This window comes from Schistocerca cancellata, chromosome 1 (genome assembly GCF_023864275.1).
Source record: "Schistocerca cancellata isolate TAMUIC-IGC-003103 chromosome 1, iqSchCanc2.1, whole genome shotgun sequence".
Lineage (NCBI taxonomy): Eukaryota > Metazoa > Arthropoda > Insecta > Orthoptera > Acrididae > Schistocerca > Schistocerca cancellata.
Genome location: NC_064626.1, coordinates 1,119,371,166 through 1,119,443,254, shown reverse-complemented (window position 1 = coordinate 1,119,443,254; position 72,089 = coordinate 1,119,371,166). Strand labels below are relative to the sequence as shown.

The 72,089-nt window shown below is 39.9% G+C and overlaps 1 protein-coding gene across 1 annotated transcript; it reads left to right on the top strand.

Moving 5' to 3' along the window:
* Positions 1–17,145: 17,145 nt before the first annotated feature.
* LOC126092337 (uncharacterized) lies at positions 17,146–58,070 on the top strand. Its single transcript, XM_049907879.1, has 3 exons — positions 17,146–17,483; positions 55,041–55,161; positions 55,264–58,070. The coding sequence occupies exons 1-3, from the start codon at positions 17,283–17,285 to the stop codon at positions 55,989–55,991; spliced, it is 1,050 nt and encodes a 349-aa protein (XP_049763836.1). The 5' UTR covers positions 17,146–17,282; the 3' UTR covers positions 55,992–58,070.
* The last annotated feature ends 14,019 nt before the right edge of the window (positions 58,071–72,089 follow it).

Below are 72,089 nucleotides of genomic sequence, written 5' to 3'. Positions count from 1 at the left end.
CAAGGAGAATGGTGCAAAGACATAAGGACAGAAACGAATATACTGCTGGAACCAATAAACATGCATAATTGGTCACAGATAGTCAAGGAAGTCAGAAATGAATTCACAAACTACTGGGTTTCACCAGAAGGGGAAGTAGCCTGGCAATACAGATGCCTTTAAATTTCAATTGGTTTCTGATGAGAGAGTAAACATAAATACATCTACAATAAAATTAATAAATACTATATGCAGAACATTAAAATTGTTTCACTTACCATACCATCACCGGTTTCTTTTGGTGTGTAGGAACGAAACGTAATTTCATGGAATCAAAGAATTCCCATTGACATTTATATATGTCGTTCTTAACTCTGTCCGCTTTCTCTTTTCTGCGATTTATTTAGTTCTTGATCATACTGCATGTGCAAATTGTGGATTTTTTCCCGTATTTCTGGCGCTGTAGTGACGAATTCTGACGCAATAATTTCCAATGCGTCTTATTTTTTTTAATAGATTTTTAAACTCCATATGTTGTGTGTCCCAAAACACGGGAAAACACTCCACTCACTGAATAAGCCATTGTGTTTTTTCACTCATCCACACGAACGTCAAGACTGACCTTTCGTACTATTGTAATATTGGTAACTTTCGCCTCACAAACATTAATATACGCTCAATAGTACACGCCTGATGGCTGAAAGATATTCAACAATTGTAAAGTAAAAGAAATGAACCATCGCGTAGCAGCGACAGAATCTATTACTCTTTATCTTTGCCATTCTTGAGCGATGCCTGTAAATCTCTATGTACATGTATCGATTAATGATATAAAAAGAATTCTGTTGTTTCAAGACAAATGAGGCAATTGGCGCCTCACCTTTTTCTGTTTGTATTCCATGAAAGGCGGACATGGACTTGCTGCGTTCTGCCATGGTATTTTATAATTCATGTGAAAATATTGACTGTATATGCTAATTGTTTTTTTTTTCAATCAGAAAACAGTTAGTTTCTTGTAATTGATTATGAACAGACAGCATCAAGAGCACATTTTCACTGTTATGTATAAAGTATGTAACCACAATGGTCATCTATTGTAATTTAATATGAAAAGGTACATAGCATTACAAAGAAGTGTGTTAAAGATAAGTGTGCTTACTTAAGTAAATTAACCTTGATGATTTCCATCTCCTCATTTACTTAATTGATAATTATTTTTTGTTAGTTCATCACCAGAAATTACGATCACACTGATGGGCCGAATGCAGTATGAGGCAGAAGGAACATTATCGTTTTCCTATTATTTCTGAACCAACGTATTTTAATTGTGTAGTGTTGCATTTCTTTTAAAGTCTATAAATCTTCTGGTCCCTTAGTGTTGCTCCGGGTATGACTACTTCGCGAGTATAAAAATGCACAGAAATGATAATGTTTTTCTTATTCAGATATTTAATGCTCAACGTATGTTATTATAATAGTGTAATCAATCCCTGATTCTGTTGCCAAGTGGCACACCAAAATATTCACTTTTTCGACATTTTTTCAAAAAAATATAAAATTACAATTCTTTTTCTTTTTGCTGCCCAAGAGCTGCGCTACACTTGGCGCCCAAACAGGACTCAAAAATCATTTCATGTATGTGTTTAAAAAATTTTCAGTGCTTGTTCTAGTAATTGTTTTAATTTTTCATGTGGATGCAATTCAACCGAGAAAGAGAAGTGGGAAAACCTTTGAATTAATTCAAAAGAACGATTGATGAAATTACCGAAAAACGTGAGTATCCAGCCGTATCACCATCAAGACAGCCATAGTAAGTGAAATTTTCATACAAAGTAGCCAAGCTTTCATAATGACATTGCATCTTTCGAGTTGATCAGAACGTAAACCTGTCTTTCCTTGCCTTGAAACAGCTTTATTTCAATTTGTCCATAGTCCATTCTTATGTAGTTAAATTCAGTGCAAGTGTACCGTTATTGTCAGTGCATCAAAATTTTTACAATATGGCGGATAATTACGCTCAAACCTGGTAAAACGTGTGATATTCATTTGTTTGTAAATAGTAGGAACCATCTTGTCTTCTTGGCATACGTGAACGTCAGTTGTTACCCAGAGTTAAAACTTCATCTTAGGTCCCAGTAAGCCATAGCATTATGTCACAGACAAACGACTGACGGCTGTGACAAACAATATTTGTAGCCTTTTGACATTTGACAAATAATCCATGAATATGGCTGACGGTAAACAGCAGACACAGACAAAAGCAGATGCCAGTGGTGATGCGAATGGACCTCACTATCCATTATGATCACACACTATAGGTACATGAGCGGAGACAGAAGCAGCCTCGACCAATGTTTTAGAAGCCGGTCCTAGTGTGCAAACTATTCCCGCTTTTGTAAAAAACGTCTTGGCCGTAATGATCGAAGCAATAATGGAATGCAAGCTCGAAAGTCAAAGACAGAGAGAAGCGCAAAGAAAAGAACGTGAAAAGCAGGAAAAATTAGATGGAAAGGCCCACGGAGAAAAGGAGAAGGGCGAAAGACGGCATAATAAAGATCAGGTCCTTACAAATCTGTGCAATTCAGTAAAAGCAGACATAAATTTAGTAAAAGCAGACTTAAAGTCAGTAAAAGCAAACATAAATTCAGTTAAAACAGACATATATTCAGTAAAAACAGATCTGCAAATGGAGATAAATGACCTAAATACACAGTTAAATTCGGTAAAGGCCGAACTAAAGGCAGACATAACAGCTGATTTAAATACCCTGTTGGGTAATGTCCAAAACCAAATCAGTAGTCAGATCACAACCATGAGCTTAGAAATTAACACAAAAGTAGAGTCAATAATAGAGGATTTTCAAAATGGTTAGATGAAAGAATCGAAACAGCCAATCATCACTTCAGAAGTGATGAAATATCAACAACAAGCTGCGACCTTAAAAGAAGATTATAATGCAATCTCTGATGAGGTCAAGGGAGTTAAAACCGCAGTAGACACGATCGAGAATGTTGTTGATGATCTTTCCTAGCAGATTGAGACTCTTAATGTAGAGGATCAAATAAAGAATACTGTTAAGGCACAGGCTGAAGCATTGTCCGACCACTACCAAGAGTGGATTAAAAACAAAGACGGATTCATAGAAAACAAGATCAAAAACGAACTCAGGGAAACTGTCAAAAATGTAACCTTTGAAATATTGGCAGCCCCTGGAAAAACAGGAGATACGGTCATTTCAGAATTAGGCCAGATAAGACGAACGTTAGCTCAAGTTGATGAAGTTCGTACACTAAAATGTCGAATTGAAAATTCCCCACATCCCGTGTCAGGAGAGTGGAATAATTCACCACGATGTAATGAACAACAGCAGGTATATTACCGTTCACCATTTCATAACACTAAAACTCATAGTTCTATAGAAGCACAATTTAACCAGAGTACCAGCCCACCCACTTTCGTCAGTTTGATGCAGGAGGAAAGTGTGATCAAACGTCGTGTTTTTCCGACCTTTCACCCACAGAAATGAGAAATTCATCCTATAGTATTCCTCCGAAATTTTTCAGGAATTTTTCCGAATAGCCGGAGTGACCGCCAGCGAATTCAGTTCGTTACTGGATTTATCGTAGGCGATGCTGGTGAACCGAAATGGTCGACTCTTGTAAAAGTTACAAAAAGTTTGAACAGATGTTTTTAGCTAAATTCTGGAGTTGTGATGTGCAGCCGCACCTGAGAAAAGAGGTTTACAACACCGAAGTGTTAACAGTAAGCTCGGTAATCTGAGAAGATATTTTGAAAAGTATTTAGCGAAAATCAAGTTCTGGGATTCGCCGATCACCGTCAAAGACGTTATTATGATTCTAAAAACTAAGCTACCGATTGCAATCAGAGAAAAGTTAGTAAACGTGTCTGAGGACGATACGGACACCTTCCTATCTGTGTTAGACTCATTAGATCTGATTTACGAGGACGCTAGAGTGGATGTTGGCAACGCCCACTTCAGTACAGGCGGCCAGCACTATACAGAATACGCATGCAACAATGGTGGCCGAGCGAAAGCGCGTCACAGCGTCGGCCACTACTAACCCCACAACGGTTTCGAAAATAAACACACTACGTACTCCAACAGTAAATACAAAAATAAGTACAATAACGGACAGAGATACAATCCAATATAAAGGGTGTTACAAAAAGGTACGGCCAAACTTTCAGGAAACATTCCTCACACACAAAGAAAGAAAATATGTTATGTGGACATGTGTCTGGAAACGCTTACTTTCCATGTTAGAGCTCATTTTATTACTTCTCTTCAAATCACATTAATCATGGAATGGAAACACACAGCAACAGAACGTACCAGCGTGACTTCAAACACTTTGTTACAGGAAATGTTGAAAATGTCCTCCGTTAGCGAGCATACATGCATCCACCCTCTGTCGCATGGAATCCCTGATGCGCTGATGCAGCCCTGGAGAATGGCGTATTGTATCACAGTCGTCCACAATACGAGCACGAAGAGTCTCTACATTTGGTACTGGGGTTGCGTAGACAAGAGCTTTCACTTGCCCCCATAAATGAAAGTCAAGAGGGTTGAGGTCAAGAGAGCGTGTTGGCCATGGAATTGGTCCGCCTCTGCCAATCCATCGGTCACCGAATCTGTTGTTGAGAAGCGTACGAACACTTCGACTGAAATGTGCAGGAGCTCCATCGTGCATGAACCACATGTTGTGTCGTACTTGTAAAGGCACATGTTCTAGCAGTACAGGTAGAGTATCCTGTATGAAATCCTGCTAATGTGCTCCATTGAGCGTAGGTGGAAGAACATGGGGCCCAATCAAGACATCACCAACAATGCCTGCCCGAACGTTCACAGAAAATCTGTGTTGATGACGTGATTGCACAATTGCGTGCGGATTCTCGTCAGCCCACAGATGTTGATTGTGAAAATTTACAATTTGATCACGTTGGAATGAAGCCTCATCCGTAAAGAGAAAATTTACAGTGAAATGAGGATATTTTTTTTTTTTTTTTTGGTTGTGGTTTTAGGGCGCAAAACTGCTACGGTCATTAGCGCCCGGGAAATGAGGATTGACACATTGTTGGATGAACCATTCGCAGAAATGTACCCGTGGAGGCCAGTCAGCTGCTGATAGTGCCTGCATACGCTGTACATGGTACGGAAACAACTGGTTCTCCCGTAGCACTCTCCATACAGTGACGTGGTCAACGTTACCTTGCACAGCAGCAACTTCTCTGACGCTGACATTAGGGTTATCGTCAACTGCACGAAGAATTGCCTCGTCCATTGCAGGTGCCCTCGTCGTTCTAGGTCTTTCCCAGTCGCGAGTCATAGGCTGGAATGTTCCGTGCTCCCTAAGACGCCGATCAATTGCTTCGAACGTCTTCCTGTCGGGACACCTTCGTTCTGGAAATCTGTCTTCATACAATCGTACCGTGCCACGGCTATTGCCCCGTGCTAATCCATACATCAAATGGGCATCTGCCAACTCCGGATTTGTAAACATTGCACTGACTGCAAAACCACGTTCATGATGAACACTAACCTGTTGATGCTACATACTGATGTGCTTGATGCTAGTACTGTAGAGCAATGAGTCGCATATCAACACAAGCACCAAAGTCAACATTACCTTCCTTCAATTGGGCCAACTGGCGGTGAATCGAGGAAGTACAGTACGTACTGACGAAACTGAAATGAGCTCTAACATGGAAATTAAGCGTTTCCGGACACATGTCCACATAACATCTTTTCTTTATTTGTGTGTGAGGAATGTTTCCTGAAAGTTTGGCCATACCTTTTTGTAACACCCTGTATAATTCGTCACCACATCACTACAGAAATGCACATTATAATACACAGCCCCAGCAATATGGAAACACGCAACCGATCAACGGTAATTATCAAAACGATCAGTCTTACGATTCAAATCGTCAGTGGAAGGAAATAAATGGCATAATCAAGGTGGAGACCAACGTACACCTTTACATTCAACACAAGCCACAGCAAAATACTTTTCAGCCACAAAATATACACTTCACACAACAAGGGAACGAACCTTCGGGAAGTCTGAAGCCTATACGCCCGCATAATATGCAAATTTATTATGCGCAGGCGAATACGCTAGGACAACAAGATCCATTTCCACCCAAGTTCGTACCACAAAACCAACACCAGTTCGAGATGGAAGAAACTTTAAGAAATATAAATCAGCAGGAAAGTAAGCGTCGAGCGAAAATTAAAAGCAGCACCTTTTAGCCTCCGAGAGGATGCTGCAGGTTTGAATGGGGGCACCCTGTCATTTAGTCCACACGAAATTAAAGCAATTAGGTATGACAAAGAGACAAACTTACAGGATCACCTAGTAGCAGACACTGAGACGAAAGACAATGATGGTGTATGGGACGAACAAGTTCAAGCTTCCATAAGAGTATCAATTGCCAACATACCAGTAACAGCCATTGTAAATACAGGAGCTAATATAAATGTCCTATCTTTATATTTACTTAAGCAAATATCCTCTGTATGCAACGTTTTATCACTTCCAATTCAAGGTTGCACCATTTCGGGAGCAATTGGTCCGCTAACACAATGTGTAAATCTTCAGTCCCGGCTTCAAATCCAGATAGAGTCCATTTCAGTAACATGCATTTTTGTTATTGTTAAAAATCTGTAAGTGCCATGTATCCTGAGTATGGAATGCTTGAGACAGACGAAAACTAAAATTGACATCGAGTGTGGAATCTGTACTCTAGTAGCGGGTCAGCAACAAGTAACAGTAAATTTGTTAAGAAGTAAGGTGAACACAAACTTTGGGGTGTTTCAAATAGTAGTACGGCCATGGACTATAAGAAAACAGTACAGTCAGACAGAAGACATGACAGATCTTGAAAGTGTTAATGACGATGAGTATAAAGACCTAATTCCTGGTCAGAATGAATTATACAGTAAAGCTAGTGAGCCCACTGCATTATCCAAACAACAGAAGAATGAGCTTTACAGTTTGTTAACAGATTACGTTCAAGTATTTTCTAAGAAACCAGGACTAATAAAAGGCTTTGAATATCGAATAGATGTCCTGCCCCATTCAACCTACAGTAGAACAAGCTATTCCATTCCATATGCGAGATGCGAAGCTATCAAGTGCGAGATCAGGAAAATGTTACGCTGGAATGTGATAGAAGTATCTCATTCACCTTATTCGAGTCCTTTATTGTCTGTACTAAAATCAGATGGTAGCGTAAGGCTAGTCCTAGATGCAAGATTAATCAATAAAATTATAGTACCCATAAGAACGAGACCTGAGGCTCTTGAAGAGCATCTGCAGAAGTTTCATGGAGTTAAGTATTTGAGCACCCTGAACTTGAAAAGCAGTTACTGGGAAATAAAACTTGCTCAGGAGTCTAGGAAGTACACTGCGTTTATATTTGCAGGTAGATCTTACCATTTCCAAGTTGTACCATTTGGACTAAATGTGAGCTCCAGAATTTTTATTTCAGCCCTTGACTATGTACTAGGTCCTGAAATTTTAGATGAGGTAACGGTCTATGGGAATGACGTTCTTGTAGCATCGAAAAATTGGGAAGATCATGTGGCCCTTCTGCAAAAGGTATTTCACCCATTCAGAGAGTATGGTGTTACAGCAAATCTTAAGAAATCCAAGTTTGTAAAAAGTGAAATTAAATTTTTAGGACATCATCACCCCTGAAGGAATTAAACCTGACCCCGAAAAACTGTCTGCTATAAAAAAACTTTCCAACCCCTGTTACAAAAAGGCAACTGAAAGGATTTATCGGTCTTACGTAATTCTTCAGACGTTTTGTTACCAATCAGGTATTGAACAATCCCGTTCTCCACAACCTTTTAAAAAAGAATTCACATTGGAATTGGACGCCGGAATGCCAAGATGGATTTCATAAAATTAAAGACAGTTTGCTTAACAGTAACAGTCTGCATCAACCTCAGATGGATAAGGAATTTTGCATTACTGCAGACACTTCCTTTGTGAGTATCGGCGCTTGTCTTTTCCAGATTCAATTAGTAGATGGACACAAGCAAATTCAAGTGATTAGCTTTGCAAGTCGAGTGTTATCTGAGCGTGAAAAGTCTTATTCAGTTACAGAGTTGGAGGCACTCGCCGTTGTATGGGCTTTTAGGCGATTTAACTATTATATCTATGGAAGAAAAATTAAAGTCTATTCAGACCATCAATCCTTATCATTTCTCCTTACATGCAATTGCATTTGTAGCTACCACTTACCTGTGAATCCGTAACTGGATAGTGGACAGGAAGTGATGTGAGGCAGTTTCGGTGGCAGAAGCTCCCTCCAGCAATCTAAAAAGCACAAAGCCACGATCCGACGAACAAAACTGATGCACGGCACCTCAAACACGAAATCAACGCTCTGCAAGTAAGCTCCAGTCACATGCGTGCGCAGACTGAATTTCAAGACTGCTTGCAACACTGGAGGCGGACAGCCCCCATGTGACGAAATAATGTAAACGTTCAACATTTTGTATGTATCATAAACCTTCTGAGAGACTCTAAGATAGAGATGTTAGCGTAATTAGTATAATGACTGATTATACACAGAGATAAGTTACGAGTTCACCTCTGAACACTGTTGAAATGTAAAATTTAACGAGAGGTCACTATGCGAATGAAAATAAGTACACGAAAATACGTCAAAGGATCCGATCCTTCCTATATCCTATCCCACATGTATATAAAATTAGTTTTGTAAGCTATTATAATATAAGATACTTTATCTGTTTCACATGTGAAGTAATTCAGAGAGCCACTCTCGAGCCCTGAAAGTGAAAGATACGGACTTCCTTGTCGTAGCCATCACCAGTGGCCCCTCTACAATTCAAGTCTATCATAAATAGTGTATGTCTGACGAAAAGAAATTTATAATTAAGTGCGATAATGGACAAAGCAACCAACTGACAAGATAATGACAATATAATGAATACAGTCAAAACAGAAAGTTGTGTACCAGTTGTGATAGTCAAATTACTTTTGCAATGATGAAAAAATGAAGTCTGACTTTCCATCCATATAAATTTTGTAAATATGTGTACTTATAGCCCTAATTTTAAGAATCATCAAGAAAGACTGGATCCATACTAAGACTGATAGAAAAACAAAACAAATTCACAATCATCTATCGTCAGTAATTACAAATTGTAACGTTAATTCTTTTATTATGGAATGAATGTGAAATGAAAACTTTTAATAACCTGTATGTTACACCCGAAAATTACAAATATTCCAATGGGCATGAGGATGAAAGTAATACCTTCGGCATTCCTTCCCTCCTCATGGGAGGCAGTGTAATATTAGTAATTTTCACCTCACAAACATTAATATACGCTCAATAGTACACGCCTGATGGCCGAAAGTTATCGAACAATTGTAAAGTAAAAGAAATGAACCATCGTATAGCGGCGACAGAATCTATTATTCTTTATGTTTGCCGTTCTTGTGGCGTGCCTGTAAATCTCTATGTACATGTATCGATTAATGATATAAAAAGAATTCTGTTGTTTCAATACAAATGAGGCAATTGACGCCTCACCTTTTTCTGTTTGTATTCCATGAAAGGCGGACATGGACTTGCTGCGTTCTGCCACGGTATTTTATAATTCATGTGAAAATATTGACTGTATATGCTAACTTTTTTTTCAATCAGAAAACAGTTAGTTTCTTGTAACTGATTACGAACAGACAGCATCAAGAGCACATTTTCACTGTTATGTATAAAGTATGTAACCACAATGGTCATCTATTGTAATTTAATATGAAAAGGTACATAGCATTACAAAGAAGTGTGTTAAAGAGAAGTGTGCTTACTTAAGTAAATTAACCTTGATAATTTCCATCTCCTCATTTACTTAATTGATAATTATTTTGTCTTAGTTCATCACCAGAAATTATGATCATGCTGATGGGCTGAATGCAGTATGAGGCAGAAGGAACATTATCGTTTTCCTATTATTTCTGAACCAACTTAATTTAATTGTGTAGTGTTGCATTTCTTTTAAAGTCTATAAATCTTCTGGTCCCTTAGTATTGTTCAGGGTATGACTACATCGCAAATATAAAAATGCACAGAAATAATAATGTTTTTCTTATTCAGGAATTTAATGCTCAACGTATGTTATTATAATAGTGTAATCAATCGCTGATTCTGTTGCCAAGTGGCCCACCAAAATATTCACTTTTTTGACATTTAAAAAAAATATAAAATAACAATTATTTTTCTTTTTGCCTCCCAGGGGCAACACTACAAAATATACATTTCCGCAAGTTCCGAAAAACTTCTTGCAACTTGCAAGTCCAGAAAGTAATTCCAGCAAGCTACGGAGAACCGTTTACACTAGCTTGCGGAAGCTACTTCTCCAAGTTGACAAAACTTGGGGAAGTCAACTTGCCCTGTAGGTGTTTCCACATGCAAAGAACTTGCAGAAGTAGCTTCTACAAACGACCTGTGGAAGTTAATTTGCTAGTGTACACATGCCTTAACACTAGTATCATCTGCAAAAAGTAACAATTTTGCTTGTTGTTGAATGTCAAGTGTAAGATCATTCACACATATAAGGAATAGTATAGAACCTAAATTGAAACCTGTGGACTCCTATTCTGATTTTATCTCAGTCACTAAAATTTTCTACTTTCTGACACTGTCTACAGGAGCTGCATCTATAATAGTGTTGGAAGAACGTTACATGTACAACATTTTTAATCATACAAGAAAAATATTAAAGTGTGCTTGAATGTTATTATCTGCTTTAGGTTCTGACCCACTGAGCAATATACCAACATATAACGGATTAGTTTGAAATACAGTATTCTTAGCTTCACATTTCTTTTCAATATTGTTTGGTTCAAATGGTTCAAATGACTCTGAGCACTGTGGGACTTAACTTCTAAGGTCATCAGTCCCCTAGAACTTACAACTACTTAAACCTAACTAACCTAAGGACATCACACACATCCATGCCTGAGGCAGGATTCGAACCTGCAACCGTAGCCGTCGTTCGGTTCCAGGCTGTAGCGCCTAGAACCGCACAGCCACTCCGGCCGGCTACATAAGAACAAAAACCTACTCAACCTTACTTGTTCAAGCCAATGGCCAAGTTTATTTCAGGAACTCACCACAAGTACTTGTTACAGAAGTGCAGTTATTCTTAATAAACGAGAGCAATCGTCACTGTTGTTGCATTATTATTAATGAATAAAAATTAGAAAAAAAATAAAAAATATTAGATGAGTACATACTGATGTTACCATGAAATACTATTCAGTTAATTAAAATCAGAGGACTTCACTGAGATTAAAAACTTTGAAGACGTTGTATGCAAGTTTAGAACATCTCTTGTCCATCGTATAATCAAGTACTCGATAACAGTAAACAAAAATGGGGCATGGTATCTCACCAAGAGACTGCCTTTTGATTACTCTTCGATTTTTCCAAGCAGTATGTACTACTTTTATCACAAATGTAAAGCATTTATATTTATGGTAACACAAAAAAATCAGCTAAAATTTAAAGATGTCAGGACTGCCGTTTTATTTTGCCATCTGGTGAAACAAATTGATTGGTAAACTAATTTTACAATTCATTGATGATGCCAATGATGCGTATTTAGGGGTTCCAACGGTACCTTCGTTTAGGTCTATCTGTCTCTGTACCATTCTTCTTACTGACAATGCTACTTTCGCACCAGTACTGAACACACACGACTTCTGTTAATTTGAGAAGAACTTCAATGAAAAGACAAATTCAATAAACATTTGCAGCAAGATGCATGCCACAGCAGAATATGCGCAGCTTTCAAATGCTGATGGTACAGTTTATCCAACTTGTGATGGAAAACCTAATAAAAAAATAACTTACAATTATGTGTCAAAGCAATTTGGTTTTTTAACTGTAAAGAAAGGAAATAATGTTATATCTAGAATAATCATTTATTTTCTGATCAGTTTTGTTACATTTAGCTTCATCTCTTAATGATAATAATGAAGTATTTTATCCACTGATAATAATGAAGTATTTTATCCACTGAATATGTTTGATGATTTCTGTTGGAACTATAAGGAAAATGTATGGGGAGGGGACCTTACTGTAATTTTTACTTGGAGTCCCAGTGCTGGAGATGCTCTTTTTGGATGGCCTGACTATAATGAGGCTGGAGTTGTACTAACACATATCCTTCCAAAAGAAGGTAAAATTGTAGCAGAGTGTATGGAAATTTGTGTACCTATTATTAAATATGAAAAGAATTATGAGCTTCAAAAACGAGAAAATATACTGAAAAATTCCAGTACCTTTCTATGCCCTACAAACAGTGGAGGTAGCAGGATTAAATGGGAAGAAACATTTTTACCTAGATTTCACGAATTGTTACGACTCAATAGAATTTGATATGTCTTATTTTATCTTGGCTTTGCTTCAAACTAATAAAAAAACAGTTAGCTGATTCTTCACTATATGATCATGTAAAGTTGCGTAATTTATGTTTGAAAAATGGTAGAAACGAAATATTTCCTCAAGGAGCATGGAATTCAGAACCACTGTATAATTACTTGAATGCTTATGATACTTTTTTCGATTTTAAACGAGTTGCTCAACTGAATGGAGGTCATTCAAGTCATTCAAATTTCATAACAAATTATGCTTTATATTGATTAACATGATACATAGAGAATATGTTGTTAGAAGTCAAAAGACAACGATGAAATTGGTTGGTCTATTTAATGATAAGATGCCAAAAAACAGACTTCTCTATATAGTTATGTATGTTAAGAAAAATTTGACATCAGATTCTCAACACAGAATTCTTAGTGAAAATTTTTAATTAGTATATGATATCCGATTTCGTCCATTATATTTTTTCTGGATGTCCCTTTTCATATTGATTATGTTAGCATTTTAAATTTTTAAAATTGGTTAATATTTGGCAGAGATATTAATGAAAATCGATCTATTTAATTGTCCAGGTAGCACCTGCTTCATATATGTCTGTCCTCTGGCAAATCTCTCAGATGTGTGAGGTAAACACAGTTGAGAAGAATATGTGGGCCATGCCCTCCGATTTGCTCAACCTCGTTACGCTGTTTTGGTCATACAATAGCTCTTACTCTTCACACAGTTATATTGATCGCACTGGCACACAAGTAAGTGTTTCAAATTCTGATTGCTAGATGTTAGAGCGTATCGATGTTTAATATGAGGGTTTTTAACCACATTTTGCCTATTCTTAGCCGATATTAATGGTTTAAACTTTGTTTTATTACTATTTGAGTGATTTATTGTCATTGTCTTTATGGTTAAAATTCAATTCAATAAGTTAACACATACCACATATTTCGAGTCGCACAACGTTTCTAAATAACTTTTTCACTTATTTTTTAATCGAGTTTCACAGTTTAAACTTATGCTATTTAAGTCAATTACTGTCGTTTTCAACGTGTGCTGCTTCAGATATGGATGAAATTAAAGCGTCATGTACTGCCTAATTTAGATAGCTCAGCACATTAGGCGAAAGCGTTTCATACTATGAAATGTTTCCTAGGGACATTTCGTGGTTTGAACCATGCTCAGTAATGAGCATTTCTTTAAAAAATCCTGGTTGGTGTTGTCCAGGGTTTCTCCATGAGAGTCAGATAGTTCTGATTAGTTATTTTGAAGAAGATAATATTAGGAATCGAAAATACTAAGAAACAATGATAATGAATATCGTAACTTGTAATTCTTTTAAATTAATTCAAGTGCACCCAAATTGTCCATTATTTACAACTAAAATTTTATTTTATTCTATGTGGATTACATTCTGTAATTTTTTAGTGGACTCAAAATTGGCTTTGATTTTTGTACATAGAAGCAAGTGGGCATGTTGAGGGCACTTGGTATGTTTGTAATGTACAACCTTTTTTATGAATTAAATAAATTATTTAATGTAATATAATTTATTAATTAATTCATAAAAAGAGGATGAGCATTAAAACATGCCTAGTGCACTCAGCATACCCACTTACAACTTTGTTACTAAGGGACACGGTGCATAATACCCTGGAAAGATATATACACATGTCCAAACCAATGTAACCCAATGAGTGCACAAACTGGTGGACTTTCGAATTCGGTAAGCGCTTCAAAGAGAAACAATGAGTGACAATATTCCATTGGTCTTTTGACAACACTAGCGATCGCTGGTTTCTGCAACTGAGGTTTCTGACGCTACACTTAGGCAAGTTTGGATGGGTCAGTTACATTTTGCAGTTAAGAATGCAGTGATTTCTGACGCCTCCTCTTCGCTCGACTTGCAACTACGAATTGCAGAGCGCTTTATGATCCACAGGCACTCTCAGACTCAAGAGAAGTTTCACAAATCGAACATCACAGCTTAGGGAGCAGAAACGCAGACGTTGAGGATGAAAGTCAACAACTCCCGCTTGAGCAACAGGTGAGTGCGCTACAGTGCAACTTCGACGCTCTCCAGTAGCAAATCTGTGCAGTTTCAAACACTTCCAATAGGACGAAAGCTGAAAATGGCGTAGAATACTTGCTGACATTAGCCATCATGCATACTTTAGGCAGCTGCCACATAAATGGAATCAGTCCTATGCTTAACCAAATGGGTACAGCGACAGTACTTAGGCACAGCTGCTTGCTCTAGTGGACAGTGCCTAGATAACCTAATACGTGATAATCATGAAGCTATAATCACGTGCTACCTAATATTGGCGATGTATCTGTCTCAATGTGGACTAGCAAGCACTTTCGAATTCGCACTATCTCTACGTAACACCAATTTTCGTCAAACATACGTACAATGAACTCATGTATTTAGTTGACACAGACTTGGATGACAGCATCCTTCCAGCAACAACAATTAATCTTTTTTCCATACAATCATGGATAACAGCAACAACTGCATCGAATATTCCTGCATATGGCTACAAGTGGCAACTGTGAGTCTTGGTTTTCACGAAAATGAAGATGGATTTTCCTGACTGCTGATGTCACTGAACCATTCTCAGACCTGATTTCCTTTACTATTATCTTATCACCATATCTATATGAGACGATATGTTCCAGGTGGACAATGATGGACATTCAAAGACGCTGCAAAATGCTTTAGTGTTGACGACTACCGTAACACAAGTTCAGGTACGGTATAATACCGCTCACCACAGCTGGGATGTCTGGGCCGCCAGTAGCTTACAAGGCATGTCAGTTAGCACCTGAATGATATATAGCTGCATAGATGGAATGTGAAGAGTTAATTGCAAAGGGGTTTATGAGACATTCTGAGAGCCCTTGGACATCTCACCTATCGCCAACAGAAAAGACAGTACGCAAACAACCACTCTGTCAGCCAACAACTGCAGTCAGGCCATTTCCAGCTGCATCAACCTCTATGCCTGCAGTGTCAACTACTACTCCACTAACAGCGTTAATGGAGTCAGCTACCACAGATATACGCACACCTTCAGAACCACCTATGTTTGGTGAAGACCAGCATGCAGTGGCACCAGAACCGTGTCACACACATGATTCGACATGAGTATCCCTATATATAAGGAGTTCCCCTCTACAGGAGGAGGACTATTTGGTGACGTAAGCAAGAGAGCAAGTAGTGTTGTAGAATATCTGTGGACCTAGGTGACAGACAAAAAAAGAGAATATTTGTTGTTTTATAATTTAGTAATTTTGTGTAATTTGCTTGGAGTTTTTTAATGTGTGTTCATTTCTCAGAGTTATCGAGATTTTGGATATAGTAAAATAAAAAAATAAAGTTATGGAACATTTTAATGGATTCTGGGACTGTAGCACTCACAGACTTTTTTAAGATGCCATGTAGCCGTTATTTGAGAGAAAAGTAGGATTCACACACGTAATTAAAGTAATGCCAAGCTTGTGACTTTCTGTAGCAGCATAGTGAGCTACCTTTCACAGAGGACTCCATAAATTCTACACAGTTGCACAACTTTCAACTGAAAACATATGAGCAGATGTTAGTTATCAGAGCTGTAATAGGCGTGCACTACAAGGAAGACGAAACACAGTCGTCACACCCGAAGTATATTTTGTGCATGGATAAATCAGGGCCCACAAACACAAATGAAATAACACTCAACACGAAAATTCTGTCTGCTATGGCAATCCAACCAACAGCTGTCATTTAAATATCATCTGCAGGCACGCCACTCTTCCAAGAATGTTATTGTATTCGTTAATGTGAACATTTAAAATAACTAATTTTTAGTTTCACAGCTGCCACATCACCCTCCTGGGTTATTTCCCGCATGCAACGCACAATTTATACAGTGCTTGGTCTCACAAATCACGAAGTTTATACGAGTCGGTTTTTTTTGTTGGTAACGTATTAAGTTCAGTAGTTTATTGATCCAAATATCTTTCGAGATTATGCGATGGACCTACATCATTGGTTTGCAAACACACACGCGAGCGCGCACTACATAAAGTAAACATAAATTGTTATTCTCGTAGTTCCAGAAGCCGCGAGGGTGTACTCGCCGACTACATTTTGGCTTCTTTCAGTAGTAAAATGAAAACCCTTCGAAATGGAATGGAGCACAGCACAGCAGCACGATAACAGCGACAGGACGTTCGTGTTTCCAAATACGGCCACCAGGGATCTGTGGTGGAAGGAAACTGGCATAACAAAGTACAACGAAGGTGAATTTCTTGTTGCGTTACCGAGCGAGGTGGCGCAGTGGTTAGCACACTGGACTCGCATTCGGGAGGACGACGGTTCAGTCCCGCGTCCGGCCATCCTGATTTAGGTTTTCCGTGATTTCCCTAGATCACTTCAGGCAAATACTGGGATGGTTCCTTTGAAAGGGCACGACCGATTTCCTTCCCCATCCTTCCCTAATCCGAGCTTGTCCTCCGTCTCTAATGACCTCGTTGTCGACGGGACGTTAAACAGTAATCTTCTCCTCCTCCTGTTGCATTACAAAAGCTTCGTCTGTTAAGTTGCGCCGCTGACAAGTGGGAAATCATGCATTGCAACTGCGGTATGCCACTAGCTGTTGTGACACTATCATTGCATGTGTGAACCCGTCTGAAGAGTTGGCAACACTGACTGTGTACCTCTTTACAGTCGGGAGTGAACCTCCTTGCCTTGTTAATACTAACAATTGAATGTTCATGTTAGTGTTGGTGTATAGCGGTGTGTTTAATCGTAATTTGCAATTGTATTTCTACCACTTTCGTTCTCATTGGGGTTTGTTTCAGAGTTTTGTAGACATATGGAATCCCGAAGGGGATTATGTGAATTGTGTGGTGGAACTTTTAAGCACAGGAAGAGCTTATACAGACATATAGTGAAATTTCACATGGATGTAAAAAGAAATCAGGGTAAAGAGACTTGTAACATTTGTCACAGGAATTTTTGGAATGTGGCAGCACGAGATCGCCACTTCAGGACGCACAATACATCATTCGGAAAGGTATATTTCCAGAGTGAAAGTACTAGTAGTTGTTGTTGTTGTTGAAAGTTAGCACCATAAATTTTTATGACGAAGTTCTATATAAGACATACTGTCATTCTGGATTATAGGCTGGGGCGATACTTACGATACCGCCCGTCAAATTGTGACGACGGTATTGGTCACGAGCGGTAGCGAAATCATCGTCATATTAAGCGCTTTTCCAATGTCCAATGTGCAACGTTAACGTCATGAGCACTGATGAAAAGAGTGTGTTCCTAAGAGGTGTTTTTTTTTTTCCGCGGGTTTATGAATGATGTATGTACAGGCCCCGAGTTAGTTACTTGGGACTAAATGGTAGTGAGTGTGTTTCGGTTATTATGTCATTCTTTTCGTTGTTATCCTTTTTTATTGTATAGTTTTCATACTTAAAATTGTTTCATTCGTTACCGTTTAATCTCTTTTCGTGGTGTAGTAAGGTTGGGTGGAGGTGATTTGTTAGAATGCCTGTATAGTTTAGGGTTGTTGGTTGAGAAATACGGAAGCGTCCGATCCCGCCCGTCTGCTTTGACCCATGACGTCACAAATATGGCGGAAACGACCATAAACCACGATTCCAATATGGCGCATATAGTCGGTACGTACATATTAAGAGGAAGAAAATACATAGAAAAACAAACACATACACTTTCCACAAAAAGCCTAATGACACTAACGGGACAAGCGCGGGAATGGGGTGTTTTTGCGTGGGGGTAAACTAAATATAAAAAAAATTTAGACACCCACCCCCATACAAAACCACACAAAACGACGAAAAAAACCGTCATCACAAAACTCCCCAAATACCACAAACACAATATCATCTGGAATCGGACACTTCCCTTGACCTATATACCTCAACGGCAGCTCCCGATCCCATAAATTAGGATCAAACACTTCCCTTGGCCTATATAGCTCAAAAACATCTCCCAATATCAACATACACAGCCACACATTGGGATTGAACACTTCCCCTGACCTGTGCACTGTTAATTTTATCCGTCATATCCAGTCCTGAACAAAAACACCAACTGATTAATTTTACTAGAATTACCATACGATGTACAGCAAACAACACTAAATTAACCTTCACACAAAATCGTTAACTCACTGAAACGAATTTCACTACAAACACAGGTGACACTCGAACAATTCTGGATGATGAGCAATAGCAAAATGAGCCCATTACACCACACAAACCAAAACCCTGAACATACCACCAGAGAGCACAACACGATGACATCTACAAACACGCCACACTCACAAACCAAACTCCGCGCCGTCATGGCGTCACACACAACACCCTTACGTCACGGGTCAAAGCCGACGCACGGGATTGGACGCTTCTGTCGACCCGTTGGTTCAGACCAGGGTAGTAATATGTCCGTTTATGGTTTCTAAGCCTGTTGCTTGGTTGCTTAAAAGAAGCCCCTAAGCCTCGTATAGGTTTCAGAAATGGATACCCAAGCCTCATATTTTGATAACTTTATGGCTCCCATACTGAAATATTCACATGTTCGATTAGTGATGCACGTAGGGAATTGTACTGCCAACCCAGTGATGTAGAAACACTGTACATTTGAGGTAATATGCTGACCAGGGATCCAGCATCTCTCTCCTAGTGGTCCAGTGAAACAGTCTTGAAGCGACCCAAAAATGCATGAAATTTATCAGTGTAGCATTCTCCTCAAATGAGTTTTGGCAACATTGCAACGCACTCCCTATTGTACATGCACACAAGCCAATGACTGCAGTATTGGTAACAAAAATTTTGTTGATTATCAGTTGGTTCAGATGTTTTGGCAATAAATGTCAAAAAGTTACCTGACACACTTTCTTACTAGGGTCGCCTCCCCCCCCCCCCCCCCCCCACTCACACACAAAATGAAATTGGAATATACTGTGTTTCCATCTTGTCCCAACAATTTATGAAGCTGAAGAATTATTTATTTTTCATGAATAATCTCTCGATAATTCATTTGGACCTTCTCACACCCAAAGCTCCAGATGTCAGACACTCAGATCGGTACCAAATGTTGTATGTCAGTAGACTATCAACCAAAACATCGATTTAGTTTGTAGTATGTGGTGTCATCCAGTATAGCATGCGTAAATGGTAATTAAAAATAACACACGGAGCAGATGAAAAGCATACCTGTGAATAATCAAATCATAGAACATGTGTGGATTATGTGGATGAGTATGAGGTTGTTGTACCAAAGTTCCTGCATTCACACCCAACCGATGACTTTTTTTTGTGTTTATGCATGGAACTGTTATGTGGGAAAATTTTCCTGACTTGTAAAAGGACTTTCTGAATTTTGTAGCAGCGTTCTTTCAGGAGTCTGCTTTCGCTTCATTAGCAAACCTATAGAATACATTTGTATAGATAGGGTGGTGTTCTGTTGCACATTGCTACAAACTCTGAAAAGTCCTTTTACAAATCAGAAAAATGATCTCACATACAACAGTTTCACGCATAAAAAAATTTTCATCAGTTGGGTTTGAATGTGTGATCTTTGGCACACCGACCTCAAACACCACCAACTCATCCATGCGTGTTCTGCAATTTATTCAGAGATAAGCTTTTCTCATGCTCTGTAATTCTGGTGTTACTTTTAATTACTGTTTACGCGTGTTCTACTGGATGACAGCACAAGGCATGAACTAAATCGGTCTGTTGGTTGATACTTATTGATGTACAATGTTTGGCGGCAATCTGAGTGTCTGGCATCTGGAGGTTTTTTGTGTCAGCTAAAATTCAGGATGCAGCACGACGACCTATACACTTTTGCTTGCACAGTGTGGGCAAAGGTGAAGCAGACATGCCAGATATTAAGATTTGTCTGTAATTATCATGATTACTAGACCACAATTATGGTAGCCCCAGCAAAAATTGCATTGATTGATATATTTTAGTAGTTTGACAACAGTTCTTTCCTTTTTTTTATGAAAAAGTTTTGTGGAATACGGTAGCATCCGATTCCACCCGTCTGATTTGACCCATGACATCACCAATATAACAAACGACCATTCATGACGACTCCCATATCGCGCCTATGACATCATTATGTAAACATGACAACAAACACAAAAATTGATCGAAAATACATCACACACAATATCCTCTGGAATCGGTCACTTCCCTTGACCTATATAGCTCAACAGCAGCTCATGATACCAAAACACCGTATCTATGACCACACATTGGAATTGAACACTACCCCTGACCTATATAGGTATACAGCAACTCATGACACACACACACACACACACACACACACACACACACACACACACACACACACACACACACCACAAAAAAAAAACCAACCCATCCACAACCTTCCCCCCCCCCCCCACCCCCACCCCAAAATCAAAGACCCATAAACAAATAAAAACCAAAAAAATCTCAATCACACACTACAACTCAGCTTCCACTGCAACAAAACAGATCCTCCACAACAAAATCACAAGATGACGACCATCCCCCACCCACCTACCTCCACAAATATTACCAATAACTAACCCCCCCCCCCCCCCCGAGCCACAGCCACCCATCCACACAAAACCTTCCTAACCAACAACCTTCGGCCTATACATCTTACTAAGTGCCCTTAAAAAAAGTCCTAAAAGTACAGTAGCCCTCAGGGATGCTCTTCCGCCAACAATACTCGTCCAAATGAGACAGAAGGTTAGAAGAGTGCCTCTTCCCCCTCCCAATAACTGACTTAATGGCTCCCCAAAACCCCTCTATGGTATTTGTACAAGCCCCGGTCTCATAATTTTTGAACTCAACACTATGATTAACTACTAAATGACTGTACCCCGTCTCACTCAACCCCCTGTAAGATGAAAATGCTTCTGGAACTGTGGTACTTCTGTCTTCTATGAATTCCTCAATTAATCCCACTAATGCCCTTTTAGTCCACCCCTCCAAAACCCTAAATACACATCTGAAAAAACCACACCCCGATACAACAGCCTCCCCCACCCATACACCAACCAAAGGCTTAGTCCTCCCATACTTCCTCTTCCCAAACTGCAACTTGTCAACTTCCACCACCATCCCAGGCCCACCCAACTTACCCCTGTACTTAATATATTCAGAACACACTTCACGACAAAATGAAAACCAATCGAGCACTATCCTCTCACTCGCGCCAATCTCATGCGCACAGAAACTGTGAGAGGATCTATAACAAAAATAATAAGTCATCAACACAATCTCTCGCGTGCCCAACCTAGACTCCTCGAACCAGGAACCTCGCCTTACGGAGCGCCATAGGTTATCCCTACAGCACCGCCACACATAGCCATCCCTGGTTCAAGACACCGGAAATTTCGTCAGTCGCATATCCTCCCGACAAACACTGCACTTAACACCTTGGGCCAACAGCCCAAAAACTTGTAGAAACTTGATGAGGGACAAAGCACTGTCACACATCTGCATACGCAAACGCATACTATTCAGTTTATCGGTCATATCCATACTTAACAAAGGCATAAACAAATTAATTTTAAAAAAATCACACACGACGTACAGCAAACAGCACTACAATAACTTAGACACAACAAAAACTAAATCGTTAACTCACTGAAACCAATTCCTGTCACCGCACACGCCAACAAACAATACCGAACGCATCAGGAAGTAACACGCAACTGAACCCAATACACCACATAACACGCAACCCATAAACACACCACCAGAGAGCACCACCAACCGCATCAAAACAACAACTATAAACACCCCACACTCGCAAACTAAATCCACTACACTACATAACATGTAACCCACAAACACACCACCAGAGGGCACCACCATCCACATCAAAACAAGACCTGTAAACACGCCACACTCACAAACTCAACTCTGTGCCATTGTGATGTCACACACCACAACAGCCTTACGTCACGGGCCAAAGGTGACTGGTGGAATTGGATGCTTCCATTGACCCAAATTTTGTTTGTATGTTACATTTTAACATAGCCTGGAAATTCTTTGAGGAGATATATTTTATTAATGCAAGAGTAATGCTTAAAATTTAGACTGTACTTGTTTGAAAATTCCATTTACTATAATTATCATTATAGCCTAGAATGTTTCTAACAGTTTTGTCCTTCGACAACTGATCATATTTCACACTCCTCTAACATTTTGCTTTAAGATAACATTTGTATTTTATACTTCAAAAAACAAAGCTTTTATAACCAATTTTGAAATTTCCAGCATCCTTTCATGTCTGTGTTATTAGGGGTTAAAATTTTTAATTTTCAAGTGTTACAGTTAGGCTTCAGTTCAAGATTTTTATACTTAGTTTAAAAAATAATAATAATAATAATTCCAGGGCCCAGACCACCTTCTCCTTCCCTCAGCCCTATTCTCTTGTCACCATTACTGATTGATTCTTTCCAAACTTAGCATTTCCGCTGAAGATGTGAGGATTTGGTTTTCCAGTGGTTGCTCTAAGCTAGCTTGCGCAGCTTGTTTTGCAGTAATCTCAGTTCCATCACATGCAAATATTTCATGAGTTTCCACTCAGCAGTTGTGCCAAGATCTTTGAAGTGACGTGATAGTACAGATTGGTGAAATTTTCATACGGGTCTGTAGGCTCATTGCTAAAATATAATTTTCTGCAGATTTATCACTCTTTATTTTAGCAAATATGTAAGTTTTCTGAGAAAAACATAAGTTCCAGCTGTACTGTGTATGAAAACGAAGAACGGGATATAACCAATTGGCTTTGACCAATGTGTGAGAATTTGCCAGAGATGATTTATGACACAGATTTAACAGCAAAGACGCGTTCATAAACGAAGGAATGCAGGAGAGAGAACAGATGGTATACATATATCGCATCCAGTAATATTTCGAACATAATGTTAAGAATCTTGCTTTTTTGAGTCCTAGTACTTACGTAAAAAATAAAGAAAAAGAAGGGATAGAGGTAATGGTAGCATGGAGTACCTCAGTTGAGATATATATGAGTTTTATCTCAAACTTCAGGTGATCTGTATAAGTTAACTGCGTATATAGGTCAGCTGAAGTATGGTATACAAATTTTACAGGTGTTGTTTCTTTTGCCTCTGCTACTACTAGCGTTCTGGTCTTGCTTAGGTAGTATTACTGGCGAAGACATAAAGACCTACATACCTAATATTTGTATCCCATACTCCAGTTGACCTATATAGGTCAAATGAAGAATAGGATGCTATTGCTAACGAAAACAAAGAAATCGACGTATGTAACATTGGTATCCTGTACCTCAGTTCAACTAGACAAAGGCGGAAAAAAGACACGCTTCGCTTTACCTATATAGGTCAACTGAAATACTGGATACAGTTTTTATTTTTTCTGATACTAATAGTATTGGCTGAATATTATCATAGTCCTGCTAGCGACGATAAAAAAACTAGCAGCAGTAAAACTTGTATCCCATTCGTTAGTTGAGCTATACAGGTCAACTGAACAATAGGATGCTAGTACTAGCGAATGGGAAATAACGACATTTATAACATGCATATCCTATACTGTAGGACACTAATCCTAGCGAAGGCAAAAAATAGCAATGTACATAACTTTTGTATCCTAATCTTCAATTGACAGATATAGGTAAGTAACATCAATGTCATATGTTGCTTTTTTCCTCTAGCTAGCACGATTATCTTGTACTTCAGTTGACCTGTATACATCAACTGAAGTATAGGATACAAATTTTACGTGTGTCGGTCTTTTCGCCTTCAGTAGTGCTAGTATAGACTCAAAAAAATCGTAGTGATGCTAGTAGTAGGAAAGGGAAAAAGAGCAACAGCCGCAAAATTTTTATTCCGTACTGCAGCTGACAAACCTATACTTAATGCAGAACAATATAATGCGGCAAAGAAATACATCAAAGTAGACAAATTCAGTACAATGTAAAAATAAAAAACTTAACTTACCATACCATACGCAAACTCATCCGCAAAAAACCAAAGCTCGCCTTGAAAGACATCAAGAAAAATCACATACCTGCATGCGCGATAAACACATCACGAAAAACACACATCGGGTACACTACACTTCCATGAATATTCATCTAAATGGCTCTGTAGTGTCGAAATGCATCATTTCGCCCTCCGTACAGCAGATTTTATGGCTGATCAATAAACTTCTATATTACTGGTACAAGCCCTAGTTGATGAAGGTCACAATTCAGTATTATGATTGATGACAAGATGCTGAAAACCCCTAGTCTCCTAATCCCTATATAAAGGAAAACAATCTGAAATAACTACAGAACCTCTGCAACATGATCTTCAATTAATTTCAGCAACACTTACATCATTTGGTCAGGAACTACTTTAAAAGCTACATCACATTCTGAACCTGAAATTACAGCCCTCAAAACCCATATCCCACTGCAGGTTCCCCCCAGTTGTACTTGTTTTGCCAGAATGACTCATTGACATCAACAATAACATCTCCCCCCCCCCCCTACCAAGGCCCTCTATACTTTATACAGGGTGAAGCGAAATTCGTGCACTCAGGCTTTGCTGCGCAACTCCTCACATTCCAACGATAAAAAAATGTCTGTCACAAAATTTCATCCGGCGAGTACATCTGGCAGAAAAAGGACGTTAAAGATTGGCAATATGGCAACACTAACCACATGTATGGTAAAGACCTCTCTGTCAGCACATCTAAGTAGCAATGTACATTTGGTGCAGTGGATAGAGTTTTGCGTTAGCTTGCAGGAGGCCAATGGTTCAAGCCTCGGTTGAGGCATATGTTTTTTATTTGGTAAATGTACTTCACGTGGTACAGTATCTGGCATCTTAATCATCAACAGCGATTGCAGCGAGTGCTCCAGAAAAATTTGCACTGACATACTACAATCTTAGAAATGGATGATTGATCAGCTCTGAAAGAAGCCCTTTCCATGCTGTGATCATGAATTTATTCGCACCACTTCATCTACTAGATGCGAAACCTTTTTTCTTTGTACCCTCCTCCAATGGTCCCATAGATTAGTACCAACTACTATTCTTGCCTCGTTCAGGTCCATTACATTTCGTTAAGGCCTTACGTTACCAGTAGGACTAGCAACATGCTTTGCGAATAATGTCCAAACTCGGTTCTTATTTGTATATGTTATCACCATGGTCCCACTAATTATGCCTTTCAATGTTGAGTCTGGTAACAGCATGCCGTTTAGTACATATGACAATGAATTATTATTATTATTATTATTATTATTATTATTATTATTATTATTATTATTATTATTATTCTATCAATGGGATTGTGGAAATATTACGTCTATTACCGTTAGGGAAACAGTGTAATTCGAAACCGAACATTTCACAATTAGCGATGTCGGGATGAATCATGCAGAACAATATCTGTAAGAGGGGTAATGCGCGTTGGGGGGAACAGCGAGCAGGAATGACAGCGTGTTTATACTGTATGCACTGTCCACCAGACAGGGACTAGTTGCGAACGGAGTAATGCGCCCAAGACAGACTCCAATGTACATGCATACACATAAAGAATTTTCTCATTGTCAACCTCTAAACCAGTGTGACAGATGTATGGCATACACAAACGATGAATATGTGGATTTGCTTCTGGCCGTTGGTGCATCTGATAACCGGGCTGGTGTTGCTGCTCATGAATACGCTGCTAGGTATCCTCGTTGACACCATCCAGATAAAAATGTGTTTCGTCATCTGGAGCTGCGCCTTCGGGAGTCAGGTTCTCTCCCTCCACCATGATGACTGGGTGTTTGTGTTGTCATCATCATGTCATCATCATTCATGAAAGTGGCGAGATTGGACTGAGAAAAGGTTAAATCTAACTTTGGCTCAGAAGGGGGTAAATTATGCTGCCACAGAAGTCTTTGGTCACTTACCTAATAGCATCAAAAGTCTGACAGATAGCCACATAGCATTTAAAAGGAAATTAAAAGAATTTCTTAATGGCAACTTCTTCTACTCATTAGATGAATTTTTGGATATAGTAAGTGGGTAATTTCCCAACCTCCTTTAAAAAAAAAAATGGAACAAGTACTAATCTAATCTAATTTGTATGGGCGCTGATAACCCTGCATCATCCTTCCACCATCACATGACAGAGGTCGTCCACGGACTTGCTGTAATTTGGCTACTGAGGAAGCTAGTCTGGAGGTCATGCACTAAGAACCTCAGCAAAGTGCACGTAGCATAGCAAGGCAGCTGTGTGTCTCGCAATGCACGGTCGTTAACATGCTGCACGAGCATGGGCTGCACCCCTATCATTATGCTTTCATTTCATGCAACACCTGCATTCTACAGATCGCCATCGGCAGATGCAGTTCTGTCAATGGTTCCAACAACAGCAACAGCAAACCAATGATAACTTCGTGAACACCGTAATGTGGTTGGATGAAGCAGCGTTCACTCATGGGGTTGTCTGCAATATGCAAAATGCCCACATTGGTGCGGTGTTGGCCTGCACATAACCAGTGACTGTGGATATCAAATTCGCTTCGGTATCAGGTTTTTGGGCCCTACATGTTGCCTAACCAGTTGATTGCATGAAGGTATCATGTATTCCTCTCAAATTATCTGCCTGATGTGCTGGAAGATGTTTCATTACATGTTCAGCTGAGGATATGGTTCCAACATGATGGTGCACCTCCACGCTCTAGAAGTAATGTGCGACAGTATTTAGGCAGAAATTTCCAGGGAAATGGCTCAGATGTGGAGGTCCAGTTGTATTGCCACCGCATTCACTTGACCTGTATCCCCTGGATTTCTTCTGTGGGGACAGCTGAAGGAGCACATGTACTCTACTCTGCCAACGAATGTGGAAGAATCGGTAGCGCGTGTTCATGCTGCTCTTGTTACTGTGGACGTAGCTCTGCTGCGAAGAGTCCAGATCTGTATGATCCGGTAGGTTGCACAATGTTTGGATGTGCAGGGAGGTCAATTTGAGCATCTGTTGTATTATTGCTGTTACTTTGCTAATGTGTGATATCTGAGTGCTCATATTACATGTAGTATAAATGACAAGTAGATGTTATGTTATTGTACTGTGCTATCTTCTTTAGCATCTGGAAATTGATATTGTTTTTGTAGTTATTCTGTCCTATGACAGGTCATTTGTTTCATCTATCTGTTTCTTATTTGTCTACCCAGTATTTGTTATGTTCAGTGTTACAAAATGTTGTAAATTTATGGTATATGTGACCTAAGAAACGATGTGTATAACAGTATAAATGTCAGAATGAAATCAGCAAATAAAAAAAATGCGCCCCAACCCAGGATCGAACCCTCGACCTCCTGCAAGCTAACCCAAAACAGCACTACCAATACGTGCAGTCAGAGATTGCCCCCCCCCCCTCTCTCTCTCTCTCTCTCTCTCTCTCTCTCTCTCTCTCTCTCTCTCTCTCTCTCTCTCTCTTTTAAACCAACCAGTCAGTAGCAGCAGATCGTTCACAGGTGAGATGATGGTGGTGACGATGACGATGTATAGGTCTACAGGAAAGTATTGTCGTTGGACGACCATAAAGAATTACATTAAGACTTTGACAAAATTTCAACTTAATGTATTAAATGGCAGCTCTCTTTACATGGGGGTAAAAAAGATAACGCCTTGAATGAAGAAAATGAATGCAGTACTACGTGATTACAAGATTTTTGATGGACATCTTGAGCTTGTCACATTGAATAACTATTTAAGGTAATATGAAATGGTATGGTCACTTAAAATCAGCATGAAGGAAGGTGAATAGAACTTGTTGGAAGTTTCTGGGAAAATGTAGAGAATTTTTAAACCAACTTGCATAAAAGATGAACATTTCTTGAGTATATTTCCAGTTTTTGGAGTATCTACAATGACTTCAAAGATGTGCTGCTAAGGTTGTAACAGGTCTGTATAGCCCTTATGAAAGTTTAACAGAAATGCTTTGGAAACTTGAACGGGAATGCTTGGAAAAGGGCAATGTAGTTCTCACAAAGCCCTGTTGGATTTTACAGAACCTGTTAAGTATTCAGTAAAGGCTGTGTGATCATTATGCTACCATCAACATATGTCTTGTGTAGGGACTATGCGAGTAAGACCAGAGATTAATGCTTACACAGAGGTACATAAATAGTCGGTTTTCCTTCGTTCATACACAAATGTAGTAGGAAAGAAAATCAATAATATTAGTGTGATATACCCTCCACCATGCACTGTACAGCAGCTTGCGGTGTATATTATGATGTAGATTTGATCATTTTCAGCAAAATAGACAATACTGGTAAGCACAGGAGCTTGGCTATTTTTGAAGTACAGCATCCTGTACAGCAAAAATTAAGCTATACAATCACTTTATTTGGCTTAAGGTGTTGTTTTACAGTTTTGAAATACTATGTTTGATTTTTGAAACAAACTGGTGAATGGTCAGGTCCAGTGTCAGACCCATCAAACCTCTGCAGGTCTCATCAGTTAATGGTACTAGCAAGCATCAGCTTGAGAGTTTGATGAATTGTTATCTAACCTGAGACACCAAAGATGAAACACAATTTTTTCCCTGAGTTCACAGAACATAGAAGAACCTTTTTAGTGGCAAAACTTGTTACAGTGTATAGATCTTTTTATGGGCCAATGCCTTTTTGCCAGTGTGAGAATATGAATTGTCTCACCACTTGTGGAAGAGTGCATAGTTTGTTGGAGACTTGACAACAGCTGAGTATAATCAGAACAGTGCTTGTACTCTACTCTCTTGTTTGAACCAGGCTCTGCTGTTTGCTGTAACTCCTCAGCTTGAAAACCACTAGCAGATGCAGTTGACACATATTGAGCTTTGTGACTGACTGACTTTACATTTAATGTAATGTGGTTCAGCACCCTAACAACACAAGGATCACACTTCCGATTTAGCTGTGGCCTCCCCGTGTATGTCAAGGAGTGGTTGTGTGTCATTCTGAGGCACCGGAACTCAAGGCAGTGGTCACTGTGCTGGACGACCCTTGCTATGGCTGGGTGGCCCCTCACCCGAGTGGATGGTAACAGGGCTGATGCTTGGTGCATGAAACATATTGAGCTCCAAAAAACTGGCAGTTCTTCTATAGGTGCATGATCAGATGGTAACAGATCATTTAATGCTGCTTCTTATGATCCTGCAGCCACCCTTACATGGCTACATGCATGGGAAGAGGGCTAGACTCCCAAACTTGAGGTGAAACACTTTCCCTGCTACCTGTTCTGCAATAGGCCTGATGGGGACACGTTCACCACCACCAAGCCCCCTCCGAGGCTGGATTTGCGGCTTTATGTCATCATCATCCTATTTGGATGCTTACTCCCCCGGTCTAATAAACTCCCACCACATGGTGTTCTTCATTCTGCCTCTCACGGCAGGAATCTTATCATCCTCCACTGTCTTTGTATATGGCATACTGGGTAGACCCATGGTTTTTTGCTCTGCAATGAACTGCTGTCCCTCCTCCGCTCCTCTTTGTAGTTGCAGAGCTTCCTTCATGGTGATCCATATTTTGCTGGACTGCCCCCACATTTTGACCCTTCACACTAAGTCAGTCCTCCCACCCTTCCGTGTCCCAGGCGTTAGCGGATGACCTTCACATAGTTACGTCTGTCCTCAGTTTTCTTCACAAAAGTGATTTGTTCTCACAGTTTAAGTTCTTATTTTCCTCTGGAATGGGAGTCCCTCAGTTAGTGTTGTTTATGGAGGCCTTATCCTTGCCTCCCCCATTGGCCATGCTGTCCCTGCCTTTTGCTTTATATTTGGTCTGATCTTTTGTTCAGCTTTGCTTTCCCTTTTCTTGTGTCTTCTTCCCCTGGTGTTGTCCCAGTTGTCGTGATCATGTTATGCTGTGGCTACCAGAACGGTTCGATTGCATTACTGATTCCCCAACGCATGTAGCGTTTCTGGGGCACCCCACTCCCATGCTGTTCTTTCCCTCTTTCTGCTGCTTCGACATTCCTTTTACATCTCTGTTTGCCCGTTTTCCCCTTCCTCTTGACTAGACTGTGCTGTTTTGTGTTGTTCCTCCCTTGGTTTCTATCACATTAGATCCTGGGATTGATGACCTCACTGTTTGGTCCCCTCCCCACCAACCAACAAGCAACTAATGAACCAACCATCTGGTCTGCGATTGATGAGCACATTCAGAAAAAGAGGTCCGTAGTTTTATTCTATCTCCCACCATTCATTTGATGTTATGGTGTAGTGAATACCGGTGTTGCTGGAAATGTTGCAGGAGATGTTGCCAGTGTGATTAGATTACAAATGTATCATCTACATATTGAAAAAAGAATAAGGGTTTTTAGACTGTCAGCGCCAGGGCTGCTTCTTCAAATAAACATATTGCCCATCACTGGTGTCCCATCACTACTGCATCTGTTTGTTCGTAGTAATTTCCATCAAGAGATGTTATTAGCCCAGTTGGAAGTTCTTGAGCTGCTGGATGAAATGTGCTGAATTCCACATGTGGTGCTGGCATTTGATCACAAATGGGTTTTGCTAATTAACATTTTGATGTGCCAGTGTGGCTAAACAGTTGGATAGTGTGGCATTCCTTCCTTATGGACCTTAGGTTGCTCATGATGTCTAGCTGACCACAGCTGCTTGTGGACAGATTTTTTTGACTGTCTCCTTATCTCGGAATGTGTGCTGGAGAAGCTTGATGATCTTCCTCTTCACTTGGTTGGTAAGATCTAATTCAGTTCTCATGTAGATGTTGTAGGTCGTACATTTTCTGGTCATATACTTGACATGGTAGCAGGAGTGTATAATTCCCTTTGTCTCAGGAATCTTTTAGCAGCTTAAGGACTCCCCTCTCTTTCTTGGAGGTATCTGGCTTTGGTGGAGCAGCCTTGGTAAGTTTACAGCTTGTTTCACATCATATTTCCTCCACAGCATCCCATGGAAGACTAAGACAACTTTGATCTACGCCACTCATAATTCCGCTTTGGTAGGGTCGCTGGTGCCAGTGGCCCATAGTACAAATAATGTAGCATTGTCAGTTATTTTCTTTGTATAATTGGTGACAGTTCTCAGAGGTTCTTCTTGTGGTGGTTTAGCCGCAAGGCATTGATATTTAGCAGTTTGTCTGCCGGTGGCCGACCGCCATGTCCTGTTGGCTTGAGACGAGCTGACTGCATCTATCCACTCACAAAAATCTGGGCAGAGTGTCGATGTCAAGTACAGGTGCATCAAGAACAACTCATCGAGTTTGTGTTGTGTGTACCAGACCATGCCTCCTGACCAGGGCAAAGCAGTTCTTCTAGTGATCTGCTTCATGGCTGGAGTTCTGACCTGATGAATGGCCTTCACAAAAGTTGGTATGCTTTGGTCTGCTCGGCATCTCGGCAGCATGACAAGGGAAACCAAAAGGTGCTCCTTCCTTTCTGAAGCTTGACAAGCTTCTTATTTTTGCTGTGCATTTCCTCAGACACTTGATATGTGATTTTAGGAAAATTGTGAACATTTCTCAGCTTTTCAGCAGTGTAGTGTCATCCAGAAGGTGCGATATTTCAGCAAGCCACTATGTGGCATTTATGATAACTGGCTGATTTGTGCTGTGCACCACCTTAATATCATCACTCCCCTCCCAAAGCCTACAGCCAGCTGCTATTAGGCACAGACCTGCTGCAGTGGTTTCGTAAGTGTTGAGGATCAGATATGGGTCCCTCCCGGCAAAGTGACAATGTGTCCTCATTTTCTTCTATTGTAATGACAGGAGTGGATATCAACGTAGATTGCCCTGGTTCTTTGGTCATGCCCTAGGCTGACTCCCAGCCCTTGCTTGACTGAAAGCTGCTGTCTTTTATTTCATAGTCTGATCTGTAAAGCCTCATTGTGAATACAATCCCAGAAGATGATGGACTGTTGCAACAACATGGTGCCATTGTAACTCATGGCATGTCCGTGGGAGATGCAGTTCTCTGCCACATTAGTTGTTTATGTGGCATTAGTGTTCAGTGCATCTCACTTATTGCCATGATAGTCAGGCTACGTATGTTTTTCCACACTGGCGAGGGATGTGGTAAACACAAGGTTTCCAGAATCTTAGGTCATCCTTAAGATTCCAGTTAGGTTTTCGTCTTGCCTTGTGAGTGGAACACACACTGGATGTTGTGTCTCCAGAGTATTCTTACAACTTTTGCTGATATGTTCCCGATGTGTGAGATAATCATCGTTGCTACAGGTTTTGTCTTCGTCTTCAGCAGGCCATAGTCTCGGCTTCTTTGTTCATATGGGATGTTTTACCTTATAGTTACTGTAACCATTCTTGCAGAATACAACCTGTAAGTGCTGCCGTTCAGCTGCTAGACTGTCGCAGTCCAAAATTTCACATGCTCTGCACACTAATGTGTTTAGGACCTATTGTTGTGAAGAGACGTGACAGCTGAAGGCATGCAAGTACAAATCTATGTGTGTGTTTACGGTAGATGGTGTAGTCTGCTGTGCCATTTGGTCTTCGCTTGACGAGCATACCTGCCAGCCAAGATGAAAGCCTTACAGGGATCAGTCGGGATGACTTAGTTCTGCGGAAACCAGTAGTCTAGTGTATCCCTTGCCAGTGTGGGAAAATGTGTGTCAGTCAGACTATCTACATGGTAGGAGAGATGTGCTGAAGACTAACGCCACACAGGCAACGAACAGCCCGAACAAAAGGCTGATGTGGCAAAGCACCACATCTCCTGCAGACATGCCACAAATTACGATGCGCCGAGTTGTTGGGACAGTCCAACACATTCTGGGATTATATTCTCGAAGAGCCTGTAGAGATTTGACTACATAGTGGACTAATAAATAGAAACAACAGCTTTCGATTAAGCAAGGTCTGGGACTCAGCCTTGAGCCTGATGAAAGTCTACATAGAAACCCATTCCAATCATAACGGCTGAAGAAGATGAAAATGCATTGTCACCATGCCGCAGAGACCCATGTCAGACACTGGCTGCACTGCTACTAAGAACACTGAATTGACCCATGATGTTGCACTTCCCCTACCACCGCACCATGATTGCACCATGAGTCAGCTGGCTTGAAGCTGTGGGAGGGGGCAAAGTATATAAAGGCAGCACCCAGCAGAAATTAATTGGTCATCAGGAATGCCTGAAGATGGCAAATAGTTGGCTTGCTGAAATAATGTGCCTTCTGGATGACACCTCCCACCTCAAGGAGTATTTGAAATTTTCTTATCCCACTGAAAGCAATACACAATTTTTTAATTTGTTTGCATTAAGAGACTAAGCAGAGGTCTTGACAAGACCTCCTGAACTCCATCAACAGATCCACATCCGCAAGTAGTGTGTGGGAAACCCTCAGAAGGACCTCAAGCTCAACCACCAATAGCAGCTGTAAGAGAGCAGGGGTGACTCCTAACATCATTGAGGGATATTGTTCAGACAATGGCTCATTCATAAAAGACTATTGCAGCCAATTCTAATCAAGATTCAGTTTTCTGCCATTGTAGGGAGAAACAGAGGGAGGTTAGTTTTGGTTGCTCTTCCACCAACATTGAGGAATGGAACAAGCCCTTCTCTCTATAGAAGTTGGATTCTGCACTGTCAGTAGATTGTGATACTGTGCCTGGTCACGACACGGTAACATGCAACATGTGGAAACAGTTGGAGTCGCGATCGAAGGAGGTTCTCCTTAAGCTCTTTAATGAAATTTGGATGACTGGAGTTCATGGAGAGTTCATGGAAAGACTCTTATTTTAATACCAATTGTAAAACTAAGGAAGGATTGGATTAACCCCTGTAGTTATTGTAGCATTAGTCTCGCAAACTGCGTGGCAAAGATACTAAAGCTTAATGTCAACCAGCACCTAGTGTGTATTCTTAAAACCAGGTCCTTGTTAACTTGTAAGTCACTCCCAATATAGGTCCAGGGGTAATCACTCTACACTCGATAACATGACGATGCCCGAAGCAGCAATTCAACAAGTTTTCCTCTTAAGTGACATCTTCGATTTGAGAAAGGCCTACATTACGACCTGGAGGCATAATACTTTTTGCATCTGCATCAGTGCGGGTTCTGTGGACATATACCCATTTCCATATGGTCTTTCCTCTCAGACAGGTATTTTAGATACAAGGTTGGAAACACACTGTCTGACCTTTTTAAGTAGGAGAATAAGATGATAAAAAGTTGTCTTGGTGAAATATTGTGCCTTCTGGAAGATGCCTCCTAGCTGAATACCAAAGATATATTGAGATTTTCCTAAGCCGGGGAAACGTAAAATTATACAATTTTTTTTACTATTAAAAACAGTCTTGATCACGATTTATTTATTAAGGTGACCAATTTCGACTACTACTGTGGTCATCTTCAGACCATTGAGTAGGAACCTCTTTCTGCTGGGGGTGGGGGGGGGGGGGGACACATTCTTGATCACGATTTATTTATTAAGATGACCACAGTAGTGGTCGAAACTGGTCACCTTAATAAATAAATCATGATCAAGACTGTTTTTAATAGTAAATATTTGTAACTCATTGATCACTGCTACTCCCATAATGTATTCAAAAGTACACAATTTTTTATTCAATTGCATACTCTTTTCATATCACCAGTGTTAACTGCAAGTCTTGTGTATTTTAGTGCCCATTTATTCAAGAAATAAAACTTGTGTATCATAAGCTGTTATAACTTTATTGCAGTACATCCAACATGTGATGGGCCCAGGGAAATGTGATTTGTTCCTGAGGTAACAGTTATTTTGTTCATGTTAAGAAAGTCTCTGAAGTTAGTTCAGGTACATTGTGGATTTTAGTACATAAAGGGAAAAGGCAAATCATCATTTGCACGAAGTCTTCCAGGTCTAGAAATTTGACAGGTGTATTTTTCAATTGTAGAGTATCAAATGGAATTTATCTCTTGTGATTTGTGAATAATTGCTAAGCATCGTTAAAGGAGGTAAAGTAAGATCAGTTGAAGACTTGTGTGCCCAGATATATGTGGGATGAGCTTAATGCAAAAGCAGTGCTTTCTATTTTGTCAGCTGTAAACTGCTATGTTGTACACTACACTATAGCAAAGAGTATGCAAAATTAACAGCAATCTGCAAGTAATAAAGTTACATTGCAAAAATGTTTTAATTAAGAAATGTCACTCTGTGATTGGTCATGGGCGGGAGGGGGCTGAGGAATTGCACAACTTACTACTCAGATTGAAACATAAGCATAGTCTCCTGCAGATTTTGGTGAATCTGTAGGACATACAGACAAGACTGCCAAAGTTTTAAGTGAATTATGGTGAAATGGGGTCGGTTTGTTATGGCTTTGAACTCAAAAGCAGGCAGAACTTCGATAGTTTAAAAGAAAGGTTACAGGGATAAAATCAAGTTTATTTTTCAAAAATTCAGTCTTGAGGCTCATCAAACAGCTTAATTTCTTGAGCATTTCCAGCATGTTGGCCACATGAGAAATATAATGTGGATCTTTTTCTTTTGTAACAACTTAGCAGCTCCCTCCAAGCATGCCTCTCATGCACAGTTTTATGTATAGTTTTAATCAAATATCATTTTTGAATGTCAGATCCAACACACACACATTTTGATTGCACTTCTGATAATACCAAAGAAGAATCAAAGAGGTTATGATATGTTCTGGCCAGCAGAACCACCCCCACTGAAATTTCAGCTGTTAATTATTAATTACAATAGAATGTTAAATATATAATGAAAATCACTAAACACTGTAATTTTTAAAATATTGAGTGTCAAGTACACAAAAAATGGAGGATGATGTGGCTTTTCTGTCATCATATTAGAATTCAGTAGACTAATAACCCAAAGAATAAGCCACCCGTTAAACAGGTTTTTTTGTTGTTGGCCCCATTTTTCATTCAAGGCATGCTAGGTTTGTGCATGCATTTAATACTGAAAGTAGTCCATTATTTTTGCAGCAAATTTCATTGAACTAGTTCGACCCATCAACCTCAAAACTATGAATCCAAAAGTGATAAAAGTGCAGGTTTTACAAATGATGTACTAACAAAAAGTTCACTATTGGAGCTTCCTAAACCAATTACATGAAGAGATAAAGTAACTTCATTTTTGGAGAAATGTTGAGTGCCATTTGGAGCATAATTTGAAGCATTTCATATTTGGAAAATGTGTACCTAATAACTGGCTTCTAAATATTCTTTTTGCCTACACAGGCAGGGTAACTATGATCATGGTTTTTTTTTAAGTGTGTCCAATTTATTCTACACTTTTATTGTATATGATTGCTTCTTGTAAAGCTTGTGCACCACATTTTTGGCTGATTTAAATACATGTTACTCCTTGGTGGAATACAAATAATTTAAAGAGAAAAGGTGACAACTCACTGAATAGTTGAGATGCTGAGTTGTTGATAGGCACTTAAATGAGAAAGTATTTCATTAGCTTTCAGACAAACCCTTTTCAGAGCTGTGGAGTACATGTACATACACAGTAACACCTAAATGGCTTCCATTGTTCCTGCTAATTACATTGTGCCAGCATAGCAGTTTGACTGGAGGAGGGGATGTGTCAAGTAAAGGGGATAAGAAGGATAATGTCTTGAAGAGTGGCAGGGAAGATTGGGGAAAAGTGGATGAGGGCTGTGAGGGAGAGCAGCACAGGATAGGAATGTAGCAGCTGTGGCCCCTTTCCGGCTTCAGGTGCGGGGCAATGCTTGCAGCAGGCATGGCATTTGATACAGCACGTGTACCCCCTGGACCATGGTAAATGGTGAGCACCTCATGGAGGTTAGCACTCAATTGCTGGGTATGGTTTCGTTGCACCTTGGGGCTGGTAGGTGGTACTGCTCAGATTGTGAGTTCGGTCAAAACCTCTATTTAAAAAACCTCAGTCTGAAGGTGTGCTACATGCTGATGAGTCACTTGGCTGTTGAGGCAGAACATTTGTTAGCGGGAAATCTCTGAGGGACTTGCTGCACCTCAGTTGCGTAAGGCTTGCTCAGACAAGCAGGGCACTGTCTAAGTAGACTCTTATTTCCCTAGCTGTTTGTGGGACCAAGGTGGAACCCTCGAACTTAAACTTATCAACTTTCAGCGTGATGGGTGTACTGTCTGGTCACACCAACTCATTCAAACGAATGATAGAGGTAGTCATCCTGATGATCAAATTGTATTTAGTAATGGCGCTCAGGAAGTCATAAATCAGAATGTGTTTGTTGTGATCAGTAGGAAGGAGAAGACATTCGAAGAAGTTTCCCCCTTCTGTATTCAAAAGGCTAGGTTTCTTGTACTTTTAAACTGTATTAAGAGCTTAAGCAATGGTTCTTTTTGGTTGAGACTAACGGGGCACAGCAGGTGGACTTTTTAGGAAGTTACCAAAATTGGGGGACGATGACATAATTGTTGAGTTGCATAATTCCTTCAACTCAGGCAAGGGTGTGGTCACGTGCCATGGTATTATGGACTTAGATATCACAGAACTCATACAAGAATGAGCATCACAGGGAATAGTGAATATAGATCAAAGGAGACGAACAAATACTGGACAACTTGAGAAGACCACCATCTTCATTGTGACCTTCAGTTATCCAGTGCTGTCTGAACACATCATGACAGGGTTTCTACGACCTAGGGTTAGGCGTTATCTACCTAACACTTTGCGGTGCTACAGATGCCAGCATGTTGGCCATACATGCTGATGTGTGGAGGTGAAGTGACCAGTGGGAAATGTGGAAAGGCACCCATGAAGCCTGCCTGTCTCCAGCAGTCCACATAAACTTCTCTGGGAGCCACCCAACCTGAAGTCAGAAGTGCCCTGTCTATTCTGAGAAATGCAAAATTCAGGAAATAAGTGGCCAAGCTGATCCCCTACAAAGAAGCCAAAAAGGAGTATAAGGTGACAAAATCCTGTTTTTAGGCACAACAAAAAGACTCTCATAATTGAAGCTTTCAGTCATTAAGGCCTTCATCAACAAAACACGCACACACACACTTGTACACATTCATGCAAACTAAACTCACACACAACTGCAGTCTCATGCAACTTGACAAAGGCCTTAATGGTTGAAAGCTTTAATTGTGAGTGTCTTTTTGTTGTGCTTATCTGCGACTCAAAACCCTGTTTTGCTGCTTTTTATGCTTCCTTGAAAACCCTGTTTTGCTGCTTTTTATGCTTCCTTGGTTTAGGAACCTGTTCTCAAAATACACATCTCGGCACAAATGCCATCCAGTCTACCATTATTCACCATCAGCACCGTGTACGTGCCAAAGCAGAATGAGTAAAGACATAGCAATCCAGGCAGCTACAACAGAAGAGACCAGTAATATATTCACAGTGGGCATCGAGAAGACCCCCCCCCTCCCCCCCAAAGCAGAATGCCTCTCAACCCCACTTTCACCATCATTATCAAAAGGAAAGGGTCACGACATTCAGATTGAAAGCTGTTTTCATGCACTATCAGATGGCATTCTGCCACATCTGACTGACTGACTGATTATGAGGACATCATGGCCTTGAAAATCTCATCATTGGATCCAGGCAGCCCCTCCACCCCCCCCCCACCCCCCCATTCTACAAGTGCCTCACCACCACGGTACAAGGTTAGGGAATATCAAACATACACCCCTTAAATGGCGCCTTTACTCCAGTGGAATATGAATGGTTACAGGACTTACCTGAGAGAACTGAAGCTACTCATACAAGAGCCTCATTTTAAACAGACTGATGAACCTGTATTGATGTACTTCTACAGAAAAGATCTTTGGTGTAACGTCATAAGCGAGTGACTGCGTGTGACATCGCTCTCTAAGTTTTTATATATTTTTATGTTTCAGATACATATTTTAACGGTTTTTGTGTTATTATTTACTATATAAGTGACTTATTAGTGGTTTCTTCATTCACCTTTGCCTTTCTTGTGTTGTGACCTGATATTTGTGAGTGTTTCGTATTGAGCAACTTAACCTCTTCCCTGTGTTTACACTCCGCGCTGACCAGTTGCAGCTGTAGCGGCGCATTGAAAGCTAAATACTAATTAATTGTGTGTGTATAGTGGTTTTAGTTAGGAACTTTAGTAGTCTTCAGCCGGTGTTCTTGGTGTTTTCTGGTGAAATAATTTCAGAAGAACCTTTTGGGAACTGTTTTCAGTTTCGTTACTGTGTCATTAGACGTTTGATTTTCTTTCTGTATTAGTCTTTTGTTATATTCTCATTTGTTGTTGATTAATACTGTTAATAATAGTAGTTATTTCCCTTTGTAGAGTAAGTCTGTGATTATTGTAGTCAGGTTTTTAACATCATCTTATTGTAGTAGCGGAACTTAGGTAAGTAGTTTTCTTGTTTCAATAAGTGTAAAATTTTACCATGAGTGAGAAGTGTGGGCTTTGCCGTAGGTTCGTGAGTAGTGGATTACAGTGTGAGACTTGTTCGAATCCAGGAACTGCAGGTTATGTAACAAGAGTAAGTTGATAGAGGAGCAGGAGCGTAAGATCTGTGCCCTTCAGGTGCAGTTGATAAACGCACAGGAGGAGCTAGATAGGATCAGGAGGGAGAAGGGGGTTGAGGAATGGGAGCTGGCTGTTGGCAAGAGATCTGCTAGGAGAAGAAGATTTTCAGATAGTTTTACTATTGGTGTTTGCAATAGATATGACGAACTTTCAGAGTCTAGTGGAGAGGAATCTCTAGTAGCTGTAGATGTAGGAAGTATGCAGCAGACCTCAGCAGTTACGGTGGCTAGAACAGTTGCAAAGTCGAAGAGGAAGAAGAAGGTTCTGCTGTTGGGTAGTTCTCATGGCAGAGGTGTAGGCCAGCAGTTGCAGGAAGTGTTGGGGAGTGAGTACCAGGTCACCAGCATTGTGAAGCCTAATGCAGGATTGGCTCAGGTGATAGTTAACATAGGGGGGTTATGTAGGGATTTTACTAAAGAGGATCAGGTAGTCGTTGTGGGTGGGGCTGGTAATAGTATTGATAGGGATGGGGAGTATGACATAGATGGTGACCTGCAAAAGATAGCCACTCGACTGGCAACACGAATGTGCATTTCGTGGAACTGATTCAGCGTCACGATCAGCCTCATCTTAATACAGCCATCAGGCGTAGCAACATGAGACTTGGGGGTGCGCTGATGACAGAAAGCATAAGTCACATTTCAGTGGTGTCGGTGGAGTCTATCAGCAGGACGGGTTTCACTAGATATGGCCTGCACCTCAACAGGTATGGGAAGGGGAGGTTGGCAAAGCTTACAGGTGACAGCATAGGCGGGGGTGGTGGGATCACTCATGGGAAAATTGCTGCAGTAGTGGGTGTTAGAGATGCACCTTTTTTAGATTGAAGTCAGCTGATAGATGTTCCTGTTTAAGGGCAGTCTCTCTAACAAAGGAACCACTTTTGACAAAGCTTAGGTATCCGAGTAATGAGGGAATTAGTATATGTCATCAAAATATGTAAGGTATTAGAGATAAAGTTAGTGAACTGCTTATAGATGTTGACTCTGAAATTATTGGTATATCTGAACACTTCTTAAATAAGGATATAATTCAGAGGCTTCCTTTACCAGGATACAGGTTGGCTGGCAGCTTTTCTAGGAGCTCTTTGCGGTGTGTGGGAGTAGCCATGTATGTGAAAAATGGCATCCCATTTGAGTCAATTGATGTTTCAAAGTACTGCACTGAAAAGGTGTTTGAATGTTGTGCAGGTGTGGTTAAATTTAATGGAGCTAAGCTTCTAACTGTTGTTATTTATAGATCCCCAGACTCCGACTTCACAACATTTTTGCTAAAGCTAGAAGAGGTTCTTGGTTCACTTTATAGGAAATACAAAAAGTTAGTTATATGTGGTGACTTCAACATTAATTGTATAAGTGATTTTGCAAGGAAAAGGATGCTTGTAGACCTCCTTAATTCATATAATCTTATGCAAATCGTATCCTTTCCAACGAGAGTGCAAGGGAACAGTAGAACAACCATAAACAACATTTTTGTTCATTCCTCATTACTAGGAGGGCATTGTGTTAGCAAAAAGGTGAATGGCCTTTCAGATCATGATGCACAAATTTTAACTCTAAAAGATTTTTGTGCTGCAACACATGTTAAATATAGTTATCAACTGTTTAGGAAAGCTGATCCAGTTGCTGTAGAAACCTTTGTAAACCTTATCAAGGAACAAGAGTGGCAAGATGTTTATAGCGCTGATACAGTAGATGATAAATATAATGCTTTTCTCATGACTTTTCTCATGCTCTTTGAAAGTTGCTTTCCGTTAGAACGTTCAAAACAGGGTACTAGCACAAACAGGCAGCCTGGGTGACTGACTAGAGGGATAAGAATATCTTGTAGAACAAAGTGGCAATTATATCAAAACGTTAGAAACAGGCAAAATCTAAATGCAGCAGCACATTACAAACAGTATTGTAAGGTGCTTAAAAATGTTATTAGGAAGGCAAAAAGTATGTGGTATGCAGATAGAATAGCTAAGTCTCATCAGGATAAAATTAAAACCATATGGTCAGTCGTAAAGGAAGTGGCTGGTCTGCAGAGACAGGTCGAGGATATAGAATCAGTGCATAATGGGAATGTCCGTGTTACTGATAAGTTGTGTATATGTACAGTATTTAATAATCACTTTCTGAATATAGCAAGTGAACTAAATAGAAACCTAGTACCAACAGGGAATCACATAGCGCTCTTAGAAAAAAGTGTTCAGAGACTGTTACCTGAAATGCTCCTCCATGATACTGACAAGAGGGATATTGAGTTAATAATTAAATCACTAAAGACCAAGAACTTTTATGGATATGACAGGGTATCTAGCAGAATACTGAAGTATTGTTCTATGTATGTTAGCCCAGTACTTAGCCATATCTGTAACTTTTCCTTTAGGAGTGGTCGGTTTCCTCACCGATTAAAGTACTCGGTAGTGAAGCCACTTTATAAAAAGGGAGACAGGGATAATGTTGACAATTTTAGACCTATTTCTATGCCATCGGTGTTTGCTAAAGTTATCGAGAAGGTTGTATATACAAGGTTACTGGAGCATTTAAATTCACATAATTTACTGTCAAATGTACAGTTTGGTTTTAGAAATGGTTTAACAACTGAAAATGCTACATTCTCTTTTCTCTGTGAGGTTTTGGACGGATTAAATAAAAGGTTGCGAACGCTAGGTGTTTTCTTTGATTTAACAAAGGCTTTTAACGGTGTTGACCACAAAATATTACTGCAGAAGTTGGACCATTATGGAGTAAGGGGAGTAGCTTACAATTGGTTCACCTCTTACTTTAAGAACAGAAAGCAGAAGGTAATTCTCAGCAATATTGAGAGTGGTAATGATGTTCAGTCCTAATGGGGCACTGTTAAGTGGGGTGTCACCAAGGGTCGGTGCTGGGGCCACGGCTGTTTCTTATTTATATAAATGATATGCCTTCTAGTATTACAGGTGATTCAAAAATATTTCTGTTTGCTGATGACACCAGCTTAGTACTGAAGGATCTTGTGTGTAATATTGAAACAGTATCAAATAATGTAGTTCATGAAATAAGTTCGTGGCTTGTGGAAAATAATTTGATGCTAAATCACAGTAAGACTCAGTTTTTACAGTTTCTACCTCACAATTCAACAGGAACCGATATTTTGATCAGACAGAATGGGCATATTATAAGCGAGACGGAACAGTTCAAGTTCCTAGGTGTTCGGATAGATAGTAAGCTGTTGTGGAAAGCCCACGTCCAGGATCTTGTTCAGAAACTAAATGCTGCTTTATTTACCATTAGAACAGTATCTGAAATAAGTGATAGTTCAACACGAAAAGTAGTCTACTTCGCATATTTTCATACACTTATGTCATATGGTATTATTTTTTGGGGTAATTCTTCTGATTCAAAAAGGGTATTTTTGGCTCAAAAACGGGCTGTTCGAGCTATATGTGGTGTAAGTTCGAGAACCTCTTGTCGACCCCTGTTCAATAGTCTGGGAATTCTGACATTGCTCTCACAGTATATATTTTCTTTAATGTCGTTTGTTGTTAGCAATATTAGCCTATTCCCAAGAGTTAGCAGCTTTCACTCGGTTAATACTAGGCAGAAATCAAATCTACATGTGGAATGCACTTCCTTGACTCTTGTGCAGAAAGGAGTGCAGTATTCTGCTGCATCCATTTTCAATAAGCTACCACAAGAACTCAAAAATCTTAGCAGTAGCCCAAACGCTTTTAAGTCTAAACTGAAGAGTTTCCTCATGGCTGACTCCTTCCATTCTGTCGAGGAGCTACTGGAAGAGCTAAAAAATCTACATCCATATTCCGCAAGCCACCTGACGGTGTGTGGCGGAGGGTACCTTGAGTACCTCTATCGGTTCTCCCTTCTATTCCAGTCTCGTATTGTTCGTGGAAAGGAGGATTGTCAGTATGCTTCTGTGTGGGCTCTAATCTCTCTGATTTTATCCTCATGGTCTCTTTGCGAGATATACGTAGGAGGGAGCAATATACTGCTTGACTCCTTGGTGAAGATATGTTCTCGAAACTTCAACAATAGCCCGTACTGAGCGTCTCTCCTGCAGAGTCTTCCACTGGAGTTTATCTATCATCTCCGTAACGCTTTCGTGATTACTAAATGACCCTGTAACGAAGCGCACTGCTCTCCGTTGGATCTTCTCTATCTCTTCTATCAACCCTATCTGGTACGGATCCCACACTGCTGAGCAGTATTCAAGCAGTGGGTGAACAAGTGTACTATAACCTACTTCCTTTGTTTTTGGATTGCATTTCCTTAGGATTCTTCCAATGATTCTCAGTCTGGCATCTGCCTTACCGACGATCAACTTTATATGATCATTCCATTTTAAATCACTCCTAATGCGTACTCCCAGATAATTTATGGAAGTAACTGCTTCCAGTTGCTGACCTGCTAAATTGTAGCTAAATGATAAGGGATCTTTCTTTCTATGTATTCGCAGCACACTACACTTGTCTACATTGAGATTCAATTGCCATTCCCTGCACCATGCGTCAATTCGTTGCAGATCCTCCTGCATTTCAGTACAATTTTCCGTTGTTACAACCTCTCGATATACCACAGCATCATCCGCAAAAAGCACCAGTGAACTTCTGATGTCATCCACAAGGTCATTTATGTATATTGTGAATAGCAACAGTCCTACGACACTCCCCTGTGGCACACCTGAAACCACTCTTACTTTGGAAGACTTCTCTCCATTGAGAATGACATGCTGCGTTCTGTTATCTAGGAACTCTTCAATCCAATCACACAATTGGTCTGATAGTCCATATGTTCTTATGTTGTTCATTAAATGACTGTGGGGAACTGTGTCGAACGCCTTGCGGAAGTCAAGAAACACGGCATCTACCTGGGAACCCGTGTCTATGGCCCTCCGAGTCTCATGGACAAATAGCGCGAAGTGGGTTTCACATGATCGACTTTTTCGAAACCCATGCTGATTCGTACAGAGTAGATTTCTAGTCTCCAGAAAAGTCATTATACTCGAACATAATACGTGTTCCAAAATTCTACAACTGATCGACGTCAGAGATATAGGTCTATAGTTCTGCACATCTGTTCGACGTCCCTTCTTAAAAATGGGGATGACCTGTGCCTTTTTCCAATCCTTTGGAACGCTACGCTCTTCTAGAGACCTATGGTACATCGCTGCAAGAAGGGGGGCAAGTTCCTTCACGTACTCTGTGTAAAATCGATTTGGTATCCCATCAGGTCCAGCGGCCTTTCCTCTATTGAGCGATTTTAATTGTTTCTCTATCCCTCTGCCATCTATTTCGATATCTACCATTTTCTCATCTGTGCGACAATCTAGAGAAGGAACTACAGTGCAGTCTTCCTCTGTGAAACAGCTTTGGAAAAAGAAATTTAGTATTTCGGCCTTTAGTCTGTCATCAACTGTTTCAGTACCATTTTGGTCACAGAGTGTCTGGACATTTTGTTATGATCCACCTACCGCTTTGACATAAGACCAAAATTTCTTAGGATTTTCTGCCAAGTCAGTACATAGAACAAATTCCAGTGTTACATTGTTGATTTTCTTTATTTAAACTAGAGACTTATCGCCTGAATATGTTTTTTATATTTCATTTTATCTGTTTCTACCTATCGTGTTATAATTCCATGTATTGACTCGTTCCGTGACCATGGAGACTTCTCCTTAATTTGGTCCCATGGAACAATAAATAAATAAATAAAATAAAATAAAAAGATGACCTTACTGTTGATAGGGCGAAAGGTGGTGTTGCAGTGTTCATCAAGAGCACATTCCGCTCCTCACCTATGCCCGTAATTACTCCGCTACAAGTGATTGCTGTTTGGTTAGTGGCCCACATTCTGTAACAGTGCGCTCTTTGTATTTGCTGCCCCATGAGCTCGTTGACAGTGAGACCCTGACATATCTTCTTGATGAACTACACCACCACTTTCTCCTTTTAGGAGACTTTAATATACACAGTGCACTGCGGGGATCTAACAGCATTTGGCCCACAGGTAGGATCTTGAGAATCGACACAAACTGCAGACATAATATTCATGAACATGGGTTAAGGTAAGCTTCTTAGCACCACTGTAGGTTCGTCTACGGCCATAGTCCTCTCCTCCTCCTCACCTACCCTCACAGACACTGCTTCATAATGATAGTGACCAGTTGCCAAGATGGTTGTTCATAAAGGCTAACTGGGTGCTTTACAGGCAGTGAGCTGTTTTTAAGCAACATGAAAATCTCCAGGACTGGGTGGATCACATCTCAGCCATGATCCACTGCACTACTGATGCAACCATCTCAAAATCCAAGGGAACACCTCGGAGACAGACTGCGCCTTGGTAGAATGATGAATATCATTCTGTAATCAGGGACATCAGGGCAGCTATATGAAGATTCAATTAGTGCCCTACAGATGCTGATCTTGCAATCTTTTGAATGACAAGGACAAAGGCAAGGAGAACAATTTGAATGTAAGCAGAGCTCTTTGCAAGAGCTCCTGAAGTCCGTCAATAGATCCACATCTGCAAGTAAAGTGTGGGAAGCCATCAGAAGGTCTCAAGGCAGAACTCATAAATGCTAATAGCAACTGTATGAGAAAAGGTCTCTCTCCTAATATTGCCAAGAGACAATGGCTCAATCATAGAATATCATTATGGCTGATTCTCGTCAGGATCCAGCTTTCCTTCATTATTGGGAGGCACAAGGGAGGGTTAATTTTGATTTCCATTCCACCGACATTGAAGAATACAACAAGCCTTTCTCTATGTCAGAATTGGATTCTGCACTGTCAGTAGCTCATGATGATGTGCTCGTTGATGACCTGATAACATACAGCATGTTGAAACAGTTGGACTCGCTGTCGAAGGAGGTTCTCCTTAAGGTTTTTAATGAAATGGATGACTGGAAACTTCCCAGCTCATGGAAAAATTTACTTTAATCCCAATTTTAAAAGCGGGAAAGGATCAGATTAACCTCTATAGTTAGGCCCCTACTAACTTGTAAGTCGCTCCCATTGTGGGTTCAGGAGGTACCACTCTACAGTCAATAACCTGACCTTGCTCGAAGCAGCAATTCAACAAGCTTTCCTCTGTGACACATTATCAGTGTGTTCTTTGATTTGGAAAACGCCTACAATGCTGCCTGGAGGCATAATATTTTGTTGCAGCTCTATCGGTGAGGTTCGGTGTACGTCCACCCAATTTCGTATGATCCTTCCTCTTGGACAGGTGTTTTAGATACAAGGTTGGAAATGCCCTGTCTGACAAATGACTGAAGACAAGATGCCTCAAGGCTTTGGACATCCTCAAATGCATTAATCACAGGTTTTTGGAGAGCTGACAGGACACATCTGCTCTAACTCTATAAAGCCTTCATGTGACTCTGGCTTTAATATGGATGCCAGGTTTATGGATCTGCAAGGCCTTTGTACCTCAGAAGCTGGACGTCATTAGGCTTTCATCAGAGGTTTATCGCATGAGTCCAGTCACTAGCCTACGTGCAGAGGCTGGTGAGCCTCCACTGCATTTGATGTCTCCCATATGAGACCTGAATGTCAAGCAAACAGGACTCTGTCTGTTCCAAAATTGCCAACGGTCATCTCCATTACCCAACTGCCACTGGAATGTTTGTTCTGTAACTGTCTGCAGTCAACGAGGCCATTTGCGTGCCTCAGCAATACAGATGGCCATACCGTAGGTGCAACCACAACGGACAGGTTTCTGTTGAGAGGCCAGACAAACATGTGGTTCCTGAAGAGGGGCAGCAGTTTTTTCAGTAGTTGCAGGGGCAACAGTCTGAATGATTGACTGATCTGGCCTTGTAACACTAACCAAAACGCCTTGCTGTGCTGGTACTGCGAATGGTTGAAAGCAAGGGGAAACTACAGCCATAATTTTTCCTGAGGGCATGCAGCTTTACTGTATGGTTAATGATGATGGCGTCCTCTTGGGTAAAATATTCCGGAGGTAAAATAGTCCCCCATTCGGATCTCCGGGCGGGGACTACTCAAGAGGACGTCATTATCAGGGGAAAGAAAACTGGCATTCTACGGATCGGACCTTGGAATGTCAGTTTCCTTAATCGGGCAGGTAGGTTAGAAAATTTAAAAAGGGAAATGGATAGGTTAAAGTTAGAAGTAGTGGGAATTATTGAAGTTCGGTGGCAGGAGGAACAAGACTTCTGGTCAGGTGACTACAGGGTTATAAACACAAAGTCAAATAGGGGTAATGCAGGAGTAGGTTTAATAATGAATAGGAAAATAGGAATGCGGGTAAGCTACTACAAACAGCATAGTGAACGCATTATTGTGGCCAAGATAGACACGAAGCCCATGCCTACTACAGTAGTACAAGTTTATATGCCAACTAGTCCTGCAGATGATGATGAAATTGAAGAAATGTATGACGAAATAAAATAAATTATTCAGATAATGAAGGGAGACGAAAATTTAATAGTCATGGGTGACTGGAATTCGGTAGTAGGAAAAGGGAGAGAAGAAAACGTAGTAGGTGAATATGGATTGGGGGTAAGAAATGAAAGAGGAAGCCGCCTGGTAGAATTTTGCACAGAGCACAACTTAATCATAGCTAACACTTGGTTCCAGAATCATGAAAGAAGGTTGTATACATGGAAGAACCCTGGAGATACTAAAAAGTTTCAGATAGATTATATAATGGTAAGACAGATTTAGGAACCAGGTTTTAAATTGTAAGACGTTTCCAGGGGCAGATGTGGACTCTGACCACAATATATTGGCTATGAACTGTAGATTAAAACTGAAGAAACTGCAAAAATGTGGGAATTTAAAGAGATGGGACCTGGATAAACTGACTAAACCAGAGGTTGTACAGAGTTTCAGGGAGAGCATAAGGGAACAATTGACAGGAATGGGGGAAAGAAATACAGTAGAAGAAGAATGGGTAGCTTTGAAGGATGAAGTAGTGAAGGCAGCAGAGGATCAAGTAAGTAAAAAGACGAGGGCTAGTAGAAATCCTTGGGTAACAGAAGAAATATTGAATTTAATTGATGAAAGGCGAAAATATGAAAATGCAGTAAATGAAGCAGGCAAAAAGGAATACAAACGTCTCAAAAATGAGATCGACAGGAAGTGCAAAATGGCTAAGCAGGGATGGCTAGAGGACAAATGTAAGGATGTAGAGGCCTATCTCACTAGGGGTAAGATAGATACTGCCTACAGGAAAATTAAAAGAGACCTTTGAAGAAAAGAGAACACTTGTATGAATATCAAGAGCTCAGATGGAAACCCAGTTCTAAGCACAGAAGGGAAAGCAGAAAGGTGGATGGAGTATATAGAGGGTCTATACAAGGGTAATGTACTTGAGGACAATATTATGGAAATGGAAGAGGATGTAGATGGAGATGAAATGGGAGATAAGATACAGCGTGAAGAGTTTGACAGAGCACTGAAAGACCTGAGTCGAAACAAGGCTCCGGGGGTAGATAACATTCCATTAGAACTACTGACAGCCTTGGGAGAGCCAGTCCTGACAAAACTCTACCATCTGGTGAGCAAGATGTCTGAGACAGGCGAAATACCCTCAGACTTCAAGAAGAATATAATAATTCCATTCCCAAAGAAAGCAGGTGTCGACAGATGTGAAAATTACCGAACTATCAGTTTAATAAGTCACAGCTGCAAAATACTAATGCGAATTCTTTACAGACGAATGGAAAAAATAGTAGAAGCCGACCTCGGGGAAGATCATTTTGGATTCCGTAGAAATATTGAAACATGTGAGGCAATACTGACCCTACGACTTATCTTAGAAGCTAGATTAAGGAAAGGCAAACCTACGTTTCTAGCATTTGTAGACTTGGAGAAAGCTTTTGACAATGTTAACTGGAATACTCTCTTTCAAATTCTGAAGGTGGCAGGGGTAAAATACAGGGAGCGAAAGGCTATTTACAATTTGTATAGAAATCAAATGGCAGTTATAAAAGTTGAGGGGCATGAAAGGGAAGCAGTGGTTGGGAAGGGAGTGAGACAGGGTTGTAGCCTCTCCCCGTTGCTATTCAATCTGTATATTGAGCAAGCAGTGAAGAAAACAAAAGAAAAATTCGGAGTAGGTATTAAAATCCATGGAGAAGAAATAAAAACTTTGAGGTTCGCCGATGACATTGTAATTCTGTCAGAGACAGCAAAGGACTTTGAAGAGGAGTTGAACGGAATGGATAGTGTCTTGAAAGGAGGATATAAGATGAACATCAACAAAAGCAAAACGAGGATAATGGAATGTAGTCGAATTAAGTCGGGTGATGCTGAGGGTATTAGTTTAGGAAATGAGACACTTTAAGTGGTAAAGGAGTTTTGCTATTTGGGGAGCAAAATAACTGATGATGGTCGAAGTAGAGAGGATATAAAATGTAGACTGGCAATGGCAAGGAAAGCGTTTCTAAAGAAGAGAAATTTGTTAACATTGAGTATAGATTTAAGTGTCAGGAAGTCGTTTCTGAAAGTATTTGTATGGATTGTAGCCATGTATGGAAGTGAAACATGGACAATAAATAGTTTAGACAAGAAGAGAATAGAAGCTTTCGAAATGTGATGCTACAGAAGAATGCTAAAGATTAGATGGGTAGATCACATAACTAATGAGGAGGTGTTGAATAGGATTGGCGAGAAGAGAAGTTTGTGGGACAACTTGACTAGAAGAAGGGATCGGTTGGTAGGACATGTTCCGAGGCATCAAGGGATCACCAATTTAGTATTGGAGGGCAGCGTGGAGGGTAAAAATCGTAGAGGGAGACCAAGAGATGAATACACCAAGCAGCTTCAGAAGGATGTAGGTTGCAGTAGGTACTGGGAGATGAAGAAGCTTGCACAGAATAGAGTAGCATGGAGAGCTGCATCAAACCAGTCTCAGGACTGAAGACCACCACAACAACAACAACAACAACATCAGCATGTAGTGTTTGAATATGTATGTGTCATTAGGGTGGTGTGCGATAGTTAATGTCTGAATTTTGTCATGTTGAGATTAATTATTATTAATTTGTGAAACAAAGGGGTAACCACCTCATGTTTGAGTTTAAACATAAGACATTTATGTTAAAACTCAGCAGTGAGTTTTACAACAATGGAACCTTAACTTAGCCGGCCGGTGTGGCCGTGCGGTTCTACGCGCTTCAGTCTGGAACCGCATGACGGCTATGGTCGCAGCTTCAAATCCTGCCTCAGTCATGGATGTGTGTGATGTCCTTAGGTTAGTTAGGTTTAAGTAGTTCTAAGTTCTAGGGGACTGGTGACCACAGATGTTAAGTCCCATAGTGCTCAGAGCCATTTGAACCATTTTGAACCTAAACTTAGCCCAGTATTAGTAGTAACATCTCCCTTTCCAAGCAGATCATTATTATCCATTAGCCACAGCCATAAACAAAATTGAGGCTGCTTTCTCTATTCCAGCCAACAATTTTGACAAAATATAACTTGAGTGTTACAGGCGAAGGAAGGATCCAAGTAGTACAATCTTTGAAGTGAAGTGGTCACCAAAATAGAGGATGTTGTTCTCAGTAGCATGTTCTAATACAAAGTGTCTTTGCTCTCAGCCACAATTTGGCAGTGGCCATTCGTTTGGATGGATGGATAGTTGGTGGTCATTCAAACAAAAAATGTTATGCTAAAATTACAACAGAGCTGGTATGTGGTAGGGAACACTTTTGTCCCCAGTTACAATTTGTTTCAGTATATTAGGATCCTCATCAACAGTGGAGATGTAACTGGACCTGACCTTTTCCTTACTGACACCAACTTCCAATGCAAGTGTTATGATGGTAATTTGTCTTTGACTGGCAGCAGTTTCCTTGCTTTATTTTCACATACTGATCCACTTGAGAAACATAGAACATCGGACACATAGTTTATCCTGTAAGGATTCTCTTCCATTTTTTAAACACTGAAGACAAGCAGAACAATTGCATAGAACAAAGACGACCATCTCCCCAAACATGTTACAAGTCTTTGTAAATTTCTGACATCATTTTTCCTAATTTACAGTAAAATTTTATCATAGCTCTTTGACTCATGACTCTGACCAAGCAATGGAAAATCCTGAAACGGCAGTGTTGTTTCAGTTGCCTGAGACTACAGTCATGTGTGTGAGTTGCATTTGTGTGTGTATGCATATGTGTGTCAATTGTTGACGAAGGCCTTAGAGGCCAAAAGCTTTAATTGTGAGAGTCTTTTTGTTGTGTGTATCTGTGACTCAGCATCTCTGCTATATATTGACCCAAGATTCTGTATGTTGGACCACTGCTATTTGCACTGTGTTGCTTTGACAGCAGCTGAGAGTGTATCGACTGATTCATCAACATGATTGGAGCACAATGGTAACCACATTTGGCATGTATCTTGAAAATATTCATGGGAAAAAATCAGTCTCATTAGTTATTTGGCACACTATGTACAAGGTGTCTAGGCTAGAGGTGTACAAAACGTTTGTTTATATTTCAGTACTATTAAGGTTTATAACTTTATTTGTCCAACATCCTGCTGGAAAACATCTGGAGGCATCTCTGGAACTGCGTAGTTTGCCAACATAGGGAGATGGGTGTGCCCTGTTACTGGCAAGCATGCACCATGTGACTCAGTGCTGTATATGAAATGTTGAGGATCACGCCTTGGAGAGTGTGTGTATAAATTGCGTAGTTACTCAACAACATAAAATGTCAAGTTCTTTCATTATAAGGATTTGTTTGTTTATACTCCTAGCCTGGACACCCCGTATGTGTGTTCAGTCTTATTTTGTCCCTTAATGTCTTGACTGTTTTAGTTAGTTTCACTTCAAGTGAGGAGTAGTAGTAGTAGTAGTAGTAGTAGAATGTAATAATAATAATAATAATAATAATAATAATAATAATAATAATAATACAGTCATTGCAGCCAAATAGGTGCACAAGCTCAAAATGTGATTGTAATAATACAAGAAAAGACATTTTACAGATCATGGTTTGCATAGTCACTTACTGGCTGTTTCCTTTTAAAACAGAATCCTATATGGTAACATTGGGATATTCAGTTAAACAGTTTATACTCATACTTTGTGTTTAGTTCATGATGTTTTGGTATTGCAGATAAGGTGATGGGAACTGTGGGCTACCATTGTGGTGATCATTTGTCTCAACTCGAAGTTTTCCTTAGTCGATGTTCGGTCAGTCTTGGCTCCTGTGCCATAAAATTCTGTAAGTGTGTCTTCCCTTTTCTCTTGCAGTGTGCATAAAAGGCTTTCCAAAGCACTTGTGTTTGGTAGCATCAGATCTGTCCATAGGTCTTTAGTGTGGAAGAATTGCCTCACTTGCAGGTATACTAGTCTGGATCGTGTAGTTTTGGACACCCAAATGCTTTCTTTGTATAGGTTGCCTTTATTCTTCCTAGTGGTTTTAGGTTTTTCGCTGTGAGATGTGATCTGATGATTTTTATGTCTTACGATAATATTTGCAAGATTTTTGCTCTGAATAGTGCTAGTACTGTCTCCAAACTGAGGGATCTGATATGTTCTGTTTTGTGGGTGGCCATTATTGCTTACATTGTCTTCTCTGTTACAGGTTTTGTAAAATATTTTGTGCTTTTTCTCTTTTTTTGTTTAGTGATGCTGACATATTTGAAGTCTGCTACAATCTTTAGTTTTCTCTGCTGTACGAAGATCTCTGCTGAAGCAGGTGCTTTTCCCCCATTTCTGTTTTTGTCACATTTATTGTTTCCTGTTGCTTTCTAATATATTTTGAGCTTATTACAATGCCATCTGCAAATCCATAAGAACTTAAACCCCCCTCTTTGAGGTATTCTTATAATTTCTTCTACTGCAAGGGTAAACAGCAATGGACTTGTGGGTCTCCCCTTGTGTCTTATTCGAGGAACACCTCTCCATTGTCCCAGAAAAAAGCGGAAAGTGAAAATTCTGACAGTGATCCCTGTTGCCCAGAATTCATCATTATTTGCCAGTTCTGTGTGAGTTCCTTTCTTTGATTGCCTTCTTATTTAGGAATTGTTTTATTGGGTCTGGCATTGTCTCGGGCTACAGCTATCCTGCGCAGAAGCAAGCCCTCTTATCTGCGGCTTGTAGGATTCTCTCTCTTGGTCTAGCATATGTCAGTGACTCGTGTGCCTAGTGGTTATTTCTCTCTTCTGCAGATTACTGTAATCCATTGTTCTTAGTTTATTTTTATTTCTGTTTCTTAATTTTGTGTCATATCTGTTTTTGCAAGTGTTTGAGCTTCATTCATTATGTGAAACACATTTTTTGTTACTTGCTCTATGTTGGGTGTTTGGTGTGGTTTTGGTACCTTTCATCATGTACTTTCAATTTCTTCCTTTACAAAACTTATTACATTGTTTGTGGAAGCCTCCATCATAAGGCTTAACTTCTGCATGATTTTTCTGTTATTTTCTCGTATAATATTGTGTTGTGATCCGGAGGCTGTTTGCGGGAGTTATCGGTTGAGCCACTAGATCTCAGTGTGTGATAGTTGCCACTAGCAGTTTAAGTTTCTTGCATTGGGTCAACAGGTGACACTTGTTCCTCAATGCCACTGTCTTCTCCCTCTGTGTGGGAGTTGTTATAATGAAATCTTGGATCTCTTTCTTGGTGTACTCTCCTGTTTCCATGATATTTATCAAACCGTGTAGAGTAGATTGAGCATGTTTGTCTCTCATGTCTGCAATCTTCAAGAGCATAATAAATATGTTTAACAAAGTTCTGCAGTTACTTTTTAAGTAAATAATTGTTTCTAAACAGGAACATTGGCACAATCAATGTATTCCTCCAAATTTTTGACACACACACACACACACACACACACACACACACACACACATACACACACACACACACACACAGAGAGAGAGAGAGAGAGAGAGAGAGAGAGAGAGAGAGAGAGAGAGAGAGAGAGAGAGAGTATTTAAAGCCAAAATATCACCTCTTACCAACTGTTAGTTAATTTTGTTAGTTAATTCTGCATACCTTGCACTACGTAACTTCTGTAGGGCCACAGTCTTGCTATATATGTGCTCCCAAGGTCACCCTTCCATCTGCTTACATTAACATCTAGTTGTTTAGTGGTTTCCTTGTTGAAATGCTTGATCTATTTTCTTTGTTTTTAAGGTGTCATGCACAGAATGCAATGATTTTAAATGCCGTTTCATGCGAGACTTAAGAAGCCATCTAGAATGTCAGCATGGAATTAAGATTGAAAGAGAAGAAATGGAGTTTGATTCCATGGAACGTAAGGAAACAGTAATATATCACTTTTCAAAAGAATGTATCAATTCTGAGTTGTTGCTGTCAATGCTGAGTTGTTGCTGCCAATAAAATATTTTTTTTCCAGAGTTCCTTCAGTGGAAAGAAAAGATGGAAGGTGAAAAAAGAGTTTCATTCATAAAACAACGTGGTGGCACACTAAACACGCAGAAGTCTAAAATTTATTATTTATGCCACCGTTCAGGAAATTTCAAAACAGTGGGTTTGGGGCAAAGGTTGGCTGGTCCCTCGGTCAAAATTGGTCGCACATGTCCTGCCTCTTTGATAGCGACAAAGATGCCATCAGGCAAAGTCAGTGTCCAGTTCTATGCCACACACACAGGCCACAGCTTCTCTATGGGTTCTCTGCATCTCACTCCTGCCGACAGAGCAATGGTTGCTGACTTAATTGCAAGTGGTCTATCAGATGCTGAAATTTTAAAGAAAATAAGAGATGGTGCACATGAAAGCAGCTTAAAAAGGGTACACATGTTAAAAAGGAAAGACATTTATAATATCAAAAAACAATATAAATTGGACATCCCTTTAGATAAGAATGTAGCAGTTAATGTGAAACAGGAGTCATCTGTTGTCAACACTGATAACTTGCAAGCTGCAGCACAGGAGAGGTGTGATCTGTTAAAAGAAATGATGGCAAGTGTTGACGATGAAAATATTAGTCAGTATATCGAGTCACTGGACAGACTAATAGAGGAAGCCAGTGAAACTGTTGCATCACAGGAAGAGGACTCTATTGGCAGACAAGAATATATTGATCCTAAACATGGCCATGTAATGGCAATCATTTATATTTAATGCTTTTGTTTGAATGTTAATAGTACATGTATTTGAAAGGAAGTTTTAAATTTTTTCCTTCCCTCTCTATGCCCAGCCAGTTGTCAACACGAATTTAATTTGATACTGCCACCAAAATATTTAAAAACATAGAAACACAACATTCACAGTGTCTGTATTCAGTTTTCCTGATTATGTTCATTTAAGTTATTATTTAGTAACTCACTAGACATGCAAAACAAGAGAGAAGTTTCCATTCAGCAGTTGTCTTGTGTACTGAAGTTTAGAACTTAATGTGTTTCTTTGCATAATGTGGCTTTAACATTTATGTTTGCTCTAAGCTGATGCAAATACATTGTCAAACCAGTTTGTGCTCCCTATTACAGAGTGTCAGTGCATCTTAAGCATAGCCTATCATAAATAAATGAATGTTCGTAGAAAGGCTATCTTTTGTGAAGTTGTTACAACATATTGACTTTCTGGCTGGTCCTGGAGTGCTTTGCTGGGTATCACTTCTTACCTGAGTACTGGTTACTTTCCACATTATACAGATTGGTTTGAAACAGCATGGCGAAACTTGAGGAATGGATTCCTCTTATAACAACATGAAAAACAGGATATGTCAACATGGGTGCAGAAATGCACAGTTACAGAGTTATTCAAGCATTTTACTGTTAACACAGTGCACGCAGACAAGTGCTGTTTCCTGGAAGAAAATTACGACGCCAGTTACAAGTGTTACACAAGTAATAAAATTGTGAATCGGTGTGATATGGGCCTGAACGTTCTTCAGCATGTGCAGATGAAGTACACTGATTGCCAGTTAAATAAGTGGTTGTTGGCATATCCATTGTTAGTAACTGTGGTGTGCAATCAGCTCTGAAATGATGCATAAGTGCTAGGAACAATAAATGTGTCCATGATAATTAGCAAAGATTTGTGTCGGGTGGTGCCTGTGCCTATGGTTTGCAGTCTGGAAATGTAGACCAACCAAAAGTTTGCGACCATGCATTCTGTATACAGTTTAGTGGACGGCAGTGCATTGGAGGCATGTTGCTTGTACCAAAAATGCTACCCATTTTGCAGATTACCAGACCGAAAGACATTTGAAGGAATTCATTGCTTTCTCTGTGAATATGAGAGTTTCACACATCCTTCTGGGAGCTGGGGGTCGTCATGACGTGCAACACCAGAGGACGAGAAAGATCTACTCAAAGCTGTGGAGGAAAGTCCTTGAATCAGCGCAAGGCAGTTAGACTCGCAGAGGAATGTGCCACACGTGGCGATCTGCAGACCGTTACGTATAAATGTCTGGACTCATACCATCTGCAGTGTGTATAAGCCTTGTCTCCTGTGGATTATCCTCTAAGAGTAACATTCTGCCAGTGGTTCCTGCCGCATTTTGTTATGATGCTCAACTTTGCAGCTGTTGTCCCTTCAAAAGGGACGGAACCCAGAATTTGTATAACCAGCATGTGTGGGCAGACACAAATCCCCAGGCAGCTATCCAGTTGTCTCATTATCAGAGGTTCTCCATTAACATTTGGGCCGTCACTGTTGGTGATTGCTTGTTGGGACCGTATGTACTTCCCGGGAGACTTATAGAACAGAACTACAAAGATTCCTCGCTTACTGCATTGCCTGAGTACTTAGAATACATGCCATTTGCTGCATCCCATTGATGAATGTGTTTCATGCCCAGTGATGCTCTAACACATTTGTTTGTCTGCCTGGAGGCACCTAAATGCACATTTTCCTGAGCACTTAATAAGGAGAGGTGGATCAGTTGCTTGGCCATCTCCTTCACCTAACTTAAAACACCTGGACTTTCATCTGTATGGACACACATTCTCTTGTGCATTGGACCATTGTTGTGGATGAACCTACTCTCTATGCATGCACTTGACAGTGTTTCCTTCAGTACGAACAATACCAGGAATTTTTTATTGTGTGTGGAATTCAATGAAGTAACTGTATTCTGTCAGGAAGAGGTCACTTTGAACATTTCGTGTGATAAGTAACCAGAATGTAGTACCTGGAATTACAGATGTACAGTGCAGTTTGTAGGAACTGAAGATTGAATAAATCTGTAACCATGCATTTCCGGACCTGTGTTTCGACTAACCCCATATAATATCACTGCAGTCCAGTGCCTGTGTGATGAAATTGAATCCACTATTTTCCTTTAGAATTTACACCTGAAGTAAAAATTTTTGACACACTCCTTTTCAAAAACTGGAACCTTAATGCCTTCTGATTTAGAAAAGAATTATATCTGCCTTTACCAAAAATGATATTTTAAAATCTTTTATGAAGCAGATGCACAGCAAACACACTTTGAAAAATAATTTAAAGTGTTTAATAAGATCATTAATATAATTTATCAACTTTAAACAGTTCCAACTAATGAATATTGCAGATGACCCTAGGCAGCTATAAGTTTGGTAATGCTATATTATGCACTTATTTCATGAATGTGATTTTCTTCCAAGCTGTGAAACAGCATAGGTATCTTTAAATTTTTGGTTTCCCTACGCATAAATACTTTCAACATTAATACAGCTCATGACGAAAGTTAATATGAGTAGTTGTATATGAGATATTGGTCAATTAATTACTAAAGCCCAGGGTAAGTTAATAACATTGTATGTTAAATAATCAGTTCACAAATTAGACTTTGTCAGCACTGTGTTACAATTTTAAATAAACCTAGGTAAGACTTGATCTTGCCTGTTACATTGAAGTGTGGAACAACTAACACCAATTCTGTGAAGCATACTGTGCAACCTTTGTTTCTACAGATGTCTCATGTTGTTCTTGCCTCCAGGTGTCTTTATGTGGAGCAAATCTGTCAGAAACCTGTACACACCCATCCAATGCCATAATTATTGGATCTGAAATAGGGTTAATAATCCAGTCCATTGCTCACATAGAGACTCTTGTTTTGTCATAACAGCTAATTTGGCACATACAGTCATTGGCACTGCTGATTACTGTATGCATGCACACCAGTCGTAGTGCAGAATCATAATAGAGGTTCCTCAAGGACAGTGTTCAATATTTATAAAACGACTGCCTATCCAGGATGTGATGACAACTGTTGAAAGTTTTGCGCTCATTTCATACACATATTTTGTACGGTAGTATTGTAAATTGTAGAAATCTGGCTGTTGCCAAAATAATGGTTCATTTCTTCCGGTTAACATGAAATATCAGACGAGTCAAAGTACGAGGGATATCTGGAAACTAGGGCTACAAGGCCCATAAATCTACCAGGGAATAGTTTTTTACAGTTGTTACCACAGTTGAGTATGGTAGCAAACACTGAAACAAATGCATGGCAACATTCATCAGGAGCGTCTCGACTCTCTTAGTGGTGATTAAAGATGAGCACTCTCATGCAATCTCTTGCAAAGTGTACCTGTGATACACTACCTGAACACCAAGGACATGAGTGCTGCCACAATTCATCTGAAATCATGCCAGTGTGTGGGGAGAAGATTGTCACATCAATTAATGACAAAATGGGTGCAGAATTTCACTTTCAAATGAATGGAATTTCACATTGGAGGGAAGTGGATGCCCGTGACTGATGAACTGGTGCAAAAGCTTGAAAAGCATATTAATTCTGATCACCTTATGGCCATTGATAACCTGCATGGACTGTGTCCTGAAGTTTCTCAGACCATTTTTTATGAAATAGTGAGTGATTGACTAGGATATCATAATGCATGATGGGTTCTGAAGATGCTGGCAGCTGAACACAAAATCGTGAGAGTCAAGGCCATACGAGAGTTTTCTGAACCAAACAAAAACTGACAATAAAATTAGTGGTTAAGCCAGGGACAAGAGTAACATTTCTGATGGAAGATATATCTAGTGAATTGACAGCACTGTCTCCTTTCCCTTCACTTAGTAATTCAACATTATCAGCACACTTCATAATTTTTTGTTTGCAGGTTTCTGGTACAAAATTCTGAAACCATTTCTTTGTTGAAGTCATGTGTGATGATGATCTGGAATAAGTGACCCACTCATTCTGGTTGAACTCAGACATACCAAGTGCACAAAACAATGATTTGTTTGCTCTTTCGGAATCCTCTTTTTGACAATTCTTGCTTCTAGGGGCAGCCGGACTTGAAGTGACCATACTTACAACAAATCAAACATTTTGTTTTCTTCTTTTCTTGCTTGTCTTTGGAGAAACCCTACTGTAATTTCTTAAAGTGCTTTGTGAATAGGGCACTACCACCGCCATGTTTGTCCAACTTGAGTTATTCTTCCACACTTTCATTTAGTAACTTTGCTTTGATGTTTTGTGATGTGAAATTTTCATCCATTCTACTGGACTCTATAACCATCCAGTATACTTTTGGTATCCCTCCAAGAATAATGAGGGCAATTAATTGATCATCAACTGTTTTGCCCATGTTTTGCAGTTTGTTGGCTACATCCAGAATATGAGTAACATAACTCTGAACATTTTCTTCAAATTTGGATAATGTAGTATTGATGAACGTGAATGAAAGTTATTTTACTTGACTAAAAATAACCACAAAGTACATTAGGGTGGAAAATATTTGGTTTCATATTTGTGAAATAGCACAAAACCCAGAGATTCAGTTAATTAATTGGAGTGCCATGTTAGGTTTTATCATTGGTTTTCTAAGCTGTACAGACAGTCAACAAATACTCTGCTACTTCAGACAAATTTTAACCAGAAGTATTAACCTGTGGCTATTACGTGTCGTAGGGCGGTAATAACACACTTTAGACATCGAATATACATATATTTAGCACAGGAGCAAGCGAATACAACATGGCAGTATAAAGATAGGGCCCTTTACGCCAGACGCCACAAACCTTTATCACCCCATCCTATCTTGAAAAAGATGTACCTGCAAACTATCAAAAATCTGAAGACCTAATGATGTGCATGGTCAAAGTACAGTTCAAATACAGCATCATTTGTAATGATGTAATACTTGCTGTTTGTAGATCACTACACATGATGGAACATGAAGTCACTTAAACTGCACAAAAAGTAAGAAATAAAATGGTTTCGGCTCAGATGAAGTACCAGTACACTCTGAATGAAACAAAGCGTAGTAAACGAATTTTTCACATCAGGGAAAATTCCTGAGTATTTCATACAGGCAAGAGTTGTACCTCTGCTAAAGAAAGGTAATGCAGAAGACATAGAAAATTACCAGCACATATCCTTGCTGACACCATTCTCCAAATAATAGAATCAATTATGAAGTACATATTAACGAATTACTTGAATAAAAACATCCTTTTAAGTTAATTTTAGTTTGATGATGATGTTAGGTTTGTGGAGCTCTCAACTGCACGGTTATCAGAGCCTGTACAAATTCCCAACCTTTGCTCTGTCCTATCTCACCACTTTCATGAATGATGATGAAATGATCAGGACAACACAGACACCCAGTCATCTAGAGTAAGGTGAAAATCCCTGCCCTGCCGGGAATCGAACCCGGGACCCCTTGCTCGGGAAGTGAGAACAAGACTGCAAGACCACGAGCTGCGAACTAATTATAATTTGGTCTCCCAAGTCATAGAACTATGGAGTTGGCCATAGTAGAATTCACAAAGGTGGCACTTAATGCTCCTGACAAAGATGAGTGTATCACAGGAACATTTTTAGATCCAGAATGAAAGTTTCACTCTGCAGCAGAGTGTCCACTGATATGAAACTTCCTGGTAGATTAAAACTGTGTGCTGGACCGAGACTCAAACTCGGGACCCTGGACCGAGACTCAAACTCGGGACCTATACCTTTAGCGGGGAAACACTTTACCATCTGAGCTACCCAAGCACGACTCACACCCCGTCCTCACAGCTTCACTTCCGCTGGTGCCTCATCTCCTACCTTCCAAACTTCACAGAAGCTCTCGTGCTATGCTGCAGAACTAGCAGTCTCCTTGCAGGAGAGCTTCTGTGAAGTTTGGAAGGTAGGAGACGAGGTACTGGCGGAAGTGAAGCTGTGAGGATGGGGCATGAGTTGTGCTTGGGGAGCTCAGATGGCCAGCACAGTAGCTCAGCATGTTCAGTCAGAGGGTTAGCTGTCCTCTGTAATAAAAGAAAAAAAAACGAGTTAATGTATCAACGATGAACTTCAACAAGTGTCATAGGACATTCAGCCTGAACAAATACAATGGTGGCAAAGGTCCTGAGTTCAAGTCTCGGTCTGGCACACAGTTTTAATCTGACAGGAAGTTACATTTTTAGATCTTTCTATGGATTTTCATACTGTTGACCATAAGTTTTTACTAAATAAGCTAGAATTAGGAATGAGAGGGATTACTAATGACTCATTCTGATCACACTTAACAGACAAGGTGCAAGACCAAAGATAACACATACCTCAAGTGATTATAAACTTTTTGTGAAACCGTTATCTAAACCAAAATACATTAATAAAGGGGTTCCTCATTACAATCACTGAGAAAACAAGAGAAACAAACACAATCCTCATGGAAGTTTACAATTGATCAATAAGGAATTAAGCGATAGTAGACATAAAGAAGACTAATGCCATGAATTTCAATTTGAAGGCAGAAAATAGCACTGTTAAATGAAATGTACCTGACACCACTATAGACTGTATGATAGATGCAAAATTTCTAGGTGTGAATATTGATCCTCAGTTGAAGTGGTGTGAATGCACGCACAATGATACTTACAAACAGAATATGATCAGCATATTATGCCCTTAAATTTCTGTCATCAATATGTAACGGGCAGTTTCTAGTAGTTACATATTATTCATATGTACACTCAATTCTTAATTGACATTCCTTTTGAGGGAACAAATGGACCAAAGGTGAATACGATTTTCAAACTGTAGAAGAGGATCATAAGAATAACCAGGAGAAAAATGCTCCCATCGAAGCACAAAAAACAGGAATATGTTTTTGATTGTGATTCTTCAATTTCTCCCTGTGTACTTCATGATGAAAGAGTTCACAGGTGAACAGCTGAATATTTCGAAAAGTGCCACCATCAGGTGCCCTGGCGAACTGACCACCTAGGCACCGGTGCTGGGCATTAATCACCTCCAACAAAGAAGACACCGCCAGCACACGCCCCTGGGTGTGGAGTGCAAAAGGAGCGGATGCCGAACGTTCTGCGCCTGGGCGCGGGCCGCGTTCGGAACACCTGGAGAGGAGAGGAGATAAAAGCCCGGCACTGGCGCCTCAGCAGTCAGTTCGTCAATGCACCTGACTATGGCAACCTGGTCGCTGGACGAAATATTGTGCCCATTAGACACTAGCATTCAGCTGTTCACCCATGAACTCTTTCGTCATGTTCCTGTTTGTTTAAAAGACTCTGAGAAGTGCCTCATTCTACCTTCATCCGCAAAAAATTTGGCATCCAAACTTATTCATGGTGGTTTTTTTTTTTTTTTTTTTTTTTTTTTTTTTTTTTTTTTTTTTAAAAAAAGAATGCAACTCACATCAAGCTCCCACAAGTCCCTTAGTCCATCGCTGTAAGTTGGTCACACACTTCCAATTGCCCTTTCCCACTCCTTCATTCACCCCAACACACAGTTATTATCTCTTTGTTTATCTATGTTACTGCTTGCAGTGTCTCAGCCACAATCCCATTCGTTTTGTCCTGCTATTACAGTCTCCTCTCACTGTCATTGTCTTCTGCTTGCCCTCTCTTATGGCTAATATCTCAGTCCTTCCTTCCTACTGCTGCTGTCTTCTCACTGTCAGTATTTCTCTCTTATTTGTCGTCATTGTCATATTCTTTGTCTCTCATTATCAATTACTCTTACTCACTTTCTCTTTATTGCTTCTTGCCCTATCCCACCTGAGGCCCTATCTCGTTTCACTCTTTTTCTAGCACGGTTCTGTCTTTGTCTACTATGTTCCACTGTCACTGTGCCCCTCCCTTTCTCTCACACTTTTATTATCTACTTCTTTCCACTGTTTACTATCTTCCAGTATTTATTAATTTTCTGTCTTTTTGCCACTGCCACTGTCTTCTCTCTCAGCATAAAGAAGCACTAATATGTTGGCATGCCAAAATGTTTGGGAAAATTTTTAAAGCTGATAATGAAGGTAAAATGTAGCTGGTACCTTACTTTTCTGTCACAGTCTTGTAAATAAACTGGAATATATTCACATTTTTTGTCTTCCGATAGGAGCATTTATCCGCTGGTTCCTGTCTGTTCCTTGCTGCAACAGGGCATGTAACGCACATGAAGACAAATGTATTGAGTAAAATTTAGATAGTGTACTTATGTGAAATTAAAATAATGCAAAACTAATTTTACACATCAGACCGGATTTTACATGAAAAACGTTGTGTATCTGCTTGAGTACTGCAACATGGGATTCTCAGATGATAACAGAGATGCTTTTCTCCGAGTTAAGTCACTTCATAAACTACACTTTCACCTCACATAAGATTTTATGGGTATGAGTGTGGTAACTTTGAACACCTGTATCTCAGAAATGATAAAGATATGAAGAAAATTTTCGAGATAGGGATCTCAGTAATAAACCATAAAAATAACAGCCATTTGTTTCACATAGCGGTTTCAGAATCTTTGGCTGGGTTTTGGTACCCACAAAAACCAGTTTTTGATTTATTTCTCGTTAACAGATAAAGATGTTTGAAAACGGAGAGATGGCTCTTCTGGATAAATACCGTTAAAATTTGAGAATATTCTGCAGTTATTTATATTTCATCTCAATCAGATTTTACGTGTAGAAGTTGGCTAAATGTGAACATCTGTCTCCTGGAGACAGATAAAGATATTAAGAAAATCCTTCAAAGCTCTTCGATTGTAAAAATCTCAGCCATTTCCTGTGCATAGCCGTCTTGGTATCCTCGGCAGGGTTTTGGTCTGCTGGTGACGGCGAAAATGTGGTAAAAAACCATTTTTGTGTGTTTTCCGAGGGATCACCCATGAACTAATGGTGTCTTCATATGTCCCATCAAGCCCTCAATAGACCAAACCAAGTGCAAAAAGAATGAACCGATTTGCTCCATTTACCTAAGCAGGAGGAAAAGGATTTTCTGTTGGGTATACGAATGGTCCATAGTGCAAGAGCTATCCAAAACATTTGACCCTACCTTTTAACCCACCAATAGCACCTGAGGTATGAGCACTGGAAAATCCCATTTTAAGTGTGTGTTTTGGTAATATTAGGTATGCATGCTGTTGCGAGCATACTAATAACCAAGCTCACTGTAAAGGTCTGTTCAAAACATCTACACATACATCTACATCTACGTGGATACTCTGCAAATCACATTTAAGTGCCTGGCAGAGGGTTCATCGAACCACCTTCACAATTCTGTACTATTCCAATCTCGTACAGCGCGCCGAAAGAATGAACACCTATATCTTTGTGTACGAGCTCTGATTTCCCTTATTTTATCGTGGTGATCGTTCCTCTCTATGTAGGTCAGTTTTGCATTCGGAGGAGAAAGTTGCTGACTGGAATTTCGTGAGACATTAACTGTACGATCTTAGTACATTTACCATTCAACTTACTGATCTTGTGCACCTTTTTCCCACATATCCAACAGATTCAGCAACTGCCAGTTTGTGGATCTGCACTTATTCTGCTTTTGTTTGTTTGACAGCACAGGTCTTCAGTCGTTTGTGTATGTAAATAGTTCATGGCAAAGAAACTGAGATTTATATTCAACCAAGCAATTAAATATTTTGTAAACTAGCAAAATATACTGAAGTCTTTTGTTAGGAATCATATTGCCTTCTTCATCAATTCATTATAATGACTTGTGTGTATTAAAGTAACAAAGTATGTTTTTTCATATAACAAAGGATATTTTTCAGAAACACGGTGTATTCCAAAAGTACTGTAAATGATAATATGGATTTGGTGAGGTTTGCTTAACTGTAGGATGCATAGTATTATAAAAGTATCTTGAGTTCAGCATAATACTAATAAGTTTTTACTTTAGTCACTGAATGTAGATATTAAAATAAAACGAAAACAGAAAATTTATGTGTTCATTCACACATTGAAAGCAAATGATTGCTGATTCTGTACAGTAGTACAAAGTTAGGAAACAAAAATAAGTAAAGGAGAAATTATATTTAAGGCTGATTCGCGTTAGACACCAACAAAATGGAACAGAATGTCAGATGCTGTCAGTATAAAATGATGGAGGGATCATACTAGACAGAACATCAACAAAACACTACTTCACTTAACCCACTACCAAGTAGTGAACGTAAAATTACATCAGTGATACGAAAAGTCGCAGAATAGTATTGGAATTAAGAAACCAGCAATGAAAAAAATTGTTTATGTTCAAAGCAAATTTGATAATGGATATTCTTGTTTAATTTTGCATTGTAAATTGTTGAGGAGTGAAACAAAAGTTCAAAACATTAACATTTATTTTCTAGTGAAAATATATATGTACAAAAACATCAAACAATATTTATAAGGGAAAATGTAGCGCCTATTTACTTTACATGTTATGTTTTTTCCTCTATAGCAAATACCATCACAAACGACTGTACTTTTCTCCTTCAATGGAGCTGATTTTTTTCACTTAATAAAAGGTTATTTAATGAAACCTGCTTCATCAACTTATGCTCTTATTTATACATTGTGTAAGTGTCAGCTCTATTCAGTTACTGTAAAATCTAACTGAGTTTTCATTTCAGATATCTGGCATCTCCTATACAAGAATAATCAATGGAAAAAGTATCCAAGTCGTCATGAAACGCTTGTAATTTGTTGCGAAAACTAAGGAAAATACTAAAATACAGATTAAGGAGACTCAAAATCAGAATTCAGCCATTACTATTTGAGTGAGCATGGCGAAAACAAGTTAACATTTGATGTTAGCAGACGACAATACAGTTCCTCCCCACCAAAGTCAACATCAAAACTTTCTTCCCAAGAAATCGTGATAGGTCTGTGTTATTCATAGCCTGTGTGACTGCTGCCATTTGACATGTATAGTGATGATACCACATAACAACTTAGATACTGGGCTTTTAGGAATGCAGTTAGCGCAATACAGTGAATCTAATGTCTTAAGTTGCCCATATCATCATTACTTTTAACTTAACGATACCTGTCATGTCATCTTGCAAACAAGATGTTGCTTTAGGCATGGAAACGTATGTTAGATTGCAGTTTAAAGCCCATAAAATTAAATTCACCAAGAATGCAGTAGTAGTTTTCTTATTCATTTACTTTGTGAACGACACTTTATCATCTCTTGACAGCGCTAGTTATTAGCTAGTTGATGCCCTCAGATGATTTGTGTGACCACGTTTTTTTCATTAACGTTTTTGTAAACTCTTAAATTAAAAGGTCGATTCGTGCTAGATGTCAAAAGATCAGATGGACTGTCAGGTGACGCCATTGTCAAATCGTTGATGGTTCACACTAGCCCTAATGTCAATAAAATGTCAGTTCAGTTAGTCCAGCATGTAACGGTGAAACTGAAGTTATGCAATTCCATCTGTAGTACAAAAATTCGAGTACAATATCGAAATTAACAACCACAAAGTTTATTAATGGCCAAAACAAACTTCATAATGTATGTTCTTGATAACTTTATGTGGTAAATTGCTGAGAAGGGAAACAACATTTTGTTGCAGCTTCAGCATGAATGCTTTATTAACAACATTTTATTCACACACACACACACACACACTTGTGCAAGTGTGAACAACTCAGGAATCAGAACATAACATAAAAAAGAAGTAAATACGAGGATAGGTAATAAAGAGGAGTCATCGGAAAAACTGCAGTACTTAATGAAACCAAGCCTTCATCACTCACCTTCCCCATCCCTTCCCCCAACTTCTAACGGTGTTTTCTACCGAAATGCACATGGTGCACAAATTTGGTGAGGGCAGGGGAGGGGCAGGCATTCCTGCCGAGTCGGTTGTAGAGTGGTCGTGCGTTTTGTCTGGCATCTGACACATCATGTCTGCGATGATAGGAAGAGGGGTGGCTGATTATGCGAAATCTGCGGTAGATCCATTACGCATTTTGTCTGGCATCCACTGACGCAGTTCCAGTTTTCAGGTACCAGCATAGGATGTGCAGAATGCATGTTTAAGGCGGTTGATAGAAATCTTAGTTCAGGTTCCATTAACATCGATATTAAATATCTTCTAATCTCAACTGAGGGCTGTATATGGTCTATCATATGGTGGCTGCAGAGGCTGGTGCACAGCGTCATGTCCAACAAAAACTTCGTGACATTTCCAGAGGTCAGCGAAAATGAAATGGCAGTCTTCCTGTTCCTCAATGTGACTGGACATAGTTGGCGAATGTGCAAATGTAATTTTGAACAAAGTCTGATTCCTAGGTTAGGTCGTTAGGCATGCTGCCGAATAATTCACTGGCAATCGAGTTGGCTGACCATAAACCAGTACCATCTAGTGTGATTCCTCCATCTATTACCAATTCTGTAGTAACTGACCCTTGAATTTGAGCTAATATTCTGGTTACTCCGAATGACGAACATCGATGTGTTGTACCTTGGTAGAATCGTGGAAATCTACTTTTATTTGGTGCCGGAATACTACGTTTTAGTTGAAATGGGGGCGTAAAACGCCGTAATATTGAATAGAAATAGTACTTTTTAGAGCCTATTTCGATATGTGTCAACTTTGAGGAGTCGTAATCAGAAGCGTAATCAGAAGAAAAATCTTTTCACAGTTTAAAAATGCAATCTTTTTCCATTTGCAGCAGAATTTTCGTTGCTTTACGATTAGTCGATTTGTTCTAAGAATGGTGGATGTAAATTGTTGCAGTTCACTTAGTAGTGATGCGTATTAACAAGACAAGAAGCGTAAATCCAAGCTTTGTTGTTGCCTTTCACAGTTGTTGCGTTTTTGATACACATAAATCTACATAAACCGTTGACATTACATCTTTAATTTATTTGCTTTTGCGTCTTCACACTCCACCTGCTCACATATGCTATGCTGCCAGACCTCTGAACAGTATTTCCACTTCATTGTTGTATTGTTTACATTGGAGCTTTCCATCAGACAGGAAAAATCACGCTTCCATTCGTTGTTGCTTACTCGGGTGAGACAGTCCTCGTAAAATAATTATCTGCCTTGTACATTTGTGAAACCATGCGTCGTTTACAGAGTTGTGAAAGATCTGCAGTGATCAGTGTACGTGCGTACTTTCAGGTGGAAAAAGAACAGTTCCATATCACAGCCAGTAAAGAAAATTCTGAATGCCTCAGTACTAGTGAAAGTACAGCGAAGCGAGTTTCTGATAATACAGAGAAATTTCATGTCTTGTATCATCAAAAAAAAAGTTCTGGTATGCGACAGAAGTTTACATTGGATGAGTTTGAACAGGGCGCTGTAAGATGGAAAATCCACAACTTCTTTGTGGAAAGGCAGTTTCCCTCAGTAGCAGCCATATAAGAAAAGTCGAAGATGTTAAGGCTTAAAGTCAAGCGCTGGCACGCCAGTCGGGGACGACAGAGACGAGATGGCTGTGAGAAGACGTCGGCAAATCGCACGCTAACTTGAGTCCTCTCCAGGAGGACAACGTGACAGCATTGGCCCCTATGTGGAGAGGTCATAAGCGCCACGCCCGACCATACAAATCTGTCATTGTTTTAGATCATGATCCATAACACACAATGATAAATCCAGTGTCACGAAATCCAACTATGAAATGGAGAAATGATTATGTTACTGAATGGCTGGAATGAAATAATGTAGACCTTCCATCTAATGCCACATCATACGAAGAATTTACTAAAGCTGGCCCACTGGAGCATACGCGACCGCACTTCAGATCACAAGAATTCCTTTTGGAAAGTGTATTGCACTCAGTGGTCTAAGAAGTTAAACTTCCGTGATCACCTGTGACACACTGCGGATTCAACGTCATTGAACATATTTGCGTATCTGTCAAGAACAAGGTAACAAAGGAGAACAAGAACTATAAGATTAAACGATACTTTACAGTTGTGTGGCCCCACTCTGAAAATGTGTTACCCTGAGTGTCTGGAGGAATTCAGTGAGTCAAGTACAGAAACTTGAAAACTGTTATACACAAAGAACTCGCTATCTTGACGTAGAAATAAAACCATTGCTGATACAAGCAGACGATCGCAGTAGCATCAGCGAGACCCCAAGCAGTAGTGAAAGCGATTAAGGTAGGTTTTATTCCTTTCATTATTCTTTCCTGGAAAATTTTTTAATTCTGCATTACAACTATGGTAGCACGCAGCTATGACAACCACACTCCACCACAGTCTCGCACACATTGCAGCTATTAACACAACTGCTTACAGACTCTTAACTGATCAGCCCAAGGAGTAATCACTAGTAAAGACATACGATGTAACCGACAAAAGTTCAAGCATTATACCTGTACTTTCTCCGTCACAATAACTACAATAGTAAGGTCAACCGCAGCATCTTGCTTTCGTAATTGTAACGACGAAACAGTTGACCAGAAAATACCGAAAATACGCCTGCAAATAGAGTGAGTCTGTATCTTTAAACTGTGTAAAGGAAATTTTCTTCTTAATTACGATACAAAATCTATGACTCCTGAAAGTTGGTACCCACCAAACAATGTTCGAAACATCACGCTTACTCTCAAATAATGCCACGTATGTCGCTCCCATTTCAACAAAAGTGTGGTATTCAAACACTAAACAAAAGTAGATATTTCACCATTCCAGCAAGGTACAACACATCGATGTGTCCTCGGAGTCTTTCATGACGGCATTCATGAATGAAACGTTCTCGGTTTTCCAGCCACGTCAATTCGAATAAAATCCTCGAGCTTTCGATGGCCATCTCCGCCAACATCGTCAGGAGTTCATTGGCTGCTGGAGCTGCTACATTTTGTCACTTATATAAGCATGATGACATTATCAGCAGCCAATCAGATCGACCCAATGTGGCGCACGCACGCAAGTCAACCCGGGCAGCTAGCGGAGCTATTGCCCGTGGCAACACCGGTGACGCCAGGGGCAGGTGCCACGTTTGAAACTGCCGCTCCAGCGTCGCGCATCTGTCTTTGCTTTCTTTCGATGTCCAACGCCTGCCCCCATGTCCTCCTGAGTGTGTATCCCTGGTCTCTGTTGAAATTGTTGTTGTTAAAACCAATCTCGGCCACTTCCTTTATAATGGAGTCCCAATATGTAGACGCATGAGCCAACACTTTTGTATTTTCGAACTGTATTTTATGTCCGTTTCTAGGCAAAGCTCCGCTATGGCCGACTTGTCAATCTCCCTTTGGTTTATATGGCGCTTGTGCTCAGTACAACGCTCCGCAACCGTGCGAATTGTTTGTCCAATATACATACTGCCACATTCACAGGGTACACCATACAAACTGAACGCTCGAAGAGCAATGTCGTCTTTAACAGGGCGCAACATATCTCGTATTTTGGGGGTGGGCCGGAACACTGGTCTTAGCCCATGTTTCTACAGCAGACATCCTAACTTGCTGCTAGTTTCTCCACAGTATGGCAGGAATACAGTCCGTTTGGCCTCTTCTACTGATTCACCAGGTGTCTTTCGTTGGCGGCCCTTGAAAGTGTTTGCGATGTCTCTTTTGCTGTATCCATTTTCCCCGAATACAAGTTTTAAGTTCTGCAAATTCAGACTGTATGTGGTCATCATCAGTGATAATCTTGGCTCTATGAACGAACGTGTTCAGGACAGCTTTCTTGTGTACAGGATGGTGGAAACTATTGGCTTTCAAGTATCGATCAGTGTGTGTTGGTTTCCGATACACTGAATGACCAAGCTGGCCTCCTGCCTTCCGCTCAACCTAAACATCCAAGAATGGTAGCTTGCCATGCTTCTCCATCTCGACAGTAAATTTAATGTTGGGATGGACACCATTCATATGATGGACGAACTTCCGTAGTGTATCTTCACCATGAGGCCATATCAGGAAGGTGTCATCAACGTATCGTAAAAAGCAAGACGGCCATAATGTCGCAGTGCATTGATGTTCGTGACGCGATGTAACCAGAATAAGAGCTCAAAGTCAGGGGTCAGTCATTATCAAATGGACAGTAGTGTAATCCGTCCATCATTTGATATTGTCGTCGCCTAACTTTTGTTCCATTTTG

Coding starts and splice junctions, on each gene's coding strand:
- LOC126092337 (XM_049907879.1), top strand. CDS start 17,283: ATGGAATCCCGAAGGGGATTATGTGAATTGTGTGGTGGAACTTTTAAG. Junction 17,484..55,040: donor ACAATACATCATTCGGAAAG/GTATATTTCCAG, acceptor TTTGTTTTTAAG/GTGTCATGCACAGAATGCAA. Junction 55,162..55,263: donor GGAGTTTGATTCCATGGAAC/GTAAGGAAACAG, acceptor TTTTTTTTCCAG/AGTTCCTTCAGTGGAAAGAA.